This window comes from Prosopis cineraria, unplaced genomic scaffold (genome assembly GCF_029017545.1).
Source record: "Prosopis cineraria cultivar Desert tree isolate PC_DT_omini unplaced genomic scaffold, ASM2901754v1 PC8, whole genome shotgun sequence".
Classification (NCBI taxonomy): Eukaryota; Viridiplantae; Streptophyta; class Magnoliopsida; order Fabales; family Fabaceae; genus Prosopis; species Prosopis cineraria.
Window position 1 is genome coordinate 1,589,611 of NW_026555339.1, and position 51,970 is coordinate 1,641,580.

Below are 51,970 nucleotides of genomic sequence, written 5' to 3' on the forward strand. Positions count from 1 at the left end.
TATATTCTAATGACTTTTTTTTTTCTCATGATAGATGAATGGTGGAAATATTTTGGAAGCAGCTGTCCAAATGTTAAAGACTTGGCTGTTAAGATATTAGGCCAAATTGCATCTTCCTCGGGCTGTGAAAGGAACTGAAGTGTCTTTGAAAGAATACGCTCCAAGAAAAGGAATAAGTTAGAGTATGAAAAATTAAATGATCTTGTCTATATTCATTACAATTTTTGATTAAGGAAGAGGTAAATTATTCAAAATTTTGCTTTCATTTGTAATTATAAAAAAATAAGTTCATGAATCCTTATGCTTTGTTACTATTATGTGTTTTTATTAGAGTTGCTAACAAGAAGAAAGCTTTAGACCTTTTTGATTATGAAAGTATTGATCAGATTAATTATTGGGTAATGGAAGAAGATGATTGTTCTTTACTCAATATTGATGATATAGAACGAGATCTCATTTATAATGACATAGTGCTACCAAAAGCTATCATTCATCAAGAGGATGAGGAAGGTTTAGTATTCTTTACTTAATGTTTTTATTTTTTTATCACTTATCATGTGATTCTCATTAATTTGATTATATACATTAAATATTTTTTTGTGAAGATAATGAGCAAAGAGACAACGTGGCACATGATGAAGCGATGGTGGACTTGATTTACAATTATTTTTTCAAAAGAATGTTGATAGCTTTAGTGATGATGTTGATGCCTTTGAGCCTACACATGTTTGGATTAACCAAGATCCCCCAATATTTGATAAGTCATGAAAATTTAAATTTATGATATTGTGAACTTTGCAATGATATGTTTGAGACATATATTTTGAATTTAAGGTATCTTTGCTTGAGACTTTGAGCAATTAGAACATGTTTGAGACTATATTTTAGATTTGTGACGTCATTGTTTGAGATTCTGAGCAATTAGAACATGTTATGCAATGTGCATTTGTGATGTTGCTTGATATATTATTATTTTTTTGATCAAATTAATGTCTTATATATATATATATATGCATATAAATATTATTTTTTATTTAATTTTTATATCACTGATTTGATCATCAATCTAACTGATTGAACTGTGAGAACTGTAACTTACTGTTCATTTCGATTCAATGTTCGATTCGGATTTTAAAATATTGCGTAAACGTGAAGTGCGGACTGAAGGACAAGACTCGACATAAATGGTATTAGGCTTAGGGTAGAGTGGAAGTGACGTATCATGCCAAAAGCAAAGGATGAATCTATATTATATTATATATTATATTAATATGCAAATTATATAACACGGGTTTAAGCCAGGCTGAGAAGTCTAATATCTTAGTGTGGAGTCCAATCTAGCTTGACCAATCGGCCTGGTCTAATTAGTCTTGTTCTTGCATTCAGTTGCTTTTTATCTAGACCAAGCTGGACCAAGTTTGCTCAGACTGGATTGGGTTACCTAAGTCATCGGATTTTTTGACACAGCCCTACTTATAATTACTCCTTTTATTTTATTTATAAAATTAAAAGAGTATTTATTTTGATTATATTTACATAGTGTTTCAATAATTGTGGTATCAATTTTTTCCTTTCTGCCTTTATTAAATATTAAAAATGTTATGGTATTTCATTTTTAAAGTGTATGTATTTAATGGGGATAAATTTAAAAATTTGTTAGACCCAGACAAGGTTTAAAGGTTTGGTTTTTTTTTTTTCCATAAAAATATGAGAGACTTGTAAATAAAATAAGAAGAAATATAACATTTTTTAGTAAGCACGAAACTGGTTAGTTTTGTTTTATATTAAAGACCGGATTGTGGAAATTGCATTTATGGTTAGCAAGTGAGGTGATCCGTGTTTGGAATCAATTAAACTGTAGGTGTTCCATACAAAATCTAGCAACATCTTGTCTGCCATTTCAGAGTTAGAAATGAGGCATTATGGACATACTGAGGACCTTAGGCCAGCGTTGCGCTTTGTGAGAAACAAGGATGAGAAGTTGTCAGGGAGAATGATAGTTAATTTTAGAGTATTAAATTAATTACACTTAAGTTCTCAATAATTTTTTAAAAAAAATGCGTTAAAATATCGATTAAAGTAATTCATAAATTTTAACTATACATAAGTATTTGAGTGTCATATATAACTTTTAAATTATAATTCAAATTTTTAGTTATAACTATTTAAATTAATATTTACAATTCATTTTATAAATAAATTTGTTGGATACTTAACTACTACTTTTCTTTCTTTTTTTATCTAACTATTATTTTTTTCAGATTATTATTGTCACGGGCAGAAGTATCTGTACTTTCCGCCCGAGAAAACATTGAATAAAAAATAATTAAATCTAATGCAGAATATTAGAGCCCAGATAATAATTACTATTAAATAGTAACAACACCGACGATAGTGATTATTGCGTATACTATTCTTTTATTAAAAAAAACCTCTTTCCCATTATTTACCAGCACACTCTTTTTTTAAAAAGAATATATTAATAATAAAAAGAAAGGTTTACATTGTCAGGGACAAAACAAATAGTACATTAGAAGAGGAATAATTAGTGAGGAAAAAAAAAAAAACAAGTCATTTAGACAACATTTTTCAACAGAAAAGATATTAAAGTTAGGAGAAAGCTTCGCGATATTTTAATCCATTAGGTGTTGACTTGAGCAACAGTGAATGTTCTTGTTGGATCTGATCCTCGAATTCCCAAAACTTTCAACCTTTCAAAAATCATCAGAAGAGAAGTTCTCGGTCCAGATAAATATGCTGCGAACGTAGTAGCCCGAGAAAAGGTGTGAAGTAATAACATTAGACTTGCTGAAAAACTGTCTACTCCAAGAGAGATAAAGAAACAGCACAGTAAAAAAAAATTCTTTTATTAAAAACATGTGCTTGAGTCTTCCAGTTAACAGCATGAGTTTGATCATAAGGGTGAGGAATGTAAATTTCTTTGTTATATTTGGATCCACATAAATTTAAATTTAGATTTGAATTTAAACTAAATTTATTATTTGAATAATTAAAAATGTATGAATTTGGAATCTAAATTCTTCCTTAATTTTTTTATAATTTAAAATCCTTTTTAAAATCATATTATTTCAAATCCTAGCTCAAGTTTTTTAATAATTTGACTCAAGTGCATGAAGGCTTGATAGAATTATCACATTAATTGAATCGCACCATTAAAATTCATGAAAACAAACTGCCAATGTTGATTAGGACTGGACATTCGACTTCCATCAGAATTGGACCAATAGGGATGATGAAAACCGAATGGCCAACTTTCATCAGGACCAAACAAAAGGAGGTGAAAGGGATTGGGCAGCTGACTTTCATCAGGACTGGACCAACAGCCATAATAAATCTGACTTTAAATCCAAACATAAGATTTTAATATTATAGTTTGAAATTTTTTTTCATTATCCAAACAAAGAATTTAGAATTTATGAATTTTAAACGTGAAATTTCAAATATAAAATTTTAAATCTAAATTTTTAACTTAAATCCATCTATCCAAACACAACATTAAAAATTTTAATATTCAAATTTTTTCATTCGTGTTGGTTGTTGTTCCATCTACGTGAATCTTTAAAAACTATGTGCCTGCTTATTAAACACTGGCACTCTCTTGATATGGCTAGGTAAAAGCAATCAATGTGAGACTTGAGAGTTCATGCTGAGAAATGTACCATGCTTTATTAATAGTGGGAAATATCTATGACCAGTAATATGGGCCAACCCGCATACATAATGAGTTACAGACTTGTTGAGACGAGCTAGAATAACTCACATCCTAATGAATTGTACACTTGCATGACCTGCAACAGATAGCCAATCTACTGGTAAAACATAATTTTTTTTATACTTTTTAAATTTTGGAAATTTGCCTTTTTTTGGGTAAAAAAATCATATTTCCTCTAAAAACTAATCATAAAAATAATGATAAAATTCATTCTAAATAATTAAAAACACAATAAAAATTTAAAATATATTAATACAATTCAAAATAAATAAATACCCTATTACAAATGAGCATAATAAAAAGTTAAAATTACAATTCAAAGCTTGACAATAAATTTTGCAATGGAAAAATAAATAATACAACAAGCTCTATAGCATTCTATAATGAAATGTCCAGATTATAAAAAAAATACACAATGGATGAAAAATAAATTTTGTAATGAATTATGTAATCAGAAGGGGAAAAGAAAAACAACGATGACTTGATAAGATATTGGATTTAGAGCATAAAACCTAAGATAGCACAATAAACTCTCTGTCAACTTGTTTTTAAATATCTTACTATCATACATGCATTTGATGTATATATAACTTTTTAGAATAAGAACTACTTTCCAAACTCAAGGCATGTGGAGAAGTAAATTATTCTCAAGTACGATTGAAACGTAAAAAAAAAAAAGGGCTAATTTGCCAACCCGTGGTTTAGCCTATTACGGGTTCAAATTATATAATGCAGGTAAAAAACACTCCACATCAATCTACCATTTTTTGTGGGTTGGTGGATTGAGTTCGTAAGCTCAACTTATATTACTAACTCTACAAATTTCCAACATAAATCTACGACGTAGTCATTGACATAAGGTATTGAATGGTTTAGTAGATAGAAGAAAAGATAATTGTTTGTAGGAGCCTTGGCTTTATAATAAAAGTAAAAATTAAAGTCAATAATATAGGTCAACTTGTGACTTGCGGGTTGGCTTGCAGTAGGTTGCAGGCTTAACAGGGTGGGTTGATATAACCTGCATTTTGTACGAGTTGTATCTCTATCAACTCACAACAGGTTGGCGGGTGAGTGGGCTAGCCCATCAATAAAAAAAATTTATATACATTTTTTAAATTTAAAAATTATAAATTTATTATAATATTAGAAGCTTTATCTATTATTAGTTACTAACATCATATAATTAAACATGTAAATATAATTAACACGTAGAAGTCTAGAAAGCAAAATTAAATTTGACATTAACTTAAGTAAAGATTAGTGGGCTAACTCTTTTTTTCTTTTGGCTAGTTGAGAAATTTTGAGTTTATTGAAGTAAAACGTAATAACAAAGATAATAAAAAAAATAAATGTAGGATTTGTCCACAATTTGATAACCTAATAACTCATAATTCAAAAGCCGTTGAAGAGGATTTTAAAGTTAATATATAGATCATTTTAAATGACTCTAAAAATGATTCGCATGCCACTTGGAACAACCTACTCTAAATGGCAGCATAACAATAGAGTTTGAACTCTACGTAATCTTTTTTTTTTAAATAGATTGTTGTATTTCTTGTGCCTACTTGAAAAATATTTTACTTGAATTGAATTGTGAAAAAGTCTTTTGGTTGGGTCAATATTACACTAATGCACTTGGCTAGCCATGAATTTATTACTATCTCAACTAATTAAATGTGATAAGTAAATGTGACAGGTAGTAATGGTAATAGGTAATAAGTATGTAATTTGAATTATTCTAATGATTTGAATAATGATAAGGGTTTGAGAATTGTAAGAACAATTATGTAATTTTGTCTTTTTTTCAATAAAAAAAGTAGACCAACTCATCAATCTACGGGTTAGCTCGTTGCGAGTTTAAGCTATATTGAGTAAGCCAAAATTAGCCTGCATAAAAATGAACCATTTTTTAACCCAACCCGCAATTTTTGGGTTGGCGGGTTGAGCCACAAGCGAACCTATAAAATTTATTTAAAAAAACTTAAAACGTAAATGCCTATTCTAAACTAGATCTAAATTTATAGCCAAGCCTATTTTAAGAAAAAATTATTTTTTGATAAGCTTGGAGTTAAAATAACAAAGAGCGAAAAAAATCATTTTTATGTTAGATAAATTAACTATTATCTCTCGCCCTCTTGTGAAAATATATTATGTTATACACATACGACACCTATGCATGTATTGTAATAGAATTTAAACAATTTTATTAAGACAATGAAAATGAGCCAACAGGCCCATAAAGGCTGAAGTCTTGACCTAAATCAGCATAAAAGGGCAGGTTCAAGCCTATAACTATATTTATTCAAAAATAGGATGAGACGTTTTAGTCTCAAGTATTGGCCTAACCTATTTTTGTTAGAAAACTTGATTTTCACCCTGCTCTACAAGATTACAACAAGGCTAATATAACGGTGATTCAAGATGACTTGAATCCCTTGCCTGGATTCGAAATGCATGCAGGTTTTGTATTGCACTAATGATATACTGACCTCGCTCGATCAAGGCAATTTGTATATAGTGATAAACTGTTGCATATTATCTCGCTCTGCAAACAATCGCATACACGCAGTCGCAAACACGTAAAAATTACAGCTATGTTATGTACCAAAATTAACATTAATACCTATTAGTATTATACAGCTGTGTGTGTTTGTGTGTGTGTGTGACAAACAAGTTAGATCCTATTTAAGCCACATTCGGAAATGTACGATACTCCCTGTGATTTTATTTCATATAAAATACTAGTAAAATTAGAAGAAAAGCAATTAATGATATTTTTTATACAAAATGATTTATAAAGGGGACATAATTTTTTTTTAAAGATACTTCTAGGATCCTGTTTGTAGTGCAGAGAAAAAAGAAAAAATTCAGTTCTATTCATTAAGCATTTACTCCCTTCTTTTAAAAATATAATAAATTTTTTAAGGAGTTACATATTTAAAAATATAAGGTATTTTTAATTTTTTAAAATATAATCATTGCCTTTTTTTTTCAAAAGTACCTTTATTGATAATGAATTTATATTTATTGTATGATATTTAATAGGAATAAATATAAAAATATAGGATTAATTTAAAAGTAGATAATTATTTTATTGGGGTGCAATTCAGTTAAAAATATCTTATATTTTTGAATATAGAGAGTATTAATTTTTAATGCTCATTTTTATATTTTTATTCTTATTAAATACTTCAAATAAAAAAATAATAAGAATAAATGTAAAAATTTATTAAATTTTAAAATAAAATTAATAAATTTAATATTTTCTTTAATTTTGATAAAATAGGGAGTAATTTTTAAATTGATACGGCGCCTGTGGGAGTATCGATATCAGAATTGTGATTACTTAGCTTGGATGCGGGCAAGGTTGGGGTTGTGCGTCCCAGCCAATCAGGACATGCCATCACCGGAAGAGCACCCCAAGCATTTGGTTAAAAAGGAAAGTCCACGGAGCTCTCGTAATCCCACCAATCAGAGCTCTGAAAATGTATGCCTCGAGATGTGTGAAAGAATCCGACAGTTTTATTGACGGCCTTGGTCCGATCCCACGACACGCAGCATGGTCTCGCGCGCAAACACGCGCCCTCTCACGGCGGACTCAGAGAAGCTTCATGTGCACGCTTCTTTCCTCGGCATTCCCTTACAAAGCCCTTCATCAGCCCTCACACTCCTGTCCTTTCGCTTCGTTGCTGAATTCCCAAAACCCTAACAATCTCTCCTATTCATGGAAGAGCCTCAATGCTCCAGAGCCGCTTTGCCTGCCTCACTCCCACCCGGTTGCCTTTTCCATCCTTCCGAAGAGCAGCTGCTCTGTTACTATTTACCCAAAAAGAACGCCAGCGTTAATTTCCATGGTTGCGATCTGATCAGGGAGCTTGACCTGTACGAGTATGATCCTTTCCAATTGCCTGAAATTGCGTGCTTTTCCTATGGTTATCGTGGAAAGAAGAGGCATTGGTACTGTTATACTGCCAGGGTTTTGAAGGATTCCAGGAGAAAGACTAGGATGGTCAAGAGCGGGTATTGGATGAGAAAGGGAGGGGTTAGGAATGTTTTAAGTGATGGTGGGAATGTCACCTTGGGCACCAGGACCACTTTCGTTTTCTGTTTGGGGAATTCTCCCAAGAACGCCAGCAAGACGAATTGGATGTTGCATGAGTATGCATTAGTTGGTCATCTCAAGGTACACGATTTTGGACTCACTCTAGGCTTTTTACTTGAAACTCAACATTAAAACTAAAGTATTGCTTAGGAAGGTTTTGATTTAATGCCACGTCTTCGGACGTTATCTAGTTTTGTGTTTAGCGCTCGGTTACTCCGTTACTGGTTCTTGGATAGGAAAGTGGTCAATTTTCTGTCCTCTTCTAATTATTATTTTGATAGCATCCCTGTGTAATGTTACGGGCAATGTGAAAAATCATTGAGAAATTATGAATTGGATTCATGCCTGAATATGCACTTAGGAAATCGTGTTTGTATTTTTGTTCTGCGGAACTTTTTAATTTATTTCTTGCTGCTGTTAATAATTGAGTTCAGTTGTGGCGTTTTGTTTATTTATTTATTTATTTATTCTTTTGAAAAGTTAAAAAGTTGGGACTTTCTTGTGATTTTCTCCCGGAATGAATTGCCTACTTCCAAAGCTTCAATTTTCCGGAAATTCGTTGGACAAAAGAGAAAGTTGTACTTAAATTACCCTTCTTTGTCTATGTATATGTTGTTGGAAGACACTTGTATACTTTTTGCGTCATGATTCTTTTGTTTAATGGCATTTCCCAGACTATAAACCCATAATTTAAGCCTGTCTGCGTTCTTTGTTGAATTCCTAAGTTCATAATTTTGGAGTAATCACACTATCTTCTGTTTGTTTGGCACTCTCTTTTTCTACGCTTTCTTTCTTGAAGGTATTTAGTTCCTTCATGTTCTAATGATTACCTTGTGGAAGAGACAAAAGTGTTCCCTTGTTATGTTCCCTTGTATTTTCAGTAAGTATTAAGAATTTAGTTACTTCCTTTATTACTTATATTTTTCTGCAGGGTTTCCTCATATCTTTATTTCTTATGCAGGCTTCATTTGTTGTTTGTCGAGTATTTTTTAGAGCGTGTCATAAGAATAGCGTGTCAGAGAATGGTCTGAGTTCATGCGCAGAGGAAAGTTTCTCAGCTGTACGTCACATTGGCATTCAGCATGATGAATGTGTTTTGCCTGATATAATTGAGACTCAAATGTGTGGTGGCTGCTCCATTGATAGAAAGATTTCAGTGTCTGCCTTGAAACCTGCTAGCGAACTAGATAAGAATCAAATTGCACCTGCAGCAGCTTCTGTTGCTACTGTCCAGCGTTGTGCAGATCCTCAAGACAGTCAAACGGTAGTATATATTCAACTTTGCCATTCCTCTTTGCAATTTCTAATATGTGACTCAGGAAAAGCTATTCTCTTTACTGCTTGTGTACTTGTATTATATATAGTTTTTATTCTCAAGCTGGGTGTACAAACCTGATTTACTTCTGTGAAGGATTTTTACTTAGCTAGCATTTTGCTTGAACTCATATAGTTCCTTAGCAGTTATTTCTGTTTTGTTGTCATTTTTTCCTAGTTGTTGATAACAAATGTCTGCTCTGCATCTGTATGGTCTGCGATGTTTAGTTTTAGTCAGAATTAGGGGCTACTGATGCTGGAAAGCAGTTAATAATTTTCTATATCACTTCTGTGAAGTTGCATTTTTTTAAAAGAAATGGACAAAATTGTATAATGTGGCTGCCTTTCTGCTGCCTTGTATGTCACTGAAAATTCAACTGTGCCAAATTAATGCTCTGAAAAATTGGAGATATACAAATGTGTATCCGGTACAATTTTATTTATTATATTTCCCCTCATTGCAAGGTTATAATTGATATCTACTCTTTTAAAGGGGGAAATCAAAATCAGTGATTAGCAGATAGCTCTACTGGTTGAATAGTTAGCATGATGACTTGGCTGCTTGTTTGAAGCATGTCCCTGTTTTTGGGCTTTAGATTGCCATTTTGTCAATACACCTTTTGTATGGCATTTCTTGATCTTTAATATAAAACCAAAACAGTGTCATTTTTATTTATTTTTCCTCATGTTTTCTTTTTGCCTATGCTTGTTATCAGGTAAATTTTTCTGGACTTCCTGGTGGTGGCGCGATGTTTGTCGATGCATTGACATCTCAGCAACATATACTTTCAATTCTTGAGGAGGATTTCATAGAGTTGGATGATCTAGCTTGAATCGGTTGATTGTGAAAGATAAGTGAATAGTAGTCCTAATCTCATGATACATATGATCTGAAACAGCTGTATTTAGAATGGGTAAACAACCCTGCAAATACACAAGGGTTTAGAATATTCAGTAACCCTTTTTTTCCCTATAAAGTGAAGAAACATAGTCTCAAATGAGGTTGCAGCAAATGAAGTGGAAGGGTCACTTCACTTGTTAAGATAGCTTGTTGATAGATCAATAGATGATTGTAAATACACTATTGAACCCTTCTTGAAGAGTTATTCAGCAGATCTTTAATATGGGCATGCAGTTATTTATTTTCCAGATATCTAATGAAAGGCCATTGCTCTGGAATATTACTGTCAGAGTGTGATATATTTAGCTTTGGTAAATGAAACATGCAAATTTTACCCAAGTAAGGTAGTAATGTAATAAAACCTACCAATTTCGTCAGATGAAGACTTGTTTCTCATAAGCCTGGTGAAAGGCCATTTGCTTAGAGATTGTCTCATAGGAAGACTTCTAGCTTATTCTGTTTTCTGTTTCACACCTTTTCTTGGGCAGAAGCAAAGTACTAGACGATTTTGTATGACATTTAAGGGTGGAGTAATGGGGCAAGGCAAAATAGCAAAACACTAGCTTATCTATCCTAATAAAAACTTGCTGACTCGTCTATTGTTCCATTGAAGTGTAGGTTTGAAACTGATATGTTGACTCCCGAATAAAGATGTTTGATTTGACGGGAATCCCAACTTTGCTTGATGATGGTTGTCTTCTGGGTTTAGAGTTCAGAGAGAATGACAATTATCGTAGTTTGAGTTTGCATAAAATGACATTAACAGGGCTTGAAAAGATAGAGTTGTTCTTCTCAGGAGTCTGGATATGGATGTGTTTTGCATGCCATTATTTATGTGATTTTGTCTCTTCCTCTACGTTGGCACAGGGGTTGGTAAGTGAAATTAGAATTCTGGTTCGTACGGGAGCCCCAACAGTAGGTCTGCAGCGGGAGTGTTTATACAGCTAATTTTGGTGTATATCATTTGTCCTTTCGTTCTCCCTTGCTTTTCAATGTTAACGTGCCAACGTGTGCTCACTTGTTTTCTCAAGATTATGAATTATTTTTCAATGCAGGACTGCTTTTGCTAGCTAAACCTAACTAGTAATTTCTAGTGGGTGCTTATATTCTGCAAGTGGAGCAGGGTTTCTTGTTTTGCCTGTGGCATGTCTATATGTATCAGTTTGGGCAGTAAGGCTGTTGGTCGATTGTGCATCAATTTAAAACACCTTGTGACGGCAACAACTTGTGGACTGGGAGAGAGCAAAAGCTAGCTTGTCCCATCCCCTTTCTCTGTGTCTCTGTCTACACCCGAAGCACCTGCATTCTTTTTTCCTACACACACGACTTATTGCCTTGAATCCAGCACATCAATCAAAATTTATTATTTAATTAAAATCACATAAAATTATAGTACATTTTCTGTCTTGTCTCTAATAATATTACAATTAATATCATGGCAGGAGCTATAATTAATATTTTTTAATGTAAAGATAAAAGCTGTTTAATTGTTTAAAAATATTATAGTTTCTTTTATATTTAAAGAAAAAATGAATTTTAAAAAAATACTTTCTCTATTTTAAATTATAAGATATTTTTAGATAAAATTTTACATACTAATAAATGTTATTAAATATGTTTAATAATGTTATTTTTTCAAAATAAAAATAAAAATTTTTAAAAATATCTATTATTTAATACATTGAAAAGAGAATGGATAAAAAATAATTATGGAAAGAGAAAGGGTAATATTAAAATTGGTATATTTAATAAAATTTTAATTTATCTAAAGTGTTTTACATTTTAGAATGAAAATTTTTTTTTTAAAGTGTCCTATAATTTAGAACAGAGAGAATACCATACCTGAGGCATTTATTGTTGCTTTACTCATGGTTCTGCTTCCAACATTTATAAAATTTACTTCCTTTAATGCCTTATCATGCTTTTCACCAGAGAAATATTGTAAATTGGGTGCATAATATTATTTATAATCTCTCCAATAAAAACATAATATTTAGATGATATTAAATATTAATTAATTTTAAAAATAATGATAATAGAATGAGAAAATGTAAGAAATTAAATGTGTATTCTATTATAAAAATAAAATTAATTTAAAAAATATCACATAAGTTTTTATTTAAATTATTTAAAATATTTTAATTAAATAAATTATAAATAACGTGATATACTTAATTTATTTAAATATTTCTCTTTTCACCAACCATTCATGCCTTGCCCACCCCACTCCACCCTTTTCTGCTGACATGACTGCCAAATGTATCGGTTTCGCAAATCACAGCGAAATTATTATCATCTTTATTACTATTGTGTTTCACAATGTTAACCAAACCAGGAGGATCTATATTAATATACATCTACTTTGCTGTTTCAAAAATAATTGTGAGCGGCAGATGGATCATTTTCTGAGAACTAGACAAGCTAATTGTTTTGATCGGTTGAATTATGAAGCAGACAATGTCTAGTTCGCAAGGGGGGAAAGACGGGGCTAGAGAACAAGTTAAGCTGGCCTCGAAATGTTATGATCATGAATTTGGAGAAAGAACATGGAGTGTCGATTTTTTATTTTGATGAGATACTATCTTTAGATTTTAATATTCATTTTTATTATTATACATTATTATTTTCTTTATTTTAAGCATGCAGTATTTAAATTTAAAGCATGTTGATTTAATTATAACCTGTTTGAACATGCTTCATCAATTGAATTGGGCTCGAATTTGATCCAGCCAAATGATCATATAAAAATAACTATGGTGTCATGATTTTAATTTGGTCCCATATACTTATTAAAAAGAAATGGAATGAAAGGAATTAAAAAAATTAAAGTAAAAAGAAGATTATCAAATGAAATAGGTGATCACATTTTAAGAAAGAGGAGTAATTTAATTTATGAGATTGTGAATAATAATTTATGAAATTTTTGAAGAGTATAATAATTTTTACATTATAATATATATTAATGAGTTTTATTATATTTAACATGATATAAAGTGTGATTTAGTTCATTTTTATTTTAATTTTTTAATCCATTCTATTTCATTACTTTTTAACAATCAAAGGAGATCATATTGATCCGATTTCTTTAAACATTGAATATAATATGTGTGTGCATTGTGCATGTATATTTGTCATCATTGAAATATGATAAATATTTATTTTTTATTTTAGTATATCATACTTTATGCTTGATGTATACTTCCTCTGTTAAAAAATATAAAACATTTTTAACTGAATCTCATCCACAATAAAGTAGTTACCTACTTTTAAATCCTATCTTTTGGCATTTACCCATGTTAAACATCCTATAATAAATATAAAGTCATTAATCAATATGAGTACTTTGAAAAAAAATTGTTACACCTTAAAAGACTAAAAATACCTTACATTTTTTAACATCTAATTTCTTTATATTTTTTAATAGAGGGAGTAGTTATTTTTATTTGATACTTTTTTTTAGTACAAGAAATTAGTCAAAACAAGTTTATTACAATTGAATTCAAGACCTTCCAATGATAGGATGAGGATGCCAATAGGGCATTTTTTTTAATATAATAGGGAATAAGGTTAGAGGGCAGTCAGGTATTAGGTGTCGACTAAAGTTATATTTAATTTTTTAATATAATTTAATATTCTTCATAAAGGCTATGCACCATTAGATTTGGCAGGAGGCCACTCATTTACCTTGAAATTAGTAATTGGGGTCCTAATAGTTTCCAAAAGGTTTGATTGCCTCGTTAGTTATCTAACCCTTCTAAATGGACAGGACAGTTTAAGAACTTGCTTTAGTGTTTTTTTTTTGGTAAAGTGGTTTAGTTAATCTTCATCGTGACCTCTCTCTTCAACATATATAGCTTATAGGTGAGAGATTACAGGCAAAGGAATTAGCTTTTTAGCTAGGATGGAAAGAGAGAGAGAGAGAAAGAGCGAGGGGGATGAAAGAAAGCACAGAGAGTAAATGGTACTTTTTTTATATCGAAAATGGATAATAACATTAAACAAAAGTAGAGTAACATAATTCAAAGCCATAAGCCAAAGACAAAGCCAAAACATAATAAAGAAAATAAAAGCACATTAGCTAATCCCTTCATGATCATGTTTTGGAGCCTGTTGTTGCAAGTAGTTTTGACAAGAGCTTAAGTCTTTGAAGAGCAAAGTAAAATGAGGGAGTGAAGGTTCAGAAAACCCAACCTAAAGGTTCTACTCCTTTTGAAATAGAGGCAGCGAGATAGTCCACAGTAATATTCCCTGATCGTCGAACTAGAGAAAAGTGAAGTGATGTAAAGGACTCAAAACTCTCAATCAAATCTGCTAAAAGACTATGGAAAGACTAATTACACTGATTCCACCTTTTAGTTGATAAAGCTATATAAAAGTCCTGACAGTCTACCTCAACAACAAATTTATGAGTGCTTTTAGAAGATAACAAAGAGATAGCTTTTTGACAAGCAAGTAGCTTGGCTATAAAACCAAAAGACACATTGATTGTTTGGCACTAGCCCTTGATGAAACCATATGAGTGATCACTCCAAACAATACCAATGCCAGCATTTCCAGAGGATGCTGAATAAGAAGCATCATAATTGACTTTATTTTCATTTAAAGAAGAAGGAAGCTAAATATGAGATGCAGGATCAACATTAGCAATAGAAAGAGTTTCCTCATGTGTAGCAAAATAAAACTCAACAGTTGCAGACAATAGTATAAGGATCAATTATAGCACAAGAGAAAAATAGGCAGACCTTAACTTCTAAATATTCTAACAGAGATTTGCAATGTACATCCAAAATAGAATCTTGGAGAAAAAAGTTACTGCACCATTAATCAAACGAGGATATATCAGCAGGGTTAATTTTCAAAGTTAAATAGCAACTATACCAGGCTTCAAGATGCATCTTGCTAATTGGGCAAAGGGGGTCTACAGCACATTTTCTTTTGTAGATTGCTTCTCTGGTTACGAGCAAGTTGTTCAGGGCTCTCTAAAGAAAGTGTTTGATTTTTGGTTGAAGCTTCAGGTGCCAAATGCATTTTTAGAGATCACTTGAAATTGTGGATGAAAAGCTAGGAGATTTATTGACTAATGGAGATAAACGAGCCAAAGAAGATCTATAACCAATCTTAGCAGAGTAGGCCCTGTTATTTACAGCGATCCAAACAAAAGAATTAGCTGTCAAATGCTTGGGGATATGTATATTCAAAATACCCGTAAGAGTTTCGGGAGTGCAAGCATTAGAAATTGAGGACAAGTCTCATTGGTCATTCATAATAAGCTTAGCTACTTTAAGGTCTTCATTAATGGTTGCTCTACCAATAATAATAGCTTTGAAATTAGGCAAACTAGGAATTCATTTATCAAACCATACTTTGATATCAATACCGGTATCTAGTTTCCTACAAAGGTGTTTGTCAAGTAATTCCCTACTTGTAAGTAAGCTACTCTAAGCCCATGATGCATGCGGACCTTTCACAGCCTTTAGGAAAGAGGCATTAGGGAAATAAATGCTTTTCGTGACTTTAACCCAAAGCTGATGTAGATTATTGAGCAATTGCCAAGCAAATTTAGCGATGAGAGCATCATTAAAATTCATAAAGTCTTAAAAACCATGACCCCCATCATGTTTTACAGAACACATCTTTGACCAAGCCTTCTAGTGAATGTTACTCCTATCAACAGAATTTTCCCAAAAGAAATTTGCTACCATGCTATCAAGCTCTTTGCAAGTCCTCTTTGGAAATTTAAAGCATATCATAAGAAAGATTGGTATGGCATTTACAATAGATTTAAACATTACTTCATGCCTTGCAAGTAATAGTGATTTATAATGCCAACCATGAATTTTCTTTCCTACTTTATCCCTCACATAAGCAAGTGCACCCATTTTAGATTTACCTTAAAGAATAGGGAGTCTTAAGTAAAATCCAAGATCATCAACATTAGGAATGTGCAAGTAATTATAGACAACATTTCTAATTTCCACAGATGCATTAGCAGAAAAGAAAATTGAGCATTTATCAAAGTTGATTCGTTGACCTAAAGCATTACAATAAGTTGTGAGAAGCTCCTTCATAGTGCTATAATTCCTTCAAGAGGCATTAAGAAACAAAATAGTATCATCTGTAAAGAGACAATGAGTAATCATGGGGTAGCCTTCAGTAATTTTTATACCTTGTAAATCTCCATTTTTAACATGAAAGTTCAGCATGCGAGAAAAAACATCACTAGCAAGTATGAATAGATAAGGGAAGAGGGGGTCCCTTTGTCTGACACCTCTTCCTGGAGCGATTTAGGCCATTGATTTACTAGCAATTTGAATATTAAAATTACAAAATCCAATCTTTCTCATTACTTCTTCAATGAAATTCCATTCAAGCTTGTTAAAAGCTTTATTCATGTCTATTTTGAGGGCAAAATCAAAGTCATTACTAGTTTTCTTTCTCTTTAAGTAGTGAAAATATTGTCCTGTATAAGGTGATTTGGAACAAATGCACACTACTGGCGTAAGATACAATAATAAAGAACAACTTTTAGTTTATTAGCAAGTAACTTTGAGATCAACTTATAGGTAAAATTGTATAAACTAATAGGCCTAAACTGGCTATTAGACTTAAGTCTATCTACTTTTAGGATTAAAATCAAATTAGTATATCATTCAACTTGCCCAAATAGGTATCACCCGATAGAAAATTATTAACCAAAGAAAAGAGAGTGTGGTGTACCTCTATCCAGGTATTTTGGTAAAAATGACCATTGAAACCATCAGGACCAGGAGCTTTGTAGCAGCCAAGTTAAAACACAGCTTGTTTAATTTCATCCAAATTAGCAGGGAAAGTAATCCATTTATTTGGAATATCATTAATATAGGGTGATACATAATTCAATACCAATTGAAGATCTGAGATGTTACCCTTATCAAATAATTCAATATAAAATTCAACAGCTACACAAGTAATATCAGTTTCAGGTTCAATCCAAGAGCCATCAGGTTTTTTCAGCTTAACAATTTGATTCCTTTGACTTCTAGCCACAGTCAACGAGTAGAAAAAATGAGTATTCATGTCACCCCCATTGAGCTAATTCACACGAGATCTTTGCCACCAATAGGATTCTTCACATTTCTATAAGTGCTCTAAATCAGCAGCGAGGGAAATCACTTGGTTTCAGCATTCCTTGATAAATGCACCAGCTTTAAGAAACTCAATTTGCCTCAAAGCAATCTCAATGGCTCTCTTAAAATTAGGGAAATTAGTATGACTCCAATAAGATAGGGCAGAACTACAATGAATTATGCAAAAGATAAAGTAATCAACAATGAGTAAATGGTACGTTAATTGTGCTTATTTTAAAGAATAACCCTTCAGAGATGGTTAGAGATTTGAGACCGATTAGTCTTTGTAATGTTATTTATAAAGTTATTACAAAAGTAGTCTCTAAGAGGATTAGATCTTTCCTTCCTCACATTATAACTCCTAACCAATGTAGTTTCATTTTGAGTCCTCATAGTTCTGATAATATCATAGTTGCATAAGCAATAATTTACTCCATGTGGAATTTTCAAAAGAAGAAAGTTTTTATGGCTATTAAGATTGACCTTGAGAAGGTCTATGATCGTGTTAATTAGAATTTCATGGCTAGTTGTTTAAAGGAATTAAATTTGGCACCTAACCTTGTAGAGTTAATTTCTACTGCCATTTCATTTGTGAATACGCAATTACTTTAGAATGGGTTCAAGGCTGAGAATTTCAATCCAATTATAGGGGTTAGATAGGGTAATCCCATGTCCTCATATCTCTTTGTTATATGTATGGAGAAGCTTGCTCATCTTATTCAAGAACATGTGAATGATGGAAAATGGTAGCCTATCTGTCTTAACAAGAATGGCTCTCCAATATGGCATTTATTTTTTGCCAGTGATGTCATCCTTTTTTCTAAGGCTTCTATGCAACAAGCCTGAGTTATTAAGCAAATCCTTCAGGTTTTTTTGTTTTCCTTTATATGAAGGTTAACTCTAATAAAACTTAATCCTGCTTCTTTGAGAATGTTAGTACAAATAAATGTAATGAGATTAGTCAGTTTATGGAGTTCACGTTATCTACAGACTTGGGGAAGTATCTTAGGGTACCTTTAATGCACAAGAGAGTAAGGAAGGAAACTTTCCATAAAACTGTGGATAAAGTTAAAACTAGACTTATGAATTAGAAGCCTAATAAATTTTCTTTTATAAGACATACCATTCCGACGACACCTATGACTTAGGCCATTCCTAGTCATGTCATGCAAACCACACTTCTCCCTACTAGCACTTGACCGTCGATAAGTGTAATAGAGACTTCTTATAAGGGAGCTCAGACAAGAAAAAGAAGATCCACTTATTAGCTTGGGATGACATTTGTAAACCAAATAAAAATAAGGGGTTGGAACTGAGACACTCAGAAAACCATAATCAAGCGCTTCTTATGAAACTTAAATGGGGTCTTATTAAGCGAAGAGATGATTTGTGGATCTAAATTGTCCGCAACGAATATAATTGTAGCAACGATTTAATGCCATGTATTAATATGAAATGACTGAGATTAAATGTCTGGGCTGGGATCAAAGGCACCTGGGAAAAAGGAGGGATGGTGTTAAAAGGATTAATCATGGTACGGGGGCTAGATGGCATTGGACAAAGATTGGAGACTTCTCGATGAAATCTACATATGAAGTAATCTCCAATACTGAATCTTGACCAGACAGATTTTAGGAAAAACTTTAAAAGGTGAAAGCCCCCCAACGATGCAAATTGTTCTTGTGGATGGTGTCTCAGAATAGCATACTAACCAATCACTTAAGGAAACGAAGAGGTCTTTGTCAGGAGGACAAATGTGCTATCTGCGGTACGTAAACTGAGGACATGCTTCATGTTTTTTATGACTGTGCTCAAAGCAAAGCTCTGTGGCAGTAATTGGTCCCACCCGAAACATGGAGTCAATTTTTCAATATTAACCTCAGTAACTGGATGGGGTGGAGCATGTGTGATAGGGCTACTGAAGACACTATAGTCTGGAATGCATTATTCAGCATTCTCTTTGGGAATTGTGGAAGCGACACAGTTTGTTTATCTTTGAGGGTGAGCTTGCACCTATCTTGAAATTTTGACACTAGCACATACTTGTTTAAGTAGCTTGAAGAAGGTGCAAGGTGAGATTAACTTCAAGAAAGTAACTGGTATACAATCTACAAACCGGTGGGAATGCTTGTTGGATGGTTGGGTCAAATTGAATGTTGATTGAGCTTGTTCTTCTACAACAAGGGTGGCTTTCAATGGTGGTCTCCTTCGTGATGATAAGGAACATTTTATCTTTGGGTTTGTTTACCGTCTAACTAGGGGCGATAATTTCTCAGCAAAGATTACCGCTCATGTTCATGGGTTGAAAATGGCTTGGGATTTAGGATTTCACAAAGTCATTCTTGAGTCAGATTCTACAGAGGCACTGGAGAGTTTATCTAGTGAAACTAACATGGAGCATGAAGATCTTGATGCCATTGCTACTGCTAAATCTTTGTTGGTCCAAAGATGGGGTGTGAAAATGAGGCATGTTACTGGGAATAAAGCGATGGATTTTCTTGCTAAATGGGGAGTTTCATTTCTACTAGGTTTTCATGCCATTCATCAAGCTCCCAAGGATCTTTAGAGGATGATGCAACGTGATTGTATTGGCCTTCATGCTCTGATTTGGTACTAACAGGTTCTAGTTTTCCTTGTGGTGTGTGTGTGTGTGTGTGTGTGAAAATACAATGGTCACCGTTGATACGAGAGGTGGCGCCCGTTAAAGCTATTGGGAAGCTTTAGCCGAAGAAGCTGCTCTCTAGCCTCTGCGGCTATTAAAAGTAGAGACCGCAGAACTAACAGCTGCCACTAATTGAATTGGATTCGCTATTCAAGCCTCTTCCTACCACACCAAATTTTAATGTACAAAGTGGGTGGCCTCACCTGCTCCTTTCCCTTCCCCGAAAAGCTATCATGGTAATGCAGTCACCGTCTGGTTATAAGCTGCCCCTATCAATTCCTTCACACGAAACATAGCCCTCTTCACGTGTCCATGTTTTTGTCATTTTATATTTTCCAGACCATCAATTATGGGTTCCTCACAAACAGAAACTCCTTAAATGCGGTCAAAATTCATAAAAACCAACCTCACATAAAAAAAAAAAAAGTCAGATTCCACTTATCATGTTCGGAGTCTTTGTTGTGATAACTAACGTCACGTGTGTGATAATATTAATAATAATTATATACTCTTGGTTTTTTTAATGGCAACAAATTAAATTAAGTAGGACCTAAAGTCACGACTCTCAATCAAAAAGGAGAAGCATGTGAATGTGAATGCGATTTGAATGGTAAAAAGGAAGGAGAGAAGTCAGAGGTGGTTGGCGTGAAGGGGATGGAAATGCAGAGCGTACCCTCATTTTCACTCTGTGCTGTCTCGTTAACGCCTTTACTTTGTTAGGGAAAGAAAATAAAAACACGGAGGCAAGGTGCCAAACAGAAACAGCCTACCTGTGGCCTTTGCTCTTTAGCTCTGACCGTCTCACAAGGAAGTTCTGTTACGTTAGATTGTATTTTAAAAGTAATTCTTACTCATTCCATTTTCATATTTAAATATTACGAATGAATGCTTTCACGCCTCCGGACCAGCTTGAATTAAATTAGATAGTATAGCATGTGCCTCACTCTTCAATAAAATCTCATATGCCCATTTTGTGAATAGCATGTCAAATCTAAATTAATTGACAACGAAAATATTTCGGTTCATCCGTTACCAAAAATAAATAAAACAAACTTAAATGAGATCATCATTATCAGTGCATGATAATTTCTCCACTTTCCTTTTTGACCATAGTTCTGGGCTAACGTATTTGACCATAGATTAAAAATTGCATCCCCTGATTTTGTACCTCCATTATCTCTGTTTTCATGTCTCCCACCAATAGGCTCTGGCAAAAAAGAGGCGCTGCCTTCTACCCCTTACGTTTTTCTGGGGCTGTTCTCTGCGTCTTTTGCTTCCCCAACTAATAAATCAATAGAAACAGCTATCCCTGGGAGCACAGGCTAGAGCTTGCTTGCTTTATTCCCCGAGTTTCATCCTCTGATTTTTTAGTAGATCAGGATTTTTTTTGCTTTCATCTGGTAAGCCTTCAAGGCATTTCCCAAGTTCTTGTTTTTGTTTTCATCTCATGGTTTGATCGGTCGGTGAAATGGTAGGATCCAAATATCATCAAGTTTGATTCTTCCGGTAGTTTTCAGTATTTTTAGGGTTTAATTAACGTTTCAAATTTTGTGGTGCTGTGTGGGTTGCTATTGAATCTTTCACGCTGCCATATTCGTAATCGGTTTCATACATTGAACTTTGTGGCGTTTATTTTTAGTCTTGGTTGTTGCTAGGACCTTCTGTTCAGCCTGGTCTTGAAAGGATTAAACTCAGTTGTTGTTGGTCAAGCTGATCTTGGGAGGAAACTCAAATCTGTTTTTTACTTCTCGGAAAGGAGTTAACTTTATTGTTTGCCTGCCATTTTGTTTCTTTCTTGAATAATTTTCGATGACTTTAATCAAAAGGCAATACTGCATTAGTAGAATTTATTTACACGCTCGAACTTATACTTGTTAATTCCTCGTTGTAATGCGTGGAAATGAAAATGCATACAAGTGCTGCATCATGTGGCTATAAACGTCATTGACCTAATCATATTGGCTTTATTTATGGCTACGAGTTTTGTAATTTAAGAGATGTCCACTTTATCAATTGGTAGCACGATGTTTTGGCGGCATTTAAGCTACTTTGCAGTTGATATTTGACATTTTACCGAAGCAGACACAGATTTATTCTGATATGGATGTATACCCTATCTCTGGTTGTCTCGACCTTGCTGCAGTTGCTTTAATAAAATAAACCTGCTTGATTGGAATGATAAAAGTTTTGTTGTGTTAGTGCATGAGACTGAGCTGCTAGTGCTTGCTGCGTTCATGTCATTATCATGATATCTACTTTTATCATGTCAGTATGGAATTGTGAAGAGGTTTGGAACTAAATCATTGTAATAAGTGAGAACCACTTGCAATTTTTTAGACCTTTATATTTGGTTGGAAGGGAGGGAGGGGGAGGGGTGGAAGGGGAGGGAACCCTCCAATTGGGGGGGGGGGAGGTTTTGGAGGGGAGGGGAGGGGAAATTTTAAAAAAATTTCCCCTCCCCTCCAACCAAACAGGCCTACAACATTCAGGAATGCTCTTAGATATTAATAAACACAATAATAAATATTTTTATAGGTTTTTGAAGCCTCATGGTGCAGGACAACCAAATGGTACTGTTTGATGTGACTTGAAACATTTACTTAGTCATGGAACTGTTTGAGGCAAGCCTGTTCTTTTTGCCTACTGATCACTTTCTCTTTGTTGCAGGGATTTTTTGAAACACAGAGTGACATGACGCTCTATTGAGGAATTCTTTTTATACATTCCTTAACGTCTAAACAGGGAAACTTACAAATCCTCCCGATGCAAGGGACAAGGGGTAGAATAGGTTCCTTGGCTGAAACCTTGGAATTTGATTGTGGATCTACTTCAAGTAATGCTACCGTGGATCAGCAGATTTGCTGGGATGGCACGAGGAACCCTTTAGAAAATCAAAGCCCTCAAATTATGCTTTCACCTGGTGATGTGAACCCATTGTATGCAAATTCAATTAACCATGAATGGAAGAGCGTCAATAATTGGAGAATTGGTGAGCCAGGTTCCAGTGATTCACATATTGAAATTAACAATGACGAGCAGAAAAGAGAACTTGGATGGTCATCTTCAACGAGTGCTGGTGCTGGATCAAGATTAGGGTGGCAGTTTGAATCAACCAATTTACCTTCATTGGACAATGTCAATACAAGTCCTACGTGTATGAACAACTCCAATCCTCATTCTGTATCACAGAATCTCAACCTAAATGCCAGTTTGGCAGATGCCGGCTTTAATATGGGGCAGCATCTTGAGCATCCTAGCTTGAACAAACCAAGTGGATCAGTAAATGAGCCTATCCCACCTACTGTTGGTCCTGCGCCCTTTGCTCATCCTTCTGGAAGTAACATGGTAGATAATAGTAGTGGTAGGCTGGGGTATTCTACTGATGCCCAGCGTGTATCCTGTAAAAGAAAGGCTGTTGAAGGATATGTTGGACAATCTTCAGAAGGTGAAAGTTCTAGCCGCAGCCAGTACACAGAAAACTGTGCTTGGCATACACTTCCTACTCAGAGTAATTCTTGGAGCAGTTTAAGCAGATCTGCTACATCAGCATTGATAAGTTCAAGACCTGGCCGGGATGTGGGTGATGAATCTTCAGAGAGCATTGATAATTTGAATGTTGCAAGAAGCTCAAATAGCTTCCTGAGGAATTCTCGCTTGAGGATAAATCCTTCAAATCAACAGGATTCCATTCCTTTTGTTGCATTCTCCAATGACAGTGTGACTAGACGTTCTACAATTCCTTCATGTTCTCCTATGACACAAAGTTTTTGTCCTGTTGATGGCTCTATGGATTTGAGGTCAGCGCCATCTGCAGATATCGTTCCACAAAGCCAGCCCTTTGGAACCAGTTCTCCTTTACGCAGGAATATGCCATCATTTAGATGGAGTGGAAGCTCTAACTCAAGAAACAGCCATTTGTCAAACTCAATGATTTGGCCAGACAGGGATACTCAACTATACGAAGAAGGAAGCTCAAGAAGCATGTCTAGAAGCATAAATGATCCAATGTTTGTTCCAGTGGCTGATTTAAGAAATTCGGTTCGGAGTCCAACCAATAGAGCTTTAAGTAGTGCAAATTTAAATATATCAGGAAATGTTACTTCCTCACCGCATACTGGATTGAGTTCAGCCTTCAATTTACCATCTATTCCATCCTGGGTTTCTCGTCCCAATCCTCTACATCATCCACGGAGGTTATCTGATTATGTTCATCGATCATTGTTGTCATCTGTTTCTGAGGCTGCTGGAGGTTTCAGCAATAGCAATTCTTTCTTGCGCTCTGCTCCTATCACTTTATCTGAAGCAAGGGCACCATCATCTCGAGCTGGAAGTCAAGGACGTCATCAATCGCACTCAATATCACCATGGGTGGAGAGGCGAGGTGATAGCAACTTCAGGCTTCCCTATTCATTGCAAACTCTGGCTGTTGCCAGTGAAGGAAGTGGTAGACTTGGATCTGAGGTCTGTATTCAATTAACTATTTTCTTGCTTTTATATAGTTATGTTAGAATGCCTAGTATACACCAACACACACAAACATCCCCAAGAGCTAGAGACAATTAAACGAGGAAGGATTTTTGGTTTTGAAATACTCCAAATATAAGATAGCACAGTATGAGTTCTACAAGAAGTTTAGGCACTGGTATAAGTCAAAACCCAGCACCAATTACCCCACAGAGAAACTGACCAAGAATGGGAAAGACACAACCGGCTTTCCTGAGGCAAGCGTGCACCACCCTTTTTTTCTCCCACAAATGTCATGTCTTCTCTCTGATGCTGAATTACTCATAAAACCCCCTTCAAACCGCTCACTACTATGGCAGCTTAAATTGCTCATCTGGTCTCCCTTTTCCCTTGCTCTTTTGGTTACATATAGTAGCACTATCCCTTGGTCCAGTGGTTACCGCTTCCTCAGAATTGTTACTTCCCTTTTGGCCACCTGCTACACAAGTTTTTTGTGTTAATCCCATCAAGTTATATTTCGTGTTATTGGAGGGCATGCTTGTTATTAATGAATATCTCAAGCATATGGATGCACCTGGTTGATGATAGCAACCCCTTTTCTATGGTATTCAAATTTACGTTCCAGAAATTGTGTATGGAGAAACTGACCTACATAAAAACTGGTTTTCAATTTTGCATTTCACTCACATCGTATACTCACCAGTTCAGACTTAGGACTTCCTTTACTCAGCCAATACATGTTATTCCTTTATAATTAATCAATGAGTTTGTACTTGTGCATGCTAGTTTTGAGCTTGTTTTCTCATCATTTTAAACTTGTCAACAGTTTTTTGGATCGTGGACTATGCATTGGATAAACTCCGAAATGAATGAGACAGTGTTTGAAGCTTACAGTTAATAATATTTTCAGAATCTGAACAAATTAACATAATTGAAGTTGTGGTATTGTGGTCAGGCCCACTGGGAAATGAAAGACATTATTTTCGCATTCTGCCTGCTTCAGGCATTTTTTTTAACAAACTATTCTGTTAGCCTTGACACTTTCTTTTTCCTTTTGTTGCACAGCTCCGCAGTGTTCTGGGCCTCATGTGTAGGGGACGGAACATTCGGTTTGAGGTTAGTTTTCCTGAATTAATGGTATAAATGGATGCAAAATTGATTTGATTTTTCCTCAATTCCAACTAAAAGACATGTTTCCTAGCATTTATTATTGAATTTTTAATTTGGTCTTAACTGACCTACAAAATCAGATTTACTTACTTTCACTTCTGATCAGACTTGCAATTGGATTTTCGAAGTTATACTTTAATAGCTGGCACACTTTGGGTCTGTTTTGATTGAGGGGAATTACCTCTGCGTTCAAATCCTGCTTCTTCCCTGAGTGCATGAATATTTATCCTTCAATGATCTGAATTTGTTTTTGACTAGCCCTGTGTGTACTTTGCTAGCCAACTTATATGCTTTCGTTTTGTGATAGGATTTTATGATCTTTGACCATTCAGTATTTTCTGGAATGGCTGATATTCATGACCGACATAGGGACATGCGACTTGATGTTGATAACATGTCTTACGAGGTAGAAGAAATTCCAAATTTTGATGCCCATGCTTATTCTCTTTACTGCGCCCCCCCCCCCCAAAAAAAAAAGGAAAAACAAGAAGAAGAAGAAGAAAGTTGATGTTTCATCTGGTGAATTTCTTGTTATATAACCTACACGAATGTTATAGGAGTTATTGGCCCTGGAAGAACGGATTGGAAATGTGAGTACTGGATTGAGCGAGGAAACTGTATTGAAACTAATGAAACGGAGGAAGTATTCAGTTGAAGAAGGGTCTCAATGCGAGGCAGAACCCTGCTGTATTTGTCAGGTAATTCTGAGTGACTGGCTTCTCGCGCTTTACCTTCTCCGTGTGTATAATACGCTGCAGCATATGGTTCCTATAACTTGTGTGCAGGAAGAGTTTGACAACGGGGATGATGTTGGAACGCTTGATTGTGGCCATGACTACCATACGAACTGCATCAAACAGTGGCTAATGCAGAAGAATCTGTGCCCCATTTGTAAGACAACAGGCTTGGCAACTTGAGATTTGTTCCTTGATCCTCAACCATTTTATTCTACCTCCGAAGATGGAGATGAAAAGGAAGATGAAGATGAAGCGAACTGGCACAGTTACCTAGGAAATTTTGTTTAGCTGAAGCGAGAACCTGCTGCTTCTATTGCTTCATTCACTATGTGTAGCTTAGTAAATGGCATTTCTGTGGCACCTTTTCTGCTTTCAAAAGCCTCCCCTTTATCTGCCCGCCCCTCGATTTCTGGTTATAGTGTATTTGTTTTATATAAATCCAAAGCCAATGATCTCCACATATGATTGATAACTGGTGTTGAAAGATTTGTTGTTAGCCTTGATCTCCAGTCGACGTGCTTGGTTTACAATCTATTATAAGAGAAATTGTTACCTGGTTCATGAGTCTCCAGTTGGGTGTTGCTGGTTAAATTTTGAACGGAATGGAAAACTAGCAGGAGTTCTGTGTCTAAGAAACATTGTACGCTTTTGTGCTCTTTTGTTTGACAATTTCCATCAACGTTAAATGATTATTCATTTAACAATGGAGTTGTAATTGTACTGTTCTTGAGTAATTTTTAGTGCCCATGCTCAAGTGAAACCCTCATTTAACAAGGTTTGGCTCGAGATGTTTCAAAGTCGAGAAGAGACGGGTGAGATGGCAACGTTTGTGCTTTGGCAGATGTTAATGGGGAGGAGGAATGTGAGAAAGTGGAACTGAAATTTGCTCCCAAGCGATTTTCATTTCTTTGGCTTGGGCATTTTCAGCGGGATGGAAATGAAATGGAATGTCATCTTCGAAATGAGAAGAGAAGTTACCATCTTGCCCTCATTAAATACCCCACTCATTTAATGATTTATTTTGATGCCTGCAGAAGCAGAACTAATTAGTGCTGGTAACAGTAAAAATGGTTTCACCAGTTCAAAAGAAAAAAAAAAAAAATTGGCGCTCCCAGTCCCGGACCAGTAATGCACGCATCAACGTCAAAAGCTGCTTTTCTGACTTTGGCCATAGCCACTTTAATCGATGGTTTTTATTCATTCTTTGATGGGTGCAATAACAAACATTTAAAAACCTCATGTGCAAGTGAAAGTACAATATTTTATATTTTAGTATTTTTTTTATTTTATTTGGTTAAATATAAGTATAATCAAAAGTCATAAAATTTCGATATATGAATGTGACATTAAATCTCCACCAAAACCTGACCATTTAGAAACGAGAACCGAAGGGCCAAGCGCAGGAATAGGAATCATGATTAGGGTGGCATAATATACTGTGCAACATGAACATTGGATAATACGTCACATTCCACAACGAGACTGATTCAAACAATATTTGATTCTAGTGGGTTGAAGTGAGCGTTCCAAAGGAAGAGTTTTTAAATTAGAAAAATATAACTTCTAATTTCTGTATTTTATTTGAGTTTTATTATAAATTTTTGTATTTTTTTATATTTTAAATCTTTAGACTGTTATTTTTTGAACATTTTAAATTCCTTTCAAAAATCAAATAAGGTGCAGAGAATTAAAGGGTTTTTTTTTTTTTTTTTTACTCCTAAATTTCTACAAATTATTTTAAAGAATCCAAGTTTGGTGTTCGAAGACAGCAAAAAGGGGAAAGTTGAGGCGATTGGATGAAGTGGCGAAAAGGCAGAGGAAAGAGGGATTGGGGCCCACATCCATCTTCTGGTTTTGTTTTGCTTCGGCTGGGGGGTCCACCTGGGGACACGAAGGATAGATTTTGTTGGCGCTGGTATTCACCCGTGATATGAGCCCAAATCCGACAGCCCGGTTTGAGTTTGACACCCATCCTCCCTTTATTACGACAGATCATGCTGGTCCCACCGTATTATCATCCCTCCTTCCCCTTTTACCTCAACCTGCAAGTTTATGCGTGCAATTTCTATCGTCGACATTTTTCGCAACTTCCACATGTATTGATCTGAAGAATGATATTTATTTATAAATGAGATTTATTATCAGGTTAAAAATACATGATTTATTATCATTTTTATATCATTCATTTGGGTGGTCTGACATTTACATATATATATATTTTTTTGATATATAGGATTATTATTAAGTTAATTTCAATAATTTATTTTTTATTTTTAATAAAAAAGTAACACCATTCACTAATTAAGAGAAGAGAATTTGGATCTTCCCTAATGATTACTGTGAATTATCCATCCTCATAATTATTTTTTTAAAAAAATGGATCTAAAGAAAAATTGAGGAAACTTCGAATAAAATAAAATAATTCTAAATGCTGGAAGTTATAAATTAAAATTCTGAGCTTTGATCACCCGAGCAAACGTCCCAAACGGAAGTAAAATGAACAGTGAACTTCATCGATGTTTTCATTATTTATGACGCATTTATTGTGAAGAGGTATTATAAATTATTAAATTTCATGCTCAGCCAAGAATTCAGGATTTCACTCACAACCAAACCAACACCGGGAAGTCCACAACAAGGGTCAAGCTCCCAATCTTGTTAATTAAATGATCCCGGTGGAGGCACCGGGCAGGCATCTTGACTTTTGCGTCCGCCCTGCATTATAAAATGAATGAAGTAGATGATTCGTAGAGAGGACGACGTTTTTAGAGTTTTATAATATAAAAGGTAGCAGTACTGGTAATAATAGTGCCAACAAGCAGATTGCATGAGCATCCAGACAATCCCCTAATACGGCGCATCTACCTCTATATACAGTGCCTGATGATCCACACATGAAATTAGAAGCAGACAAGGTTATGATGCCTACCGGTGCGCTAGCTGCAAAGTGAAAAATGTCCTTACCCACTACGGACATCATTTTGGAACACGCAGAGGAGAAGTGGCCAAAGAGGGAAAATAGGATAACACTCGCAAGAGGGAAATTTTCTTCTTCTATTATCCAAGTCCCACTATGCCAGCTCCCTCCTCTCTCTCTCTCCAAACCCCACTCTCCAGTGTATTCTTCCGCTGCCACTCGCTCTCCCTGTCCTTCTAGCCTCTCGCACCACCTTCTTCCTCCTCCTCCTCTTCCTCTGCCTCGTTTGCGACCTGCTTCTGTCAACATGTCTGTGACTGTGTTTGCCGATTAAATTCATGCTCTGAGGAAAGGGAGGAAGGGGAGAGAACAATGACCAACTATGCGTTTCTGAACGATCAGCTGTCTACTCACACCTCGATTTTTGGGTTGCGACTCTGGGTCGTGCTGGGCATATGCGTAGGAGCAGCCATAGTCCTTGTTCTGTTTCTCATATCTCTCTGGTTCACCAAGCGCAACAACCATGCTTCCAACCTCAACTCTTCACACAATCCCATCATTCCGAATGTCTCTAAGGAGATCCAGGAAATCAGGATTGATCCTTCGCCCGACCCGGCCCATGGAAGGTCCGACTCGTGTCTGGAAGCAGAGGCTGAGGTGGATAGGGCCCAGGCCGTGCTTGTTCAGCAGCAGGGCGATGATAGCCAGAGAATTCACATAGAGATTGGCAAAGATCACCGGATTTCGTATCCTGAGAAGGTTGGTGGCTCATCGCATGGAAGTGGTGAGCAGGGTTCGATTTCTGTGCCTGAGGTTTCGCATTTGGGGTGGGGCCACTGGTACACTCTCAGAGAGCTCGAGGTCTCTACCAATGGATTTGCGGATGAGAACGTCATAGGTGAAGGTGGCTACGGAATTGTTTATCGCGGTGTGTTGGAAGATGATACCAAAGTTGCGGTTAAAAATTTGCTCAACAACAGGTAGGCTGTACTTGATTACAATCTTCCTTGTAATATAGTGGAAGTTTATTTTTTATGGACTACATTTGTTCTTCATCTTCCATTAAATGGTTCGCGTACTGATGATGTAGGGGACAAGCTGAGAAGGAATTTAAGGTAGAAGTTGAAGCAATTGGACGTGTTCGGCACAAAAATTTGGTGAGGTTACTTGGATATTGTGTTGAAGGAGCCCATCGGTAAGTTTTCCTTGTTCACTATTGACATCTTTGAGTTCCCTTCTAGTTGTCAAAACTTCAAACGATTGCTTTGGATGTCTAAACATTTTGCGCTAATTCACGCATTTGCAGGATGCTTGTGTACGAGTATGTTAACAATGGAAACCTAGAACAGTGGCTTCACGGAGATGTTGGGCCTTCCAGCCCTCTTACGTGGGAAATTCGCATGAATATAATACTTGGAACTGCAAAAGGGTATGCATTGCTGTGTGAAGTTACTCTTCTGCTCCAAGTTCATTTGTTTTAGATTATTTCTTGTTTTACATGATTGAAAACTGACTACTTTGGAATACGTAGGTTGACATACCTTCATGAGGGACTTGAACCTAAGGTGGTTCACCGTGATATCAAGTCAAGCAACATATTGCTTGATAAGCAATGGAATCCAAAAGTCTCTGATTTTGGCCTTGCAAAGCTCTTGGGATCAGAGAGAAGTTATGTGACAACCCGTGTGATGGGAACATTCGGGTCAGTTGAACCCTTCTTAGAAAGAAAATTTAAAACATAGTCTCTAACAGTGGTGACCTGGACCTCACTGGACAAATGGATAGCTCTGTTTCACAGGTATGTAGCTCCAGAATATGCAAGTACTGGCATGTTAAACGAAAGAAGTGATGTATACAGCTTCGGTGTTCTTCTCATGGAGATAATTTCTGGAAGAAACCCAGTAGATTACAGCAGGCCTCCTGGAGAGGTTTGTTTGGTGATTTTATTTGAGTATCATGTCAGGAGATCTTCTCAACCTTACTCCGCCCACCTAATGTGCTGTTTCTGATAATAACTGAGGATTCAATTTTACAGGTGAACCTTGTTGAGTGGCTGAAGTCCATGGTTGCTAACCGAAATGCAGAGGCAGTGCTCGATCCAGGCTACCCGAGAAGCCTTCTTCTAGGGCACTGAAGCGTGCCTTATTAGTAGCCTTGAGATGTGTGGATCCAAATGCCCAGAAAAGACCAAAGATGGGGCATATTATACATATGCTTGAAGCTGATGAGTTCCCTTTTCGAGATGTGAGTTTGTGTACATTTCCGCGAGCACGGCCAATTTTCCATCCACATCTCTGCTACCTTTAATTTCTGTATCACAAATCTTTTCGTGTCTACAAATAAATTGTATGACTTATGAATCTTGTTTGTTTTCTTCCTTAAAAGCGCAGTGCCTAAGTGTGGAAACAGACAAATTGAGATCATTATTCCAGTATGTGACATATTGTCTTCCTCTGTTCAGACTTCATTTTTTATTTCGAATTGGAACTCTTTCAGGACCGAAGAATGGGAAGGGAAAATGGACGCTCCCAGCGGATGAGCACAAGAGATGAGTTGAAGGATAAGCGAGTATGTGAATCAGGTGACAGTAGTGGATATGAAAGCAGTGTCCAAACTAGCAAGTCTATGGGCAGAAACCAAGAAACCGAAGGCCAATAGCCATACTGGAGTTGATGAATAAGGTGAATTGACGCCGTCTTGTGTACCAAATAGAGGTGGCTTGAACATCATTTACTTTCCTGTATATATTATTTGCGCATGCGTGTCTGCTTTTATTTGTAGATTCTGCTGCAATGCTTTTTTTGCCTCTAGGTATAGACTAATATTTCGAGACATTCCAGTTCCTTTGATGTGTTGTCTAAATGTTGTAGGGAACAAAATTCTTTTATTACCTTATTAGACATGTGATTTCCTTTACTTGCTATGAGTTTGTTCTGAAAGCCAGCATTAGCTTGAAATGTATGCTTTTGTGTTTGCAATATGAGCTTCTAAAGATAGGCATGCAGGTACTTGAAAGAAAGAAAAATAAAAGCTCATGATTTCTTAGAAAATGATTTGATATCACCATGCTCTGTAGATGCGGACTTGACCCTGATATCGTACCTAGTAGTAGATTGTGGCATGTTGATTCAGAGGTTACTTATAATATGTTGACCCTAAAGTGATGAGCTGCATTGCTGTTTCGATAATACAAGCGTAACTATTATTGATCGGTTTTAGGAGACTTGTGGTATTAATTGTGGTGTTTTTCTTCCCCCGTCGGAGATGAATAGAGGAAACGAAAGGGGTGGCGTTAGTTATTCTGCCGGGACATCGTATCCCATAAAAGAAATGTGCTCGTGTACTAACCTCTCATGACATAAATTCCCTTGATTAAAGTCCTGGGTAAGAAGCCCCTTGTGTTGTTGGTTGGGCGTTATCTTTTTAAAAGCTCTGGGTCCCGCACCTACTCAAGAGATGCCAAGTTTTCGGTTTTCCAGTTTAAAGGCCTCAAGCATGATTGTCATTTTTGTCTTTTTGGTCAATAAACATGATTTTGTCAGCAAAGAGCTTCACTGTTTGGAATTATAAGGGCCCCAGGCTAAATTGTAAGGGTCGATTTAGTCGATCTACTATCGAGATTCTATTTCAAAACCTGGGGAGTAGCGGATACAATGAAGACTGGCAGGTTCCTATCTAGGCCAAAAATAAAAAATAAAAATAGCAACAGATGAACTAATGAAGAAAGGAACCATAATTATATTGTTTCAAGGACTAGAAAATTTTGGGAAATTTATAGGGTCGTGGAATATTGCAAGACTGCTATTGAAAATGGCAAGACAAACAGTTGAGTGTATGGTTCGACGACAAACAATTCCTTGTTCTGGTTTGGTAAACAACACCACATTATTCGTAAACCGATGGATGATAGAATGCAATCTTAATTTGTTCAAGAGAATCGTTGCTGGTGGCTGGAGGAATATTTAAAATAGATCAAGATTTGCTTATTAGATTTTTTATATTAAATATGTTTGAGGATAATATACTCTATTAAATTATGATTTATCATTTAATCTTTTGATGTGAGACTTTTTTTTTATGTTATAATATTCCCCTTACTAGTGGTGGAGGGTGGACCAGCAGGAGCCGCAATCTCCTCAATTTTTAAAAATTTTTTTATATTATATAGTATTATATACTTTCGGCTCCTTAAATTTATGAAAGCATTACTGCATATATTTTTTTTAATTTTGGCTCTCTATTCTTAAATCCTGACTCAGTTCCCCCCCTTCTCTATTTTTTTCATTCTTCTTCTTTTGGCCTAGGATTTCTTTTTTTTTTTCTTTTTTTGTCCTTTTTTTATCCCAAACCGAATGGCTTATGATATCATATTATATTTTTTATATTAAGTATATTTAACGATGGTATACTCTATTAAAATAACTTAACTCATTTTGCTAAATACTTTCTAAACTTATATATTTATAATCTATTTTCTAATATTTAAATATGAGATTTTTTTTTTTTTATGTTCTAATATTGCTGAGCCAACTGGTCAAGTTTGTATCTACCTAGCCCTTCATAAGCAATAATGGCAGTATATTGAGGCCTTGTTTGGTTTGGCGTTTTCACACACTCCAGTGCATGCAAATGCAAAGAGTTGTACAGGTTTTTGGATGCGCACGCGTTGGTGGGTGGATTAACGCTGATGCAGACACCTTCCATGAGTTTTTAAGAAAAGAAAATGCCATGTAAGAAACAATAAACTAACCCCAAATGTTCTTAAGGCCAAACAAAAGACAAACCAGATGTTCGTTGAACCAATGGCGGTGATTGACATGAAAGATGGGGAGCCAGAGAACGACCTATCTGATCATTGAGTTAGGAGAAGAATAACTTTGGCTGTTGGGAGCTTCGAAAGAATGACCAAGCGCCATAACATAACAGGAGCCCAATCACCGGGTTGAAATATTGCCCCCTTGGAATTTAAGCAGACCATTTGGTTCAAATAAATATTCCATCCCCGTCTACTGGCTTTCGACCTCAATGAAAATGATTTTTGCCATAAATATTGACACGTCATGCTTTCTTGGTTTTTCTTTTTTCTTCCATTTGGGAATTCCGCTTGGTTTCTGCTATGGTGGTAATAGGAGTTTTATTAATGGATTCATCTGGTTATCAAAATTGCCGGCTCAAGTCAAAATCTTTTGGACATCCTTGTGATACCCACAGTGGGGGTTTAAGCTGCCCTTGCAAATATTTTGGCGTTTGCTAACTCAAAAAAAGTTATTACTGGTTTACAAATGCTGTAAAGAAACGCCATATTAAAGTCAACCCTTTTTCTTTTTAGAAAAAATATTATTAGAGTTATTTCTGGCAAACAAAGAATGACTCCTTAGAGCTCTCATTTGAGACCACTGACAGACGCTCTGTTTTCGAATTTTAATCGCCATTATAAATATTTTTACTGTATTTTCAAATTAGTTAAGGACCTTTTTTGGGAATAGTTATCTCTACAATGCTATCAATCTGCCCATTTTTTCACTGTAGATATGGACAGTTAGATTTGTAATGAGTGGTTTGGGTTTAATATTTTATATAAACAACATTGTCAAAATGTTAAAAAAAAAAAAGTTGACTTTTAAACACTAAGAATAAATATTACAGCTTAAATTAAGTGAGGAGACTGAAAGAAAATACAGAGAAGAGGAACCGCTCGTATATCTTGCATGCAGTTTTTGAAATACATTTTGCAATATTTTGGCAATAAAAAGGGCTACGCTGGCCCAATTACAATGCAAGATTAAATACTGCATGAGGATTGAATGGAGCCGGTAATTTAAGTATGACGGATTTATTCAGATCAGGCTTAAAATATTTTATTTTTTAAAAAAACTTATATAATTAAGTCCGATCCTAACCTTTTTTTAGTTGGATTCAGATTGACTCATCAAGTTTGGCCAAAATTATCAATTATACATATATAAAAAGCTAATAACTCCAACGATGAGGTTCATTTTAGACTAAACTTATTTGAATCATGTTTAAAGTATTATATCCTTTTTAAAAAGATCATATAATTAAACTCATCCCTAACTTTTTTCAAGCAGATTCGGATTGACCTGAATTACTAGATCTAGGATTGAGATCTCATAATCTCCCTATGTACGGTGCCCTTTAAGAAGTGAGGGACAAAACCATAAACTTTGTTTTTTTGGCAGGCATTTTTTATTTTTTTGGGTACTAAAGAGGGGAAAGCCCTGAGAGTCTAGAAAATTACAATAGAAGGCGATTGGGATTCCAGTACATCAGAGAAGACTAAACTCCTAACAAAAGTAAGAGCTACTTCAAAAAGAGAGGAATAAGATAATCCTTCCTTAGCAAGCTTGTCTGCAATTTGATCTTGCTCTATTGCAACATATTGCAATCTGACATTCCAGTTCCATTCCTGGCAAGCATTTTGTTTGTAAGAGTAGAGGAATGTGGTGGACATGGGAAGAAAGGGTCAAAGTGGACTTGGTCCGCTGCATATTCTGGAAGCCCATGTATAACCAATGCATGTAATGAGTGAATTTTATTCCCCCTATATTGATTTAATTAGCCTGCAATCTAAGTGCGGTTTTAATATGACGAGCATGCACGGCAAGGCAATCAAACATTAACATTAATCTCAATATATAAAAAATCATACTACTATTTACAAGCCACAGGTACTATAATCATTTTTACATTGAAAATTATAATATATGTTGTGAGACCAAATAACAAATAAGGTTAATTATTCATGGGGACTCCAGATTTCTGAAATTATTCATAAGAAGCTCGGTCAAATTAAAAGATGCAGAAAGTATGCTAATGCAAGTTTTTTTCAATGTTTAATAGCCATATGAAGATTAGAAAACTTAAAAAGTGTTACTCCAAAATTTAACCCTCAGGTTTAGAATGTCTCATTAATTCAACGAACTTATATTTTTTCTAATAAAATTTAACACTAAAAAAAACTGAGAAGTGCAATTTTCAAATTTTATTCTCAATATAATTTTAAGATGGCTCGTCGGCCAACAACTTACATAAAATGTTTTTTAAAAAATAATTAATATAATAAAATATAAATCAGTCAATATTTATTTTTATTTCTGTATTCCTTAAATGGGGGAGAAAGAATAGACAGTCAAATCATAAAGGTAAATTAATAATTTTCAATTTTTCAATATAATTACAAGTAAAAAATGATGTATTTTAGAATCTTTGACCGAATATTATTAATAAATATTTATTTTTAAAATCATGTGTTTTATACTTTGTTGCCTTTACGTGGCTTCCAACAATTTTCTATATATGTTTTCCAACAAGTGGTATCAAAAGCTATTTTTCCTGTATTCACATAATTCAAACATATTTAAAAATTTATATATTTTAAAAGGGACCAATATTTTGAAATGCCAAGGGTTTGGCAACATACCCTCAATAGTCATAGAAGTATCAGAGGAGACAGGGAAAGAAAACAAACTAAACATGAAAATAGAGCTAGCCAAAGCTATGATTTACACATGAGAAAGGGAACTACGTGTTAACACATACAAAACTTGGTGTCCGGCTTCTAAATTAGTAAATTAAGCTTCAAAAAGGCTAGCAAAAACTATCAAAAAGTTCTCATTAAACCCTGGATACATAATGTTAGCGATGTATGTGGCAGATTCAAGAGTAAAGAATCCAGGCTTGAGAGGGGAAAAAAGCACTAACAAACGATTACAAGAAATAAACAAATATTAATTAAACTGCATCTTAACAATTATGACTTGCACTCAAGTCTAATTCATCGTAGGTTCAAGCAAACGATCGGATGAAAACCCTCTACGTGGCAGATTCAAGTCAATAATCCAAGCTTGAGAGGGAAGTAAAGTAGTAACAAACAATTACAAAAAACATGAACGAGAGGGAGACTTAAGAAAAATAGGGCACTAGAAGCATTGCCCTGATTGGTTTCAGCTCGACTCTCGCTTTTGAGTGAGGAAAATGGGCTTATATAGAATTTTGATTTCCTTCCTACATTTCACGCATTTTCTAGGCTTCTGCTCCACAGTGGGATTTCAATAACTTAGGTACCTACTTGTGATTAATGGCCCCATGGGTCCTTAATTATCATTTTCCCTTTGTAATCAGTGGTTCGGATATAACGGGTTATACAAACGACATCGTTGGAGTGTATAAATAGTTAAATTTGAAAAATTAACCAATAATCTAACGATCTGAATTTGGTTAGGAGACGGATGAAAAGGGTACATAAAAGAATCCTTATTGAAAGCAAACGAGCAATGCCCTAATAAATCAGGGTATCTACTTTGGATGCATTTTTTTGGGTATATACTTGCAAGCATTTTGTTAGTGGGGTAGTGGGATGTTGTGGACAGGGGGAAGAAAGGGTCAAAGTGGACCTGGTCCACTGGTTTTATGGAAGCCCATACAACTAATGAATGCAACAAGTGAATTTTATTCTCCCAACATTGATTTATTTAACACTTAATCTACTTGTAATTCCAACATGATGTGGATGTGCAGCAATTACACATTAATTACCACTACTTACAGGCCAAGCATAGTAATCATTCAAAAATATAAAACTTGAAAAGGAATCAATGACGGGTCAGTTTTATATTGAAATTGAAAATCCTAACATATGGCGATAGACAAAATAATGACTAGGATTAATTATTCATGGGGACTTCCAATTTATGAAATCATTCATAAGAAACTCGGTCAATTTAAAAAAAAACGCAAAAAGTGTGCTCACCCAAGTCTTGTTTTATGTTTTTTTAAAAAGTGTTACTCCATGTTTAACCCTCAATTTTAGAATGTTTCATTAATTCAACAAACTTATATCATATTTTTTCCTAATAAAATTTACCAGTCAAAAAAAAAATTAAGAAGTGCAATTTTTAAATTTCGTACTCCATGGCTTATTGGTCAACATTTTACATCAGAATTTTTTTAAAAAAGAAAGAATTAATAGTCATGCAAATGAAATTTCGAGTGTCACTCATAAATTTAACACTCAATTTCAAGATGTCTCATCAGTTACACGCAAGTAATCAATTTCAAAATCAACAAGACCTTAAAAATAACCAAAATCAACAAGAATAATCTCAAAAATTGAAACCTGATAATCAATTTCATTATTTTGATCCCTATTTGTATTTATTCCTGGGCTTTATGCTTTTTGTTTTTATTATTTTCACAAAAGTTTTAGCATCGCAGGGCACCTGATCTGAGCGTGGTAATTCGGTGACGGATTTATTTGAAAATTATAATAAATAGAACAAAATTCATGCATTGGTCTAAATTTATTTAACAGGAATACGAAATTAATTATATAAAACTTGTTGAATTGTTATAGTTACATTATTCTAATCATAACATGTAAAAAAAATAGAATACACTGGTTTTGATCGAATGATCATTATACATTTAAATTGAATTATTAATTCATCATATTGCGTTTTGACATAAAAATTGTAATGACTGCATAAAAGTATTGCTCTAAGTAATTAAAATTTTTAAAAAAGTGATTCAATTGACGCATGAAAAGAATCCATTCCGGATACCAAAACCAGGCATGGCGATCACCGGCTAAAGGAGAAGAGGATGGGCTATTTAGAGGATAACGTGAGAAGATGGTCCATAACGGATCACTGCCGCTGGTTAATACTTAATTTGCAAGAGGTTTGGTTTCAGAGGAAGACAGTAATACGGGGCATACTGAACCAAAAGGGCGAAAAAGAGAAAAGTGCACGCAGGCGCATGAGACTCTAACCTAACCACCTTACGAAACAGAACGCCGAAACGCACAGCGAGCTGCGAGCACATGCTAACTTGCTGAGGTTACAGTGCAGTTTTGGCAAGACTATAATTTGTAACGTGATTTAACCCGAATTCGCTCCACCTTTCCCGGGCGTTATGCGCAGCCATTTCTGTCCCAGCAAGCATCACACTCACTAACCCATCACGCCCACCCCAGGCCTGCTTTATTACCTTTTACTCTTTCATGACATTACCTGTGGTGCTGGTGCTTTGTTCGTGACTTCCTCTTGCGACTTTCCGGAACTGCACCACGTCATACTGCAAGCTTTAATTTGGCTCCTAATGCTTGAATTGACCATACTTATCCTATTGTAACTCTTAAGTTTAAATAATATGTTTTCTGCTAATTGAAATTGAAAATGTCCGCAAGCACTGTAAGTATAACTGTATACGCGTGTTGTGAGCTTTCCCTAATAGGCTACACTCATAGTTAATTCTCATCAACAATGACAAGTGCTGTTTTCCATTCTCTTTGCATGAAAGAATCAGAGTAAAACAAAAAATATTGTTTGCATAGGCTCGGGTTTAACTGTTTGTCCCTTGTCTCCTTTTATTTTGAAGTAAAAAACTTGGACTTTGATAAGCGAAATGTTATTAATGACGATGGCATTTTTATTAATTTCTTTGAATCTTTAAACCAGGCAACTTTGCTGGGACGGTTTAGCATATAATGTTATATTTTATACGAAATTGATAATGGTTGATCCCCATTTTTTACAGAAAGCAAACTTGTCAAATAGGGCTATAGATAAAGTTTTGTCGAGATTCTGTCCAAATTACATTAGCATTATTGTATCATTATCACATTCAAAGGATTAATATGGACTCACACAGACTCGAAATAAAGAAGCCATACCTTTGTTTTAGCATAAGCCCATCACTTAATTCGACGAAACACTTGATTATTACCACGTGATATAAGGCGGCCTATAGCTCCGTCCTCGCGTGTGTGGGCCCCCCACCGGAAAAACCTGAGAAATACATTTGTGGACGGCAAGGATTGCGTTGGGGCTTCACTCTCTTTCACGCACTAACCAAGATGACAGCTATATATATACACGAGTCCCCTCATCAATTCGCCTCACTTCACAGAGTTCAGATAATTGATAATATATCAACTAGCCATGGTTACGCATGGATGTCTGTATCTGTGGATGCTTTATATCATTACAGTATTATCATGCCTGGGGGCCGCGCTGGCCCAGTCGGACAACTACATCGTCCATATGGACTTATCAGCCATGCCCAAAGCCTTCTCCACCCGACACCACTGGTACTTGGCCACACTTGCCTCCGCTACTTCCGACCCTGCTTCTCCTTCTTCCAAGCTCATCTACAGCTATTCCCATGTCATGAATGGATTCAGTGCGAGGTTGTCCGCTTCTGAGCTTAATGCCCTGAAAAACTCCCCCGGTTATGTTTCTTCCTTCCCTGATTCCCCCGTCAAACTCGACACCACTCGTTCGCCCCAGTTCCTTCGCCTCAACCCCCTCGCCGGCGCCTGGCCCGAGTCCGACTACGGTAAAGACGTCATCGTTGGTTTGGTCGACTCTGGGGTTTGGCCAGAATCTCAGAGCTATAACGATGATGGCATGTCCGAGATACCTTCCCGATGGAAAGGCAAATGTGAGAACGGCACCCAGTTCAATTCCTCCTTGTGCAACAAAAAGCTCATTGGAGCTCGTTTCTTCAACAAAGGGCTGCTAGCCAAGAATCCCAACGTGACGATATCCATGAATTCGGCTCGTGATACTGAGGGTCACGGAACTCACACTTCGACCACCGCCGTTGGCAGCAGAGTTGAGGGTTCATCTTACTTTGGCTATGCCTCTGGCACGGCGACCGGCGTTGCTCCACGGGCTCGAGTGGCCATATACAAAGCCTTCTGGGAAGACGAAACCTACCAATCTGATGTCATAGCTGCTATTGACGGCGCGATAGAAGATGGGGTGGATGTTCTTTCCTTGTCGTTTGGCTTCGACGAGACACCCATGTACGAAGACCCCGTCGCCATAGCTACTTTTGCGGCCATGGAGAAGGGGGTTTTTGTCTCTGCATCAGCAGGGAACGATGGGCCAGGTCTTCGAACTTTGCACAACGGAACGCCATGGGTCATAACCGTGGCTGCTTCCACTCTGGACCGTGAATTTCTTGGCGTTCTAACCCTTGGCAATCGTGTTCCGGTCACTGGCAGGTCCCTATACGTAGGGAACTTCCCTGCAACCCAACTCCCACTGGTTTTTATGGGATCCTGTGACAGTTTGAAGAAACTGATCAAAGTGAGGAGTAAGATAGTGGTATGCGAAGACACTTACGAGAACAGCACCCTGCTTGATCAAATGATAAATCTAGACAAGGCAAAAGTTTCGGGGGGTGTCTTCATATCCAATAACCAAGAAATAACAATCGCCCTCCAGTTCAGCGATATCCCGACCATCTTTGTGAGTCCAGAGAATGGAGAAGTTCTGAAGGACTATATCAGCAAGAGTAAGTCGCCAAAAGCAAGCTTGAAATTCAAAATCACGTCTTTGGGTACGACACGTGCACCTATTGTAGACTTTTACAGCTCTAGAGGACCGTCCCAAAGCTGCCCATTCGTGTTAAAGCCTGATGTCACAGCTCCCGGAACCTTAATCTTAGCCGCATGGCCTCCAAACATTCCGATTGGGAGGGCGAAGTCCAAGAATTTGTTCGGCAATTTCAACTTGGTATCAGGAACGTCCATGTCGTGCCCGCACGTGGCGGGAATAGCAGCTCTCATAAAGGGAGTACATCGTGATTGGAGCCCCGCCGCCATTCGATCAGCCATAATGACATCATCGGACTTGGTAGACAACGACCTCGGAATAATCAGAGACCGTGGGCATAGATACGAAGCAGCCTCTCCCTTGGCCATGGGAGCCGGTCATGTCAACCCCGATAAAGCACTTGACCCTGGTCTCGTTTACGATGCGGGAACTGAGGATTACGTGAATCTTCTGTGTGCGCTAAACTACACTGTAAAGAACATTAAGGCCGTCACCAGATCCTCTTCTCATAATTGTTCCAGCCCCTCCTTGGACCTGAACTACCCATCTTTCATAGCCTTCTTCAATCCCAACGATACCGCCTCGACAGTCAGGGAATTTCAAAGAACTGTCACCAATGTCGGAGAGGGACCATCTATCTACCAACCTTCGATAACACCCATCGAAGGGCTTAATGTCAGCGTCATCCCCAGCGTGTTGGTCTTCGCGGACAAGAACGAGAAATTAAGCTACAAGCTGAGAATCGAGGGCCTTGGAGTCCTGAAGGACGAGGTGGCTTTTGGTCAACTTATCTGGTCGGACAAGACACACTCGGTTCGGAGCCCTATTGTAGTCACAAGTCTCAGCTCAAAACCGAAATTGTCACACTAGAATTGCTTTATAAAAACTGTAAACCAGTCAGCGTGTGATATGAATAATACAATTGTCATCGAGCTTCTAGTGCTAACATTATTAAGTCGCGCCCATTCATGATAATATATAAAATATAAATTTAATTCAAATCAAGCATGATAAAATATATTTTGAAATGAAAGATCACTCGCTCGAATAGAAAAGATAATGAAACAAAAAGTGAAAAAATATATATATATATATATATTCACTTACTCTCTCTTTCTGTTCGGGATTATATTTTACTCGTCATTAAAAGGATCCTTTGATAAAATCTCAAATAAGGCACGGTGAAATATTATATTTTACTGTCACTTTCAACAAGCTTGAGCTCCAGATGTTAACTAGTTGACCAATTTACGATCAACTACGTACTCATCTACGTGACAAAACCGTAATGTTGGAGAAATTATTGCTCGAAAGGTAAAGGTGAAATTGGGACAGTAGAATAGATGTGCGGATGAAATGGAGAGGGACGAGTGTGGCAAAAGGTTGGTAAAAGAAATGTGGGAAGGAAGAAGGCTGCATAGGGGTGTCATGAATGAGTTTTAAAGATTATAGGTTGCAACTTACAAAACATTCATCGTTTACGAGAGCATTCTATTACCGCATCTCAATTTCAGTCTGGGAGAGACAAGGATAAATAAAGGAAATGCAGAAAGAGGCAGGTGTTAATACTTGACACTACACATGGTCTAAAGCATTTGCAAAATACTCCCTCTGTCCTAAATTATAAAACACTTTTAGAAAATATTTAACATCCCAAAATATAAAATACTTTGATAAAATAAAGTTTCATTAATAATACTTTTTCAATATTATCCTTTCTATATATTTTCTCTCTCCAATATTCTTTCATCAAAAGAATATTAAATAAGATATTTTTAAAAGTTTATATTTTTATCTTAAAAAAGTAAGGTTATAAAGTGTATTCAATGAGCTTTATTGATATGTGAGATTTTTTTTAAAAGTATTTTATAATTTGAGACGAAGGGAGGATAATATAAAGCTTAAGAAAAGTTGAATATTTCTTTTATACAAGGTCTCAAATTTTTTCTCATGTCTAGATATAAGACCTTTATATAAGCAAATATCAAATCACTTGCTATGTTCTTCCAAAAATATTTGCTTTTCATTATCAAGACTGAAAAGCGGCTTTAGAAATCTCATTTTAATAGGTGAGCTTTTCATAACTGGCTTGGAACAATATTTATCGCAAAGAGAGAATACCAAGGTGATAATTGAGATAACAGTAGTTTTGCGATGTGAGGTTAATTTCTCGAGAACATTAATTTCAACTAGCTTTCTTCATCTGCGTAGTTCAATTAAAAAATATTTTGTAAAAGAAAAAGAAAAGAAAAAGGAGGGATTATCAATTATATGTCAGTAATTGTGATACATGTTCCCAATATTTAATCACATACATAAGGGATGATGATACCAAAAACATACTTCATCCAACTCTTTTTATAAGACCTTGCTGATCACTTTACGTTAATTAAGGAATTTAATGAAAATTAATCAATAGCTTTTAAAATTAGCCATGATAAAAATCATTAATTAAACAAGGTTATTTAGCTAGTCAAGAATTTGTTAAATTGGCTGGGAAATGTTAAAGCAAATGATATTCTGGGGAAAAAATTTAATGCTCGATCTGGACTTAAAGCCTTACATTAAGGACCATAAGGAGTGATCGTAATAATAATACATGGAGGGAGTGCATGAAGTGGGTGTGATGATTTGAATGTGAAGCCAGCAAAAATAGCCCAAACATGGCAGCTCAGTTCAGTGACAAGGCAAAGCTGGGTCAAGAAAATACCAACCCAGACAAAGGTGGATTAAATTTGGCCCACGCAATCTAGCTCACATGCCAAACAGGCACCTCTGTCCCACCACCCCAAAAAGAATAACTGCCCATTGCATCACTCTCCTCTTTGTCTCTCTATGCCCTCACAAAGTAAGGTTGTATAAAAATCCTTCAATTCAATATAATTCGGTTCAATTCAGGACAAACTCAGTCATGTTTAATCTAGATAAAAATTGATATTTTAAGATTAAAAAGACTAAAAAAATTAGATTCTTTATTTGGGTTGACCTGGACAAGAAACCAAACATTTAGACTACTTGGTCCGGTCTTATAAATTTATTTAATATAATTATAATTAATTTATCAATTATTATTATAATAAGTTAATTTATAATAATAATTAGTATTTTTTGTGTTTTATACTTGTGAAATCATGAATATTAAGAAAAATTCTAGCATTGACCAATCTTAATCTTTGTTTTTGTATTTCTTTGTGTTTTATACCTGTTGTTAGAGATTTTCGTGAATTTATAATTTTTATTGTTGCGATAAATTTTATATGATTATAAGTAATTTTACTATATTAATTGAGTTTATTATGTTGAAATAAATTATTATCTCTCATAAATGAAAGACAAAAAAAGTGAAATGCTGAACAAGATTAGGATCAATCTTCTAATCCTATTAGATTAGTTCAATCTTGTTGAACTTTAAATTATATTAGATCAGACTTTAGGTTAGATTGGAATCTCTCACATCATTTTTTTGTGCAGCCCTATCACAAAGCACGAGGCGCCAAATTTGTGCCGTCGCTTTCCTAGTTCAACAATTTAGCAGTGAAAGATACAATCTAATATTTAATGAAAAATTCTTCATGCACTATAGAGTGGTGTTTTGACTCTAGTTTTGGGCTGCGCAGATATTGCTCAATGGCCACCCTTTTTTCACAAATGTCATGTCTTCTTTCTAGTGTTTAATTACTCAAAAAATCCCTTCCAACAACTTCCTGCCATACTATGACAGCTCCAATTGCTCATTCGCTTGCTTTTTTGATTATGTATTGTGATACTATCCCTTGATCCAGTGGTTACAGCTTCCTCAAAACTTCTACTTCCCTTTTGGCCACCTGTTGCCCAAGTCTTTGGGGGTTTGTGGTGGCTGATTTGGGCATCAACTTACATTTTGTATTATTGGAGGGCATAATTGTCATTGATGTACATCTCAAGCAACGAGGAGTGAGCATTTGGTTGGTTCAATTGATCCAATTTTGATTTATCGAAAACTGATCGATCGAATCACATAAAAAATTTGGATTGAATAAAATTAAAATACTTGACCAAACTGAATTAAAATCAAACCAAATTATAATGGTTTCATTCAATTGGTCTATTTGGTTTATTGGCTTTGATTTGGGTCTATGGAGTCTAATTATTTATATATTCTTCTATTCATTTTTTTTATGTTGAAGGCCCAATAAAAAAATAGTAATTTTATACCATAATTCATGAAAAATTAATAAAACTCAGTATTATTGCATTAAAAATTAAATTATAGAAATAAAAAATAAAATATCACATTAAACAAAAAAAATACAGCTACTACAAGTGGTAGAAAGATGTGTTTTTAATCACCTAGATAAGAATTTATTCAACTTTTTAAAAATATAAAAAGAATATATATATATATATATATATACACACACATATATAATTTAGGTGGTTTGGTTTATTTGGTTAAAAAATTTTCAGATTGAATCAAACTAATAATTAAAATTTTTATTAAAAGAAAATTAAATCAAACTGTATAACCGAAGAAATAGAATCAAATTGACTAAATTCAATCTGATTTTTAATTTCAGTTCAATTTTGCTCACCCCTACTCAAGCATATGGATGTATTTGGTTGATAACAGCGGCCCCTTTTCTAAGGTATTTAAGTGTGCGTTCTAGAAATTGTTTATGGAGAGACTGACGCGCATAAAAACTGGTTTTCAACTTTGCATTTCACTCACATCGTATGCTCGCCAGTTCAGACTCGGGACTTCTTTTACTAAGCTAATGCATGTTGTTCCTTTATAATTAACCAATGAGTTTTGTATACTTGTGCATGCTAGTTGTAAGCTTGTTTTCTCATCATTTCAAACCTGTAAAAGGTTTTTTGGATCTTGTACCATGCATCTGGTAAACTCTGAAATGAATGAGATAGTGTTTGAAGCTTACAATTAATAATATTTTATAAATAATAACATAATTAAAGGTGTGGTATTATGTTAGCCTTGACACGTTCTTTTTCCTTTTGTTGCACGGCTCCAAAAGATTAATTTTCGCAACTAGAATTGCTTTGTAAAAGCTATAAGCCAGCCAACAGGTGATATGAATAGTAATCGTCATCGTGGCACTGGTGCTAATGCTATTAAGTCGAAGACACTCATGATAATATATAAATTTTATTTCAAATAAAGCAATGTTGAATTTAATTTAAATGCTTTTATTAGGGTGTTCAAGTGAGTGAATTTAAACTAATATGAAAAGTTTTGCATCAAATAAAGTTGAGTTTAATAACTAATATATAATATAAAAAAATGATCCACAAACTTGAACTTTAAAGGTTTGAGTTAAAATGTTATATCTTTCTATTACTCTTGTTTGTTTCTCACTATTTCATTTTTGGGTGATTGTTCTTCATTTTTAATAAGTGGTATTAGAACTAAGTTTTTTTTGAGACCTAAAAGCCCTTTATTATACCTAGCCCTAATATTATGTTTGGAAGATTTTTTTTTAGGGTGTAATAGAGTGGAGTGGAGTAGGATGGTCAAAAAATCTAAACCATTGTTTATAAGTTTTTTTTTTTAAAAAAAGGGGGATGGAATGGCAAGGAAGAGTTTCTATTTATAGCTCAATTTTTTTGCCCCCTTAAATTGGAAGTCAATGATAGACTGACATAATATAATTATTTTATTTATAAAATTACCCCTAACCTTTGATCCTGATAAAAAAAATACCATTTGTTATTTTTATTTTCCAGTCATCTCTCTCCCATCCTCTTAGGGCTGCACATAGGCAAGGTTGGGTTGGGCATTACCCTTTCTCGGTGCCTAGCTCGATGTGCAATCAAGCATCAGGCTGACCCAATTGGCTTAAAAATATTTTTACAAGTATTTTTTTAAAAATATATAAAAAAATTCCTTCAAAAAAAATATGATTATTATTTAAAATATATTCTTAAAACTAATATTAGAATCAAAAGTAATTTGTTAAAAGTTCAAATGAATAAATTTTTTAATTATTTTTATATAATAAGTTAAAAATAAATTTTAAAAAATAAAAGAGATGTAAAAAATTCAAATTTTGGCTGACAGGCATTTGAGCATAATGCACAGCCCTAGTTTTCGCCATATCTCTCTCGCTCCTACCATCTCTCTATCTCTCTCATGCCTTTCAATGCTGTAACTCTGTTGTGTTTTCCTCTTCTGCAACGAGAATGTTTGTTTGAGTAGTTCTATTGCTTGCCTTTTCTTTTTATTCTTAACTCTTAGACCGTTAATTTTAAGTATTATCATTTTTTGTTCAAAAAATATTATAAATATTTAATGAGCATTATTATTTTTTTTTAAATTTAGTCATATGGGTAAAATAGAAAGAAAAAAGTTTTAATCCATTCCATTCTATCCATTTTATGATAACTCCCGAATAATGATTATGTAAAACTGTTCTTTTCCATCATAAAACTTTCAAGCAATGAAAAAATTTGTTCTATTCTACTCCACTCCACCCCATTCTATTATGCTCCATTGATGATCATTCCATTCCATTCAATTTTAAACTTTCAAACTCACTCTAAATATGAGAAACTTGGTGTTTAGAGTATCTTTAAATACGAGAAACTTTGTATCAGAGGTTGGCTTTGCCCATGACACGCTTGAGGGAGAAATTGTTAAGTTGTGCAAGTGTAAATTAATTTGAGATAATGTGAAAAGTTTCACATTAAATAAAGTTAAATTTAATAATTAATATATAAAGGAAGAATGACTTGTAAACTCAAGTTTTAAGGCTTTGAGTTATGATGTGGCGTTCTTTCACTACCTTTATTCGTTTCTTCTCTCCCTTTATTCTTAGGTAACTGTTTCTTATTCATAATAATTTTAAAATGAAATATCTCCTGAATACAAGAGAAAATGAGACAAAATATGAATATATGTAAAATTATTTCACTCTACTATCCGTGATTTTTACTTTACTCATTAGGAAGATTCTTTGGTAAAATCTCAAATAAGGTAACAATGAAATATCATATTTTAATGTTGTTGTCAACAAGCTTGAGCTTTTGATGCTGACTTGTTGACTTTAATTTGACGCGTCTACTCAACTGCTGATCTACATAGCAAAACGATAATGTTGGAGAAATCATTAATTGATAGGTAAAGGTAAAATTAGAACGGTACAATACATGTGCGGGTGAAATGAAGGGGATGAGTGTGGAGGGTTAAAAGGTTGGGCAAAGAAATGTATGAAGGCGGGATGGTGGCATTGTGGGCGGGTTTTAAGGTTCCACGTGTATATACTTATATGCGCGGGGTTATATACCAAAACACAGTCCATCCAATTCTTTTTTACAAGCTCTTGTTGATTAGTTAAAGCAAATTAAAGAATTTAATTAATTAGAATTAATCAAAAGCTTTTAAAATTAACCATAATAAAATTCATTGAGTCAATGATCAAAAGGTTATTTAAATAGTCAAGAGTCTGTTAAAGGATAATATTAAAGCAAATGACATTTTTGGGGAAAAACAGTGCTCGGTTTAACTCAAAGCCTTACATTAAGTCATCAAGGACCATGAGGAATGATCTTAATAATAACAAATGAAGGGAGTGCAATAAGTGAGTGTAGCGGAACGAAAAGAAATGGTAATTAATAGAACGGAATTGAATGGGGTGTTGTGGGACCAAATGCAACATTCTATTATTTGAGAGTTTTATTAAAAAATAAATTATTTTATTTAATTATTATTTAAGAATAATTATAAAATTAATAGATCCGAGTTAAATATAATTATACTTTTCAGTTTTACACAAAGAGGGTGAAAGAGTAAGAGGGGTGAGAAGGATAAGGATAATTTTATAATAATGCTATTTATATTATAGCATTTCATCCTTGACCTCCAAATTCAAGGGTCAAAAAAAATGAGTTTAAGGTAATAAGAGATGGGTTGGAAGACCATTACAATCCATTTCACTTTCTTTTAAAAAATTATCTTAAATAATAGTATAAGACTTTTAGCCATTTCATTTTATTTTATTTCGTCTTAAAAATAAACTGTCAAACATTACTATAAAAGTAGCAAAATATCCCAAATCTTAGTTTGTTCAGTTCAATAAATAGGGAAAACTAGGTCAATTAACTAGAGTTGTGTTTAACATAAGATACTAATATCTCATAACGTGGCAAATTAAAATTTAAATCATTCCCAAGACATATGTCCTACTTTAGTGCCTGACAATACTCTAAACAAGATTGTTTTCAATAGAAAGATGCTCATGAAAAAAGTAAAAAGAGAGAGAGAAAGCTAGGTTAGCAAAACAGCATCCTAAAGAAAAGTGGATTAAATTTGGCCCATGTATACATGCCATTTGAGTTTCATTTTATATTTGGCAAAAGTACATTTGAGGGATTCAATTATTTGTTAAATTTGACAAAAAAAATATCCCAAACGTGTTTTGAATGTATTATTGAGAGTTACACAGTAAGCTTGTAATTTAGCTCACATGCTAAACAAGCACACCCCCCCCCCACACAAAAAAAAAGTGCCAATATTTGATCACTCTCTTCCTCGTCTCTCTTTGCCCTTATAAAGCACGTAGTGTGATAACCCTTAACTCTAATGTAATTCAAGATCAACTAATATCGAATATATTAAGGAGTTGATATTCTAAAATTCTAACAGTTAAAAATATTAATAAAAAGGGTTTGTTCAAACTATTTTAAAAAAACAATAAAAGCTATTTCTATGTTTTTATTTATTTTAATGAACAAAATTAGAATGAATAGAGTAAAATGAATATGTAAAAATGTGAGTAAAATCAAAGATATGGACTTCTTTTTGATGACTTAGCTACTTAATTCTTACTCCTAATTTTAATTTTAATTCCTCTTCAATTAATTGAGTTAAAAATATCTAGATTTTTTTAAGTTGAACATCAAGTTATTTATTATTACTAGTGGCCGGTTAGCAACAATAAACAACTCAATACTATAAAAATTACTCAATTATTTGATTGATTAACTTGGACAGCCCTAATTTTTACTCCAATCATAATACAATCTATGCTCATTTGAGATTTTGAGTATTAGCCAACAAGTATAACAAGCACAATTGTATCTCATTTATATAAATTGGCAAGTAGCAATTACATTCAACAAAGGAATGTAACAATTAAATCTATTCAAGAAACAAACTAATCCAAAATTAATTTCAAACGCCTCAAGTTTGTCAACATTAGCCATACATTCATGAATTCAAAGACGTAGTATTAATATCTCAACAAATTCAATCCCAATTAGAGAGGTTAAAGGAGAAGAAAATTATCATTAAAGTAGAGCTCATAGATGTGTTGTCTCCAAGGGAAGGAAAAGCTTAGTCGTGTATGAATCTAAACTTCGAAACTCCATCAAATAGCTTGAAGAACGCTTTCATGGCAGCTCTGTAGGTGAAATTTTGAACAACAAAATTTTTAGCAAACTCGAACAAGATTGATAAGGTTTCAATGTGTGCTGAGTGAGAAAGACATTGGTAAGATCATATCGTAATTTGGATAGTTAGACATTAAAAAATGAAAGAGAGAAGTTGTTGAGACGAGAGTGGAGAGAGAGACACATTGTAAATGGAAAAAAAACAAAGATAATGATAATGAGGGAAAACCAAATGACGTCCTTAGAGAAGTAAATTCAAAATTGCCTACGTCCGAAGTCTTGCTTGGCCAAGCAAAAAGACGATAAAAAATGAATTATACTGCGAGTGTCTTAAAATAGTGTGAGTATATGTGTGTCTAAAAATATGTGTGAATATGATAAAATATTTATAAAAATTTATTTAAATGCTAAAAGAATAAAGTAACAAAGAAGAAAATTAAAAATTCTAAATAAAACTAAACTATTTGTACACCTTATGTATAATGATGCAAGTGGAAAATAAAAAAAATAAGATGAAAAATTAGCCATTAACAAGCTATTCCCAAAAATATATTAAGTCCAATAAATTTAAATGATGCTCAAAATATTCAAAATAAGTGTTAAAAATTAAGAATAAAGAGAAATAAAATAATATAAAGAATTATGATTTATCACGGTGCCAAATTTGCGCGGTGGCTTTCCTAGTTCAACAATTTAGGACTAAGCATTCAAACCAAAACAGTAATAGTCGTGAAGTATACAGTCTAATATTTAATAATAAATTCTGTATGCACTGTGGCCTGTGGAGGAGGTTTTTTCCCTAGTTGGTTGACTTTAATGTTTGTTTCACTTCCATCATGTTTCGTTTAATTCGAAAACAAAATACGGTGATTTTAACAATATACGATGCCTGGGGACGAGATTATGATTCTGTTTATTTTTTTTTGGGGGGGGCGGGTGTTTCGTCAAGTTGATCACGTCGAAATGTTATTTGACTATCCTTAATCAATGACATAACATGCGCGCGTCGTGTTTAATATTCTCACAAGTGGGATGCAAAGCTGTCATTTGATAACTGAAAGACAATAATTAACTTTATTTATGTTCCTTCGCTTTATTTATGAAGATTAAAAAAT

General features: G+C 34.7%; 3 protein-coding genes and 1 pseudogene across 5 annotated transcripts; all 4 read left to right on the plus strand.

The window, feature by feature from the left end:
* The first annotated feature begins 7,222 nt into the window (after window positions 1–7,222).
* On the plus strand, window positions 7,223–10,328 carry LOC129317803 (NAC domain-containing protein 72-like). Its single transcript, XM_054962190.1, has 3 exons — window positions 7,223–7,916; window positions 8,797–9,099; window positions 9,866–10,328. Exons 1-3 carry the CDS (start codon window positions 7,458–7,460, stop codon window positions 9,980–9,982), a joined length of 879 nt encoding a protein of 292 aa, XP_054818165.1. The 5' UTR covers window positions 7,223–7,457; the 3' UTR covers window positions 9,983–10,328.
* A 10,650-nt stretch (window positions 10,329–20,978) lies between these two features.
* Window positions 20,979–26,748, plus strand: LOC129318066 (probable E3 ubiquitin-protein ligase RHG1A). 3 transcript variants are annotated; one of them, XM_054962585.1, is made up of 6 exons: window positions 20,979–21,218; window positions 22,486–24,279; window positions 25,348–25,398; window positions 25,760–25,858; window positions 26,010–26,150; window positions 26,238–26,748. In XM_054962585.1, exons 2-6 carry the CDS (start codon window positions 22,582–22,584, stop codon window positions 26,367–26,369), a joined length of 2,121 nt encoding a protein of 706 aa, XP_054818560.1. In that variant the 5' UTR covers window positions 20,979–21,218; window positions 22,486–22,581; the 3' UTR covers window positions 26,370–26,748. The 3 variants fall into 3 exon arrangements, with proteins under 3 accessions (XP_054818560.1, XP_054818562.1, XP_054818561.1); XM_054962586.1 differs by lacking the exon at window positions 20,979–21,218 and adding an exon at window positions 22,270–22,388; XM_054962587.1 differs by lacking the exon at window positions 25,348–25,398 and having other exon boundaries at window positions 20,980–21,218.
* A 2,349-nt stretch (window positions 26,749–29,097) lies between these two features.
* Window positions 29,098–32,022, plus strand: LOC129318067 (probable serine/threonine-protein kinase At1g01540; annotated as a pseudogene).
* Window positions 32,023–39,953: 7,931 nt separating this feature from the next.
* On the plus strand, window positions 39,954–42,392 carry LOC129317155 (subtilisin-like protease SBT3). Its single transcript, XM_054961519.1, has one exon. It carries the CDS (start codon window positions 40,068–40,070, stop codon window positions 42,339–42,341), a length of 2,274 nt encoding a protein of 757 aa, XP_054817494.1. The 5' UTR covers window positions 39,954–40,067; the 3' UTR covers window positions 42,342–42,392.
* The last annotated feature ends 9,578 nt before the right edge of the window (window positions 42,393–51,970 follow it).

Excerpts from the sequence above, each read along its gene's own strand:
- LOC129317155 (XM_054961519.1), top strand. The coding sequence starts at position 40,068 with ATGGTTACGCATGGATGTCTGTATCTGTGGATGCTTTATATCATTACA.
- LOC129317803 (XM_054962190.1), top strand. The coding sequence starts at position 7,458 with ATGGAAGAGCCTCAATGCTCCAGAGCCGCTTTGCCTGCCTCACTCCCA. Across the intron at positions 7,917-8,796 it reads CATTAGTTGGTCATCTCAAG|GCTTCATTTGTTGTTTGTCG; the intron begins GTACACGATTTT and ends TTTCTTATGCAG. Across the intron at positions 9,100-9,865 it reads ATCCTCAAGACAGTCAAACG|GTAAATTTTTCTGGACTTCC; the intron begins GTAGTATATATT and ends GCTTGTTATCAG.
- LOC129318066 (XM_054962585.1), top strand. The coding sequence starts at position 22,582 with ATGCAAGGGACAAGGGGTAGAATAGGTTCCTTGGCTGAAACCTTGGAA. Across the intron at positions 25,859-26,009 it reads TTGATAACATGTCTTACGAG|GAGTTATTGGCCCTGGAAGA; the intron begins GTAGAAGAAATT and ends CGAATGTTATAG. Across the intron at positions 26,151-26,237 it reads AACCCTGCTGTATTTGTCAG|GAAGAGTTTGACAACGGGGA; the intron begins GTAATTCTGAGT and ends ACTTGTGTGCAG.